The sequence below is a fragment of the Nicotiana sylvestris genome, chromosome 3, assembly GCF_000393655.2.
Source record: "Nicotiana sylvestris chromosome 3, ASM39365v2, whole genome shotgun sequence".
In the NCBI taxonomy this organism is placed as follows: domain Eukaryota; kingdom Viridiplantae; phylum Streptophyta; class Magnoliopsida; order Solanales; family Solanaceae; genus Nicotiana; species Nicotiana sylvestris.
The window spans coordinates 216,484,327-216,556,415 of record NC_091059.1 but is presented as its reverse complement, the minus strand read 5'-3'; the positions used below and the strand labels follow the sequence as shown (position 1 = coordinate 216,556,415).

Sequence of the window (72,089 nt, the reverse complement as noted above, 5' to 3'; positions counted from 1 at the left end):
CGCATCGCATCAGCTGAGGAAGTTGGAATTTTTGGAGAGAAATGGAGATAAAGAAGGGTAGAGTTTGATAAACCAACCATCTAAGAAATTCAAACCTACTACATCTACCTTCAGTTCTGTTACAACGATTCAAGTCTAACAAACATAAGTTGCGTATTATCTACATTAATTGGGTATTTAATTACATCCCTCTCTTACATCAGTCAAATTAAAGTGCATGAAATCCTAACACCAATTTGGGTTTTAACTCTTTTCCCTCTAATTACAGATAGCCAAGTCTCTACTCTCTACTAACACTTCTCAGGGTTATTAGATTCTCAAGTCAAATCCATATATTAGGTAGCATATTTGCAGAATTTTTTTTGAAGTACCATATCTGCTGATTTTGGACTTCTAATAAGACAGAGAGCAGTGATATAAATTTCAAGTTCCTTTTCAACTTTAAAATGAAGCCCAAGAATTTTGATTCCAGTCCAAAGCTGAGTAAAGGTGCTAACCAAATATCTTGGAATTGGCAACTGGTGCACTAAATTTGGCGTCAGGCCCAGTTACGCTTTTATACAAATTGTTGACACTTCACTAACAAATGAATTTATATAAAGCTAATTAAATGGTGATCCAGACTTGGACTAAACAATATATTGATCCCAATTTCATAAGTAACAAATTCATATTTTTCTTCTTGTGAAAAGATTATAAGTTATTTATCCACTGGTTATTTATGGGCTATGATGAGAAAGAATTAGTCAAACTTAGATGCAATAATTGAAAATTTGAAGATAAAAACAAAACTCAGCACCAAAATCTCCTACAACACAAATATTGCGCCAAGCTCATTTTCACTTAACAGATCTTTTGATGAGCAATTGATTTACTTAAGATCTTTTTTGAGGAGCAATGGACCAATACATATATCTGAGCACTGTGAGCCACATTCTCAAAAACTATACGTGGCAGAATGTAAGCCACTTGTACCATCATGCAAAATTGAAGCCCCATACTATGAAAGAAAAAAACGAAAAACACAAGCAACAAATCAAGAATCTATCCCCATTATCCAAATCCAATCGTAGCCCTCAATCCTTTTTCATCAACGGCACTCATTCCCTTAATATCCCCAACCATATCCATCAAAATCATACAAAAAATTTCATAAAAACTCCACACTTTCACCCCACTCACTCTCCACACACTAAACCATGGCTTCCATTGCTCTCAAAACTTTCACCGGCCTCCGTCAATCCTCGCCGGAAAACAATTCCATTACCCTCTCTAAATCCCTCCCCTTAACCCAAACCCACCGTAGGCTCCGAATCAATGCTTCCAAATCCAGCCCAAGAGTCAACGGCCGCAACCTTCGTGTTGCGGTGGTGGGCGGTGGTCCAGCTGGTGGCGCCGCCGCTGAAACACTCGCCAAGGGCGGAATTGAAACCTTCTTAATCGAACGCAAAATGGACAACTGCAAACCATGTGGTGGGGCCATCCCTCTTTGCATGGTGGGAGAATTTGACCTCCCTTTGGATATCATTGACCGGAAAGTCACAAAGATGAAGATGATTTCCCCGTCCAACGTTGCCGTCGATATCGGACAGACCTTAAAGCCTCACGAGTACATCGGTATGGTGCGCCGCGAAGTACTCGATGCTTATCTCCGTGACCGTGCTGCTGAAGCCGGAGCCTCTGTTCTCAACGGCTTGTTCCTCAAAATGGACATGCCCAAAGCCCCAAACGCACCTTACGTCCTTCACTACACAGCTTACGACTCCAAAACTAACGGCGCAGGAGAGAAGCGCACCCTGGAAGTTGACGCCGTTATCGGCGCTGACGGCGCAAATTCCCGTGTCGCAAAATCCATCAACGCCGGTGACTACGAGTATGCTATTGCTTTCCAAGAAAGGATTAGAATTTCAGATGATAAAATGAAGTATTACGAGAATTTAGCTGAAATGTACGTCGGAGATGACGTGTCCCCTGATTTTTACGGGTGGGTTTTCCCCAAGTGTGACCACGTTGCCGTTGGCACTGGCACAGTCACCCACAAAGCTGACATTAAGAAATTCCAGCTAGCTACAAGACTGAGAGCCGATTCCAAAATCACTGGAGGAAAAATTATCCGGGTGGAGGCCCACCCGATTCCAGAACACCCTAGACCGAGAAGATTACAAGACAGAGTTGCATTGGTTGGTGATGCAGCAGGGTACGTGACAAAATGTTCAGGCGAAGGGATTTACTTCGCGGCAAAGAGCGGACGTATGTGTGCTGAAGCAATTGTTGAGGGTTCAGAAATGGGAAAGAGAATGGTGGACGAGAGTGATTTGAGGAAGTATTTGGAGAAATGGGACAAGACTTATTGGCCAACGTACAAGGTGCTTGATATATTGCAGAAAGTATTTTACAGGTCGAATCCGGCGAGGGAGGCTTTTGTTGAAATGTGCGCAGATGAGTATGTGCAGAAGATGACATTTGACAGCTATTTGTACAAGAAAGTGGCACCAGGAAACCCCATTGAAGACTTGAAGCTTGCTGTGAATACCATTGGAAGTTTGGTGAGAGCTAATGCACTAAGAAGGGAAATGGACAAACTCAGAGTATAAGAGGATTAATAGCATTAATATTTTTCTTGTAACTGAAGAGTTTATTTCTCAAATTACTCTGTAAACACCTTTCATCCTTCCTTCAATAGGATTTATGTAACTTCATGATTTGAGCTACATTTCTTCTGACAGGCTTGAGTTGATCATTATTGAACTTGGTTTAATTTTTGAATTCACATTCATTATAATAACTAAGCTATGTAACGCTGGGATAACTTGATGTTGAATGCCAAATTAAGAATGACAAAATAGGAGTAGAGATCTAGACTAAATCGCAATTGCATGCAATGAAGAAGAAGATTCTGCAAAACTAACTTATTTAGTGCAGAGTATCTGATTTTATACAAATCCCCTCACACGAGTCACGGGTGTGATAAGGGTAAAAAGACTAAAATACCCCTGCCAGCTAACATAACTAAACTAACATAACTACCAAGTCTTCAATATTCCCCTCAAAACAAAGGGTGGAAGACATCCAACACTCCAAGCTTGGAAATTAAAGAGTGATGTTGAGCTGCAGATAAACCTTTGATGAGCAAATCAGCAAGTTGCAATGCAAAACTAACATGGTGTGGTGTGAGGAGCCCTGTCACGACCCAATCCCCGAACCCGGTCGTGATGGCGCCTCTCGCGGAGACAAGGCCAGCCAGACCGAAACGGAACACCTCTTTTAAACAGTTAATCATCATAAACAGTAGTAACATATAATATAATATTCATAAATTGCGGAATTTAACGATAATAACAGCAGGAACCATCCCGACACAGCCCAAACCGGGGTGTCACAAGTCATGAGCTACTACAGAATCTGCTATAGGTCTACAAAGTACGGAATCCGATACAACAGTCTGAAGAAAACATAAATGATAAAGGATAAGAGAGACAAGGGGTTGCGGACGTCAACAACTACCTCGTAACTCCAAATCACTGCCTAGCTTGGAAGGAATCAACGCTCAGGTGCGGACTCTGCTATACCTGAATCTGCACACATGGTGCAGGGAGTAATGTGAGTACTCCGACTCAGTGAGTAACAATTAAAAATAATGGCTGAAAGTATGAAAACACGTAAAGGCACAAAGCAATTCCATATCAAGTAGTAAAATCACTTAAAGCAGTAAATCAGTGAAGAAATCAAATGATATTCCTTTTTAAAACAAGTAAAACAGGTAACTTAACAGGTAATTAACAAGTAGAAATCCGCCTCTCGGGCACAGTATCAATCGCTCAGCGTAGTATCAGCCCTTCGGGCTCATTCTCAGTACAGTATCAGCCTCTCGGGCTATCTCACAATCACTCAGCATAATGGTCAGCCATTGTTACCTGACCAAATTGCATCATACAGTGTCATTGTTACCACTGTTTCAAATCACATGGGTACCCGCGCTCACTGTGGGTGTGCAGACTCCGGAGGGGCCCCTTACGGCCCAAGCGCTATATCAAGACACCTCGTGGCATCATCACTTAACATATCCTCACATCACTCAAGCCACTGCATGGCATAAATAGTATCTCAGGCCCTCGACCTCATATCACTTAGCATATCCTCACATATGGCCCTCGGCCTTACTCAGTCCAGAAATCATCATAAGCCCCTTGGGCATTAGTAAAACAGTAGTTCTTAGCCCAAAACATGATGTAGAAATATCATTTAAGTTTCAAATCTGAGAAAAAGTGGCTGAGTTTGCAAAAGAGTAGATATCAACAGGACTGAGTTCAAATAATAAGTCAAGCAGTAAGGAAAACAGTGATAAAAATCCCCGAATGGTTCAAATAGTTGGCACGAAGCCCAAATATGGCAATCATCCCGAATCATGATGATAACAAATGAATTTCAGTCAAATATTTAGTAAAATCATCAATCGGGATGGGCTAAGTCACACTCCCCAGTAGTGAAAGACCACACGTTCATCATCCAGCGCGTATCTTGCCTCAATATAGCACTACGATGGGTAATCCGGGGCTTCAAACCCTCAGGACATCATTTACAACCATTACTCACCTCGAACTAGCTAATTCTCTAGCTCTCGACGCCTTTACCCCTCGAATTGGCCTCCACGCGCGTCGAATATATCCAAAATCAGAACGAATACGTCACAATATGCTAAGGGAACAAAGCCCAAGCGAAAACATTCGAAAATATCAAAAATCTCGAAATTAGCAAAACCCGAGCCCCGGGACCACGTCTCGGAATCGGGTAAAATTTTACATTTTCAGAATCCTCATACCCTCACGAGTCTAACCATACCAAAATTATTCGATTCCGATACCATTTGGTCCTTCAAATCATCATTTTACATTTTTAAAAGGTTTCACAATTTTCTTCCCAAATTTCATCTCAAATCACGAATTAAAGGATGAATTCAGTGATAGATTCATGTATTCTAAACAAATCTGAGTTAAAATCACTTACCCCGATTAATTTCTTGAAAAACCTTCGAAAAATCGCCAAAATTCGAGCTCTCTAGGTCAAAATATTAAATAAAACCCAAAACCTCGTATTTATAGGTACCCCTCAGGTTTCAGCTACCGCTGGCCGCACCAAAACTCACGCGGTCCGCGCAAGCCAGTGCGGTCCGCGCAAAGGCAACGTGCAGCCGCACAGGCCTCCCTCTACAGTGACATACTTTAGTATTTTGGTCATAACTTTTGCTAACAATGTCCAAATTTCTATATATTTACCTTTATGGAAACTAGACACGAAGGGCTATAACTTTCGTTTTTGAATCACCTCAAAATTCCTTGTAGATTAAAAGATATGAGCTTCCGAAGTAGGACCAACGGATTGTTACCCACCGCGGCCGCACACCATTTTGTGCGGTCCGCATGATACCTACCGCGGCCGAGGATGCTTTTGTGTGGGCCGCACAGCACTCACCGCGAGCGCACTCATTTTTGTGCGGACAACATGGGTGAGTTCTGGGGCCTGCAACCCCTATAGACCTGCTACAGCTATGATTTTTGCATTAAAACATCCCGGAACCTACCCGGAACTCCCGGAACTTCAAACCAATTGTACCAACACATCTCATGACATCGTTCAAACTTGCTCAAAACTTCGGAACGCTCACAACAACATCAAATCACCAATTTAACATAGGATTCAGGCCTAAGAACTTCAAGAACTCTTAAATTATGCTTTCGATCAAAAGGTCTATCTCTCGCCCGAATGACCTGAAATTTTGCACACATCCCAAATGACACAATGAAGCTACTGCAACTCTCGGAATTCCATTCCGACCCCTATATCAAAATCTCGCCTATCAACCAGAATTTGCCAAAATATCAATTTCGTCAATTCAAGCCAAAATCTTCTCTACAACTCCAAAACCCATTCCGATCGCGCTCCTAAGTCACAAATCACCTCCCGAAGCTAACCAAATCATCGGAACTCACTTCCGAGCCTTCTAACACATAAGTCAACATCCGGTTGACTTTTCCAACTTAAGCCTTCTTAAAAGAGACTAAGTGTCTCATTTCTTACCAAATCCGCTCCGAACTCGAACTAATAAACTCGATCATATAAAACACGGATAACGAAGCATAAAGAAGCTAAAATGGGGGAAATGGAGCGGTAACTCATGAGACGACTGACCGGATCGTCACAAGCCCAAATTTGATTTTCTGTCTGACAAAGTGATAATCTATTTCTATATGCTTGGTCCGTTCATGGAAAATAAGATTCTCAGGAATTTGAATGCTGCCTTGTTGTCACAGAACAGTTGGACTGGTTTAGAAACTGGTATCTCTAATTCTTTTAGAAGTCCTAATAACCAAGCAATTTCTGTTGTCACAACTGCCATACTTCTATATTCTGCTTCTACTGAGCTTATACTAACTGTTTGTTGCTTTTTTGATTTCCATGAGATTAAGGAGCTTCCTAACTTGACAATATAACCTGTCACTGACCTCCTAATATTAGGACAGGCAGCCCAGTCTGCATCACAGTAGGCAGTTAATTTATCAACTGGCCTTGCATGTAGAAGAACTCCTAAACCTGGTGCTCCTTTGATGTACTTAACCACTCTCAAAGCTGCATCCATGTGAGATTATTTTGAATTTTGCATGAACTGGCTTAATGTTTGTACTGCAAAGCTAATGTCAAGTCGTGTGATTGTCAAATATAAGAGTTTACCAATTAACTTCAGGTATGCAGTAATGTCCTTCAAATCTGGATCTCTCAGCTTTCCCACATGAGCATCATATTCTATTGTGGTGAGCTTTTGATTCATCTCCAGAGGTATTGAAACAGGTTTGGACCCACTCAAACCATTGAAATTAATTCAAGTGCATATTTCCTTTGATTCAGTAGAATGCCTTTTTTGTGATCTAAGGACCTCTATGCCAAGGAAGTATCTTAGCGCACCCAAATCCTTCACTTTGAATTGAATTTGTAATGTCTTCTTAGCATCATCAACTAGTTTAGGACTGCTGATTGTGATCGGCAGGTCATCTACATAAACAAGCATGATGACCAAATCTGAACCCTACCTTTTGCTGAACAAGGAATGATCATAATTACTCTGCAAATAACCATGTGTAACCAATGCATCTGTCAACTTAATGTTCCATTGTCTTGATGCCTGTTTCAACCTATAGAGAGACTTTAGTAACGTGCAAAATTTCTTCTTCCCCTGTTTGTGGAAGCTTTGTGGCAATCACATGTACATTTCTTCATATAAGTCCCCTTGTAGAAATGCATTATTCACATCCACTTGGTGCAGATTCCACCCTTTTTGCTGCATCAATGCTAATAATAGTTCTAACAGTTACCAATTTTGCTACTGGGGAGAATGTCTCATGGTAGTCTAATCCCTCCTTCTGATTGTAACCTTTAGCCACTAATCTGGCCTTGTATCTTTCCACGTCTCTATTTGCTTTATGTTTTATCTTATAAACCCATTTTGATCCAATAACATGTTTTCCTGGTGGTAGTTATACCAGCTCTCATGTGTTAGTTTCTTCTAATGCATTTATCTCTTGCTGCATTGCCTCAATCCACTTGCTATCTTGGGCAGCTTCCTTAAAAGAACTAGAATCAATGTGTAATAAGAAAGCCTTCAAATATGATTGATAACCTGCAGTAAGGTTAACATATGAGAGTCCTTGAGAAATGTGATATAGACTATTTTCTGTGAATTTCCTTGGTATCATATAGTTTTTCAGCCATATAGGTGGTCTAGAGATCTCTCCTGATTTTCTGACATCCACTGCATCTTCTTCTGGTGATATGCTTTCAGCTTCCTCTACTGCATCTACAGCTAAAGGCTCTGAATTCCTGCTGATGTTTGTCTCTTCCTGATTCACTGGTGGTAGCTCATCAATACTGTCTGCAGCCAATTTTTCATATAAATGCTCTTGTGGTTGTGTGTGTGTGTGTGATATTTGGAGATATATCTTTAGTTTATGGGGGATATTAGGGGAATGAGATTGAGAAGTATTTGGATTGGAGGATACTTCAATAGGTGTTAGCTCTGAAGGATCTTGTGGGAATATGTCATCTAAGTCTGAAGCCATTACTTTGAAAGGAAATACTTGTTCTCTAAAAATAACATCTCCGCTCACTTGAAATGTTCTGTTCTACGAATCATATAATCTGTAACCTTTTTGAGTTTCTGAATAACCTATCAATACAGCTCTCCGAGCTCTTGGAGCAAATTTGTCTCCTCTGGGTAGAGTGCTTGCAAAACATAAACATCCAAAAACCTTCAGATGCTCAATGCTTGTTGGCTTCCTATAGAGAACCTTATAAGGTGATTTCCCAAATATAACAGATGTTGGCCATTTGTTTATGAAATAAACAGTTGTCTTAACACAGTCACCCTAGAATCTATTTGGCAAAGAGCTCTAAAATTTCAATGTTCTAGCTACTTCCAGTATATGCTTGTGTTTACTCTCCACCACCCCATTTTATTGGGGTGTGTATGGGCAGCTACTTTGATACATTATGCCTAATGAACTCAGTAACTCATTACTTTGAATTAAAGAATTCAGTACCATTGTCTGATCTTAATCTTTTTATATTCAAGCCAAATTAATTTTGCACCATAGTAAAGAAGTTCTCCAACACAACAAATACTTCACACTTTGACTATAATAAACATATCTAAGTATATCTGCTAAAGTCATCAACCAGTGTTATAAAGTAATATTGTTTTTCATATGTTGGTATCCTGTGAGGACCCCAAACATCTACATGCACTAGTTGAAAAATCTGTCCTGTTTTATTGCTATTAAGTTGGAAAGGAAGTTTATTCTGCTTAGCTAAAGGACATACTTCACAACTATGTTGTGTCTTGGCATCTATCTTATTCTCCAGTAGAGGAATATGTTGCATTGCAACAGTTGAAGGATGACCTAATCTGAGGTGCCATAGTGTTGAATCTTCCTGCACTTGCATAATGCTTCCTGCTATAGCTGGGAATTCCTTATTGATCTCTTTCTTCAACAGATACAATCCATTGTGTTCTTTACCAATCCCAGAACCTTCCCACTGTAAGACCCTGAAACACACAGAAATAAGGGAAAAATGCAGCACAACATGACAGGTCCTTAGTCAGTTTAGACACTGACATCAGATTGAATTTAAAGTCATGAATATGTAGTACATCTTTCAGTGTCAACTCTTCTAATATCTTCACATTTCCTGTATCTGCTACATGACATTTCCCTCATGTAGGAACTTGCACAACACTATTATTCTGGTTTTCAATCTTTCTTACATTGTCTAGTATTTCCTTCTAAGGTGTAACATGATGTGAAGCGCCAGTGTCTCTTAACCAATCATAGTTAAATGTCTTAGACAAAAAAGAAGTTATACTTGCCTGGCTTGTTTATGAGGCTCAACAGTTGTTTGTATTGATCTTCTGTAAAGAAAAGCCCTTGCATCTGAGATGTAGTGTCAGAACTTCCTCTTTCTCCTGCCGATGCATTAGCATATCCTTTCACTCCAATGTTCTAAGGCTTCTTCTTGCTTTTAAAATCTACTGGATAGCCTATGATCATATAACAATTCTCCTTCAAATGACCTTTGTAACCACATTAGTCACATATGAGACCTGGTTTCCTTGTAGCCATGAAACCTTGTCCCCTTCCAGTTAGCATAATTAAGGGTTCCTTGTTTGAATTACCTACACTAAGTGTACGTTGACTCTCCTCCTGAATTGCCAGTGCATACGCTTGATTCACAGTCAATACCAGTGTTTTCAAAAGAATCTGACTTCTCACATGACTGTAGCTCTCATTCAAGCCAACAAGGAATTGTAACAAGCGTAAATATTTGAACTGATCTAAAAAAGGTCTAGTCTCCTCACAATCACACTCTGCTCCTGGTATATTAGATCCATTTCATCCCAACATTAACGTACTTATGCTATTTATACAAGCGATAAATAAGTGTTATGAATGATAAAGGGGTACCCAGATTAAAGAAAACGAGTTTCGTTGAAAGTAGACAATTTGGAATAAAATACGAGTCGAGCAATAATACCCGATAATTATGAACTAGTACCATGCAAGGTATCATGTGACCACGGTAGGGTAATATTTAAAGTATATATGAAGTATTTTAAAAATAAATAGAATTTTAAGTAATTTGTGGTATTTTTAAATTATACGGGTAATTAATTAATTACCGGATAACGAGACATTACCCGGTTAACTAATAAGTGGATAAAAAAATTAATATTCCACCTTACCCCACGTAGCAAGAAGCCACAAAATTGGAATGACTAATGTAATCACCTTTGCCAGATGGCTAACGTAATAGCCAAGATCATGACTTAAGTCTTGAATAAGACTTATCCATGACATTTTGTAGAAGTGCCTTGAAAAGGCTTCAAATTCCATAATCTGTCCTTGGCATTTAAAGCCAAGGACGCGGAAAGCAGAAGCTTTCCATTTAAACAACAATTTGCAATTCTGCCTTTAAAACCAAAACGTGAGAAATCAGAACCCTTTTCGTTCAACAGTTCAACTTCTTAGCCAAACATTTCGATTAAAGCTTCCGAGAGCAGTCAGATTTCGTTTAAAAAATTTCAAGCAGAATTTCGTCCATATTTCGCAGAAGCAGATTCGTTCAAATAATTTCAAGAACATGTATGTTAAGACCCTCCCTTCTTTCTTTTGGCATGGTCCAAATTATACTGAAAAAACGAGCAAATACACAGCTTTTTATAAATTACTCTATTCATAAAAATAGTAGGGGTGTCTATATTCTTGATTCCCCATGAGAATTATTATTATCTTCTATTCATGGGTCTCAAAATAATACGCAGTTGGAAAAGTTTATCTGGAAGGAATATCGAGATTATTATGTATTTTTCATGTATTTCACTCATTTATACATGTGCATTGACCCATGACCAGATGACGTTATATACACGTATATATGTATATTATATTTATATGGGATACGGGAAAAAGGTTACAGTGTTATATACGCACCACCACCTGATTAGCTGGTATATTATGATAATGTTGCCCACAGTGGCTGAAATATGATTCAAATGACATTATATATGCGTATATATGTATGTATATGTATATGGGATATGGGAAGATGTTACGGTGTTATATACGCACCACCACCTGATCAGCTGGTATATGTTGATGATGTTGCCCACTGTGATCGAGATGATATGATGGGATGCCCTCAGTGGCTTGATGATATTATGTACACCCATACCTATGCATGGCATGACATTTATACGCATGTGCATGATATTATAAACGTTTCGAAATTTACAAAGTTATTCAGATTTAAAGGTATTTCTGTATTTCATGTTTCATATATGTCTTTTACGTACTTATTTTCATGCCTTACATACTCAGTACATTTTTCGTACTGACGCCCTATTTCACAGGGCCTGCGTTTCATGCCCGCAGGTGCAGGTAGGCAAGCTGATAGTCCCCCTTCTTAGGATTCTTGATCAGCGAGAGTTGGCGTGCTCCACTTGATCCGGAGCTGCTTTTTGTTTTGGTACGATACATTTATATATATATATATATATATATATATATATATATATATATATATATATATATATATGTTTATGGGTATAACGTGGCTCAGTCCCGTCTTTGTACAGTTATATTTTTATTAGAGGTCTGTAGACAGTATGTCTAGTTGGGTTGTATATGGCCTTGTCGGCTTTAGTTTTGGATGTATAATTTTCTATAGCAGCCTTGCCGGCTCGCCCACTGTATTCTGCACGTATACGTATATATGACTTGATGATAGATTTCCTTCACGTATGTTATTTTCGTAATGCAACAGATGTTATACAGGTTCATATCTTATACGCATGCTTAGGGGTGTTTGACAGATAGGACTCAGGCACCCGTCGCGGCCAATCGGTTTGGGTCGTGACAAAAGTGGTATCTTAGCAGTTTTGTCCTAGGGTTTTCTACAGACCGTGTCTAATAGAGTCTTATTTACAGTTGTGTTGTGCACCACACTTATAGACAGGAGGCTACAGGACATATAGGATGTTATCCTCTCTTCTTATCTTAGATCGTGCAAAATAAGCATTCGTGTTCCTAACGATGTGTTACATTTTTAGCGATGCCTCCGAAGACTACCACCGCTAGCATGGGTCAAAAAGCTACGAAGGTGTTAGAAAGAGAGATAAGTTATACTATGGGTTCAGACCCATCAAAGATCATGGGTTCTATTGAGGAGGATCCATCCGAGGATCCATATGAGTCATCCGTTCGAGTTGTTTCGACCACTCCGGCAGTAGATAGGGTGAGAGGAGTTCCAACCTCACCAAGACCCTTAGTTTCACATCCCGTTGATCGGGGTATGAGGGGAGTAGTGCATGGATTAGCACAATCAGGATTCCCTCAGGCTCAAAACTATGTCAAGGTATTTGAGGACACCAACTCTTCTGATATTCCGGATAGTCCACAGTCTTGGGAGCCCGTCAATCAAGGTTTGTCGGTATATGTTATGGGATACGCAGAGGAAGAAGATAGTAGTCAGGCCAAGAAGAGGAAGGTAACTGATAAGGACATGAAGATTCCGCTTTGAAGTGTGTCCGATCGAGATTCTTATATAGGACGAGACAAGGACCCTCTACTATAGACTGCCTCCAAGTGTCAGTTTTTGGTTGGTGAGTTCCACCTCTTCTTGGAACATTACCAAGATAGGGTTTTAAATATGTTTGGTTGTTGTATGAAGATGTAGGGAGCCCTATCCTGACTTGTATATATTATGGTTATGCCTACTTAGAGGTTTTGCAGAAAGTATCTTGTATATAGTTTTGGGTATGATATGCCTACGACTTAGTCGACCCCTATATATATTAACCTTTTTCTAAATTAGTTATGCAAGTTAAGTCTTAATATTGTTACTTATATATATGGATGTGACCCGAAATGTCCCGTGATAGATTTGATAATAAACAAGGAGAAGCTACATGGTGTTCGGTTGGGTAGGACTTGATATTATAATAGGTGTGGATCGATTGGCCTTTTGTTATGTTAACAACAAGTGTAGATCAAAAATGGTTTGATTTCAGCTTCCAGGAGAGCCTGTTTTAGAATGAAAAGGTAATACCACATTGCCAAGAGGTAAATTTATCTTTTATCTCAAGGCAAGGAAGATGATAATAAAGGGCCATATTTATCACTTAGTTCAGGTTTGGGATGTGGAAGTAGAGTTACCAACCATTCAGTCCTTCCCTGGGGTTAATGAGTTTTCCGATGCTTTTCCTGATGAGCTTCCGGGTCTTCCGCCAGAGCGAGAAGTTGAGTTTACCATCGACCTACTACCAAATACTCATCCAATATCTATTCTCCCCTATAGAGTGGTCCCCACAGAGCTAAAAAAAAGTTAAAGGAACAACTAAGGGACTTGTTTGAAAAAAAGGTTTTATCAAACCTAGTACGTCACCACGGGGAGCACGTGTGTTGTTTGTGATAAAGAAAGATGATTCCTTACGAATGTGTATTGATTATAGGCAATTGAATAAGGTAACGATAAAGAATGAGTACTCGCTCCCGAGGATTTATGATTTATTTGATTAGTTGCAAGGTGCCAAGTATTTTTCAAAGATAGACTTGAGGTCCGGGTACAATTAGGTAAGGTTTAAGGAGGAAGATATTCCGAAGACAACATTCAGGACCAGATACGGGCACTTTGAGTTTCATGTTAGGTTGTTTGGTTTGACCAATGCCCCAACAGTATTCATGGATTTGATGAACCGTGTGTTCAGTTTTTTTTTGGTATGTTCGTAATTGTATTTATTGACGATATATTGGTATATTCTCGTTCAGAGGACTGAGCATGCAAATCATCTGCGTACTATGCTCAGAGTTCTACAAGAAGGGAAGTTGTATGTAAAATTTTCTAAATATGAATTCTGTTTGAAATCTGTTGATTTTCTTGGGCATATTATTTCGGGTAAAGACATCCGAGTGGATACACAAGAGACTGAGGTAGTGAAGACTTTACCTAGACCCATAACACCGATGAAGGTTCATGGCTTATTTTGGCAGGTTATTACAAGAAACTTGTAACGAAATTTTCTTCTCTTCTAAGCACTTTTGACCAAAGTGGTATGTGGTGCCTTGCTTGATGTTCCGGGATAACATAAGGAAATCCATGGTGCAAGCAGGTTGAATAAAGGTTGCGAATAAGTATAAATAGATATGTGTAGGTCGCAAGCTAAAGTATGGTAGAGCGACAAGGTTCTAGAAAGACAGGAGGAAGGATAAGAAAGATGAGTAAAAAGGTGACAAGAATGGATATGTCCTTGGGAATAAGTTCATAAAAGAGCTGATGGTTTCTCTAAGTTATAGAAGGCTCAGTATAGCCGAATGAACTCAAAGGAGTCTAAGACTAGTAACATTTAGAATAGATGAAATGTTGCCCTAATAGTGGGATAAAGACGCAATTGTAAGGGATAAAAAATGAAGTTTGGGCCTCCGAAGAGGGAAATTTCCTGAATTGTACAAGATTAGGATAACCATGTAAGTTAACTCAGAAGGGAGCTAAGTTTTAATGGACCGATGCTTGCGAACGGAGTTTCCAGGCATTGAAGGACAGATTAACTTCAACACCGGTTCTAACACTCCCAGAAGGGACCAATAGTTAGGTTATCTACTGTGATGCTTCAAGCGTTGGATTGGGTTGTGTGTTGATGCAGCATGGTAAGGTTGTAGCTATAGACAACTAAGAAAGCATGAGAAGAATTACCCGACCCACGATCTAGAGTTAGCCGCAGTGATTCATGCACTAAAGATGTGGATGCACTACTTGTACGACATTCATGTTAATATCTATGCAAATCATAAGAGCCTCCAGTATATCTTCAAGAAAAAGGAATTGAAATTACGTCAAAGAAAATGGTTGGAGCCACTTAAAGATTATGACATTGATATTTCATGCCATCCGGGGAAAGCGAACGTAGTAGCCGGTGCCCTCAGTTGTAGATCTATGGGTAGCCTGTCATATTTATAGCCAGAAAAGAGGGAAATATCTCATGAGGTTCATCAGCTAGCTAGTCTTGGAGTTCAAATACTGGACTCAGGTGACATTGGAATTACTCTTCAGGATACGACAACATCCTCATTAGTAACTGAAGTTAAGGAACGCCAGTACGAGGATCATGTGTTAGTTCATTATAGGGATACTACCCTTCAGAAGGAGAAGACACCGTTTAAAATTACAGAAGATGGAGTCCTCATATATCAAGGTCGGTTATGTGTGCCTAATATTGCAGGGCTGCGTCGGCAGGTTATGGGAGAAACTCATTATTCTCGTGTTCTATCCATCCAAGAGTAACAAAGATGTATCATGATGTTAGGGAAGTATATTGGTGGGACGAAATAAAAAAGAATATAGCATAATTTGTTCCCTAATGTCCTAAATATCAGCAGATTAAGATTGAGCATCAAAAACCAGGTGGGTTATTGCAAGCTATGGAGATTCCGACTTGGAAATGGGAAGTAATCAATATAAACTTCATCGTGGGTTTACCTCGTACCCAGCATAAGTTTGATTCGATATGGGCGATTGTTGATAGGCTTACAAAGTCAACCTATTTTCTGCCCGTTAGGACTACATATTCCTCAGAGGATTATGCAAGACTTTATATTAAGGAAATAATACGACTGCATGGTGTCCCTGTATCTATTATCTCAGATAGAGGAGTTCAATTTACAGCTAACTTCTGGAGGTCCTTCCAAAAAGGATTGGGCACTCAACTAAGTCTTAGTACAACATTTCATTCCTAAACAGACGGACAGACTAAGCGTACTATTCAAACACTAAAAGATATGTTATGAGCTTGTGTAATAGACTTCAAAGGTAGCTGGGACGATCATATGCCGCTTATTGAGTTCGTATATAATAATAGTTACCATTCCAGTATTCAGATGGACGGAAGTATAGGTCGCCTATAGGGTGATTTGATGTTGGGAAAACTAAGTTAGTAGGACCAGAATTGGTACAGCATGCAATCGAGAGAATTAAGCTTATACAAGAAAGGCTATTGGCAGCTCAAAGCTGTCATAAGGCTTATACGGATAATCGACGATGTCACTCGGAATTTCAGGTGGACGACTGGGTATTCCAAAAAAGTATCACCGATGAAAGTTGTCTTGAGGTTCAGAAAGAAAAGAAAACTTAGCCCTCGGTACATGGGACTGTAGAGGATCATACGCAAAGTAAGCCAGGTAGCATATAAGTTAGACTTGTCTTCGGACTTAGAGTCTGTACGTCTAGTCTTTCATGCGTCTATGCTCCGTAAACGTATCGATTCCTTCTAGAATTGTGTTAGTTGATGACATTCGGGTCACAGAACATCCATCGTATGAAGAAACTCCCATTACTATATTAGACGGACAGATACGAAAATCGAAAACTAAAGACGTAACTTCGGTGAAAGTACTTTGAAGAAACAATAATGTGGAATATGTGACTTAGGAGGCCGAGGAAGACATGGAGTCTAGATATTCCTACTTATTTTCTCCTCAAGAGAAGGATCCGCCTGAGACGTCATAATCATAAGATACGTGTATAAATTCTTGTGTTGGGTTATTAAGCTTCTACGGGGAGAGTTGGTAATGGTGTTGTTACAGAGACGACCGTGCCGAAGTTATATAGATCACGGGGAGTTGCACATTCAAGAACGAATGTTTCTAAGGGGGGAAGGATGTTACATCTCGCGTTTTCGTACGTTAAAATTTTTGTTTTCAGTTAACCGACGCAGACTCGGAGATGAGATCATCTTGAGATTAACGTACTTACGCTATTTATACAAGCGATAAATAAGTATTATGAAGGATAAAAGGGTATCCAGATTAAAGAAAATGAGTTTCGTTGAAAGTGGACAATTTGGAATAAAATACGGGTCGAGTGATAATACCCGATAATTATGAACTAGTGACATGCAAGGTACCATGTGAGCACGGTAGTATAATACATAAAGTATATATGAAGTATTTTAAAAATAAATAAAATTTTAAGTAATTTGTGGTAATTTTTAAATTATGCGGGTAATTGATTAATTACTGGATAGTGGGACATTACCCGGTTAACTAATAAGTGGATAAAATAATTAATAATCCACCTCACTCCACGTGACAAGAAGCCACAAAATTGGAATGACTAATGTAATCACCTTTTCCAGATGGCTAATGTAATAGCCAATATCATGACTTAAGTCTTGAATAAGACTTATCCATGACATTTTGTAGAAGTGCCTTGAAAAGGCTTCAAATTCCATAATCTATCCTTGGCATTTAAAGCCAAGGACGTTGAAAGCAGAAGATTTCCATTTAAAACAACAATTTGCAATGCTGCCTTTAAAACCAAAACGTGAGAAACCATAACCCTTTTCATTCAACAGTTCAACTTCTTAGCCAAACATTTCGATTAAAACTTCCGAGAGCAATCAGATTTTGTTTCAAAAAAATCAAGCAGAATTTTGTCTATATTTCGCAGAAGCAGATTTGTTCAAATAATTTCAGGAACAAGTATGTTAAGGCCCTCCATTCTTTCTTTTGGCATGATCCAAATTATACTGAAATAATGAGCAAATACATAGTTTCCTATAAATTACTCTATTCATAAAAATAGTAGGGGTGTCTATATTCTTGATTCCCTATGAGAATTATTATTATCTTCTGTTCATGGGTCTCAGAATAATACGCAGTTAGAAAAGTTTATCCGGAAGGAATATCGAGATTATTATGTATTTTTCATGCATTTCACTCATTTATACATGTGCATTGACCCATGACTAGATGTCGTTATACACGCGTATATATGTATATTATATTTATATGGGATACAGAAAAAAGGTTACGGCGTTATATACGCACCACCACCTGATCAGCTGGTATATGATGATGATGTTGCCCATAGTGGCTGAAATATGATTCAAACGACGTTATATACGCGTATATATGTATGTATATGTATATGGGATATGGGAAGAGGTTATGGTGTTATATACGCACCACCACCTGATCAGCTGGTATATGTTGATGATGTTGCCCACAGTGGCCGAGACGATATGATGGGATGCCCTCAGTGTCTTGATGATATTATGTACACCCATACCTATGCATGGCATGACATTTATACGCATGTGCATGATATTATAAACGTTTCAAAATTTACAAAGTTATTCAGATTTAAAGGTATTTTTGTATTCCATGTTTCATCTATGTCTTTTACGTACTTATTTTCATGCCTTACATACTTAGTATATTTTTCATACTGACGCCCTACGGGGCCTGCGTTTCATCTCCATAGGTGCAGGCAGGCAAGCTGACGGTCCCCCTTCTTAGGATTCTTGATCAACGAGAGTTGGCGTGCCCCACTTGATCCGGAGCTGCTTTTTGTTTTGGTACGATACGTTTTTATATATATATATATGTATATGGGTATGACGTGACTCAGTCCTGTATTTGTATAGTTATTTTTCTATTAGAGGTCTATATACAGTATGTCTAGTTGGGTTGCATGTGGCCTTGTCGGCTTTCAGTATTGGATGTATAATTGTCTATAGCAGCCTTGCCGACTCGCCCACTGTATTCTGCATGTATACGTATATATGCCTTGATGGCAGGTTTCCTTCACTTATGTTATTTTTGTAATGCAGCAGATGTTATATAGGTTCATATCTTAGACGCATGCTTAGGGGTGTTTGACAGATAGGACTCAGACACCCGTCGCGGCCCATCAGTTTGGATCGTGACACACAAATCCTTCATTTTAGTGTAATAGGTTGTTATAGAGTCTGTGCCTTGCCTTAGAGTTCCTATTGTTGTCCATAGATGATAAAATCTAGTAAGGTTTGATTTATTGAAACGTTCCTTAAACTCATTCCATACCTTTCTCGCATCAGATGCATAGATGATGCTAAACTGTAATTCAGTAGATACAGTGCGACCAACCATGAGAGCACCACATCATTATATCTTTCCCATTGATGCCCTAATTCACCTTTGTAGGAGATTTTCAAATAGGTTATGTCAATGAACCCTAACTTGCTTTTCACCAATAATGCCATTCTCATCGATCTGCTCCATAACGCATAATTTTCAGGTCCTGTAAGCTTGATATCAATCAATGCTATCCCAGGAGTGTCTGTTTATTGTAAAAACAGTGGGTGATTGTGATCAATTTGTAGATTTCCAGTTTCCGCCATGACAGACCAGCTTAAACTTCAACAATGGTTGTAAATTAGAATTTTGAAATCTTTGATCTAATCTCGAATCGCCCGCTCTGATACCATGACAAAATCTGAGCAGAGATCTAGATTAAATCGCAATTGCATGCAATGAAGAAGAAGAAGAAAATAGCTGAAGAAGAAGAGAAATGAAGAAGAAGGTTTATTCTGTTATTCTGCAAAACTAACTCAGTTAGTACAGAGTATCTGATTTTATACAAATCCCCTCACACGAGTCACATGTGTGATAAGAGTAAAAATACTAAAATACCCCTGCCAGCTAACATAACTAAACTAACATAACTACCAAGTCTTCAATAAAGGCTAAAAACATTCTGTCAAAAAAAACGCAAAATGTTACCACCATTCAGTTCTTAGAATAGAAGAATTATCGTTGCTAAAAAATGACCTTAAATGATTGTGGTAACGGTTTTTGTCAAACTTACTGATATGAAGTCCTCATAAAATTCAATTAAATACTTAGTCAATTTACTTAAAAGATGGAAAATTTAACCATAAAATTTAATTAAATACTTTGTCATTTTACTTGAAGAACGAAAAACTGATCTTACAATTAAATAACTAATATTCATAGAGTGTTGGCTCAAAAAGGAAAATTATATGTATTACTTTATGTAATGAATGGTAATGCAGGTATTATTACAATATAATCGAAATACATAAGTAGCCCCTCTAAGTTGTCCACAACGGTCAAACAGTCACTTCAACAGACCCGTTTATCATTTAGACACTTCAAGTGATTATTAAGTGTATCAAATAAACCCCCGAGTGCAGACAATATGCGTGAGTTACACTTGTCAGTGATGTGTCAAATGAGCCAATTAAAAAATGACACGTGTAATTTGTAATAAAAAATTAACATATATAATTAACAAAAATGAAAATACATAAAAAGAAATCCTTTTTCTTTACTTTTATCAAAATCAACGCCACCCTCCTCCCCCTCCCCCTTCCCTTTCATCTTCTTCTTTGCTCTGATTTAATCCCCATTTCCTTTTCACAAATCCACTCAACAAATTAAAAGTCATATTAATATAAAACAATCTGTGAATAGCCAATAGAGAACCTAGTAAGTAATTATTAACGGACCTCGCCGGAAAAGCTCCTCTTCTGCGACCTGTATCGTCGGAAAATATGTTCTTCAAGCAAAGTTCAAACCCGATTCTACTGGAATCTTCAGTTTTCACTCTTCACTCTTCTCTCTCCATTATTTTCTTGATTATGAATGAGCTTATATCACTTTTTTCTCTAATTTGTTATTTTTGATGTTAAATTGTCCTTAAAATTATTTGCCGATGAAGATGAAAAAGGGACAAAATTGTGTTCTTATGGTGGAGATGAGGGTGACAGGACTACTGAAAAAATTGGTGATTTGCTCTTGTTGCTGCATTTTTACTGCTTCTTTCAGCTATGTCTGGGACTGATTTTGAGTCAACGGAACTAGGCGAGGCTCTAAAGGTTACAAGCAGTAGAGTTTTACGGTGAAAGGTGGCAATTTTTGATGGTTTACGGTGGTTTTGTTCGAGCTTTAATGGCTGATTTCCTTGACTCTACGGTGGTTTCATGGTGGGCTTAGTTCAGTTATCTGCTACGAGGTTTTTGTTTTTTTTAAGAAAACAAAATTAGGCAGAAAAAGTGACTTCACGCACTTAAAATTTTGTTAGCAAACACGTATATGCCACATCAACAATATGTGTTTATTTGATGCACTTAATTATTACTTGAAGTGTCTAAATGATAAACGAGCCTGTTGAAGTTGTCATTTGATCGTTGTAGACAACTTAGAGGGACTGTTTATGTATTTATCCTACAATATATGTGGTGAAGTTATGATCATCCTCAAAACTTGTGGCCAAGTGCAAGCCGTCACGGATCGTTATCATAACTTGCCACAAAGCAAGATTTGCTCCATCCTTCGTAACTTTGTAAGATCCGCCAGAACTTTGCGGCTAAAATCTAACCCGCAAATTATTTTTGGTAAAATTTGTTTAAATGGGATCGTAACTTAGACAATAACGGGCGAATTGCAGCAATAACCGTTGTTTAAAATGTATTCACAATTTATAATATATTTAAAGATTAATTAATTCATCCAAACATCAGGATTAAGTATCCTGAATTTGAAAATTCAAGATCTAGTGTCCTGAATTTTTGAGCTGCTAATTTGAAATTCAGAACATAAAATTCGAATTTTTAGACACAATTTTTGAACTTTAGGACATGGTGTGTAACAGCCCAGCCCGCTAGTGATATTGTCCACTCTGGACCTGGGCTCTCACGAGTTTAAAATGCGTCACTAGGGTCTAAGACTTGTTAACTTATATACACAACATCCATCTTATGTTTTACCGATGTGAGACTCTGTCTAAAGTCTGGTGTATTACATACACCCCCTTTTATAGACTCAGCGTCTTCGCTGAGGTTTGCCCCAACGCATGAGATTCGCCTAGACTCAGTACTGAGGTTTGCCCCGCCTAACCGGAATTTGCCTAAACTTATTTGAACTCTGACCCACCATCAGCAAGGCTGACACAAGAGTGGGTCTGATACCATTTGTAACAACTCAGCCCCGCTAATAATATTGTTCGCTCTGGGCCTAGGCCCTCACGGGTTTAAAACGCGCCATTAGGGTCTAAGGCTTGTCAACTTATATACCTAGCATACCTCTTATGTTTTACCGATGTGGGACTCTCTCTAAAGTTTTGGGTGTTACACGGTGTCCTGAAGTTTGAACTTTGAGGTTTAAAACTAGGATGTCATGTCGTGAAGTTTGAGTAATATTGACTAATCTTTAAATACATTTATAAATTGGATATATTTTAAACAACATGCTTAAAAGTGAGTACATGGTGTCATTTCCGCGATGATAACAACAAAAAAATGGGAGAAATTCAAAAATAGCCAAATTTATAACTGGTTGTTCAAAAAAAGCCCAGTTTTTAAAATAATCGAAATTTAGCCACTTTTCATGTAAAGATAAATCTGAGCGAAAACACTGTTAAACTCCGAAAAATATGCCAGTATATTATACTAGAGTTCCAGCATAAGTATGCTGGAACTCCGGCATATTATATCGGAGTTCCAGGATAAGTATGCTGGAACTCCAGCATAATATGATGGAGTTCCAGCATAAGTACACTAGAAATCTAGCATAATATACTGGAGTTCTAGCAAGTATAATTGTCCAGTATAATATACTGGAGTTTGGAGCACCGGTCTGGAGTCAGCAAAGTATACCGGTCCAGCATAATATACTAGAGTTCATACACAGGTGCATCAAACTCCAGTATATTATGCTGGACCGCTCTCTGTTGCAGCAAAATAATGGCTATTTTTTATTGACTTCGTAAACGCTGGCTATTTTTAAATGACCAATCCGAAAACTGACTATATCGTACTATTTTTACCAAAAAAATTATATTTGTGCAAGTCACCGGTCCAGTCCGATCCAAGCTTTAATTTCATTGTTAGGTTTATGGAACCAATGAGTGAGACTCATAACATCACAAGCCTAACATTATTAATTAGGCACTTACGTTTGACTTGTTTTATTCCAAGAACATACAATATTAAATGCACATTCAATTAGTAAAAATAAAGTTGAATTATGAAAATTCAGCATTGCAACAATAGTATAATTAGAAGAATAGTATGTAAAAATAGCACGGTATAGCCAGTTTTCGGACTGGTCATTCAAAAATAGCTAACGTTTACCAAGTCAATGAAAAATAGCCATTATTTTGCTGCAACAGAGACCGATCCAGCATAATATACTGGAGTTCGGTGCACCTGTGTATGAACTCCAGCATATTATGCTGGACCGGTATACTTTGTTGGCTCCAGTATAATATACTGGAGACTGGAGCACCGGTGCTCCAAACTCCAGTATATTATGCTGGACATATATACTTGCTGGAACTCCAGTATATTATGCTGGAGTTCTGGTGTACTTATGCTGGAACTCCATCATATTACGTTGGAGTTCCAACATACTTATCCTGGAACTCCAGTATAATATGCTGGAGTTCAAGTATACTTATGCTAAAACTCCAGCATAATATACTGACGTATTTTCCGGGTTTTGAACAGTGTTTTCACTTAGATTTATCTTTACATAAAACGTGAGCTAAATTTCGATTACTTTTAAAATTGGGCTATTTTTGAACGACCAGTTATAAATCTGGCTATTTTTGAATTTCTCCCGAATAGTATGGGAACCTTTAGAGGAAATAAACTCCTGTTATAATTTGAGTAAAATAAAAACTTTATGGGGTTGTTTGGTCGGAAGACAACTTCCGTAGGTATTAGTTATGTAAAAATAATAATATTGGAGTTAGTTACACAAGATTTAGTAATTTAGTTATGTACGAATTAATTATGTAAGGATAGCAATGCATTAATTATAATGTATGAATTATTTCTTAGTGAACGTTTGATTTGTTGTATTAAAAAGATTTGTTTTGAAGATCATGAAGTCGAAAAATCTTCGATGTCATAATAATTTCATAATTAGTCATTTTCATTCTGAGTGCTTCTTTACTGTATTTATATAATAAATCTTAAAAGATTATCTTTTGATTTGATTTTCTGTTATAATAATGGATCATGTTATATGTATATGAAAATGGAATGGGTCTGGAGTTTGGCTCTTTGGCAACTGAAAGAGCCATGCCTTAGGGGTGAATGCAGCACCTTTATAAGCAAAGTAGTTTTAACGTCTCTTCTAATATTGAAAAGAACTGTAAGTTATACTATTTAGAACCAAGGTTTTCTGTCGGAAAAAAATTAAATTAAAAAGTGTTGATCATTCTAAAACAAAAGTATTCACAGATATGAATGACGTTGCTTCATCTATACATTGCACTTGCATTATTTTATTCTACCTTCTATTCCGAATAAAATAATATATAGATTGTCACATAATTTATGCAAATATTATTTTTTATGAGGAAATTCAAAATAGCAACCAAATAACGTAAAGAATTATGCTTAATTTTATACAATGATTAATTTTTCCAACTAGCAACCAAACAATGTATAAAACTACTAATTGTTCCTACGAGCCAACCTCTACTTTTTATTTACAGATTTTATGAATTTGTTTTAATTACTCTTATGTAAAGTTATAGGAGTAAAAATTGCACGAGACGTCTTATTTGGTCGCCCTCATTTAACCTATACCCATTTTTTTAAAAAAGTTTTAACTTGTACCCACTTTTTAAACAACTTCAACCCCCTTTCTCCTCTTTCTTCTCCTCCTTCGTTTTCTTTTTCTTTTTCTTCTTCTTCTTCTTCTTCTTCTTCTTCTTCTTCTTCTTCTTCTCTTTATTCTTAACATCGAGTTATCTTCTTTCGATGTTGCAGGTTCTATTGACCGAATATAAGAGCCTGCCTCCCCTATTTCAGGACACACCTAATACTATCCAAGAGTTAACGATTGCACGTAATATGCTCCATCCTTTTTTATCTGATCTTATTTTACTTCTTTGCTTAATTGCTTTATGACTGACTTTTGAAACATTGATAGGAAGTACATAAAGTAATATGAAAGTTTGTAAGATGGAACTGTGAAACAAATAATTAGAGATGAATATAGATGCTTACACATTTTCATGTGTGGGACAAGAGCAAATCAGAAAAACTTCAGCTCTAGAGCTCAAGTTCGCGTTTTGTAACTGGCGAACTTCACAAAAACAAAAACTTCGTCAGTTACAAAAACAAAAACTTCGCCAGTTACAAAAACAAAAACTTCAACTCTAGAGCTGAAGTTCGCCAGTTACAAAGCAAAAACTTCCGCTCTAGAGCTGAAGTTCGCCAGTTACAAAAACAAAAACTTCAGCAAATAGAGAACAAAACTTCAGCTACTATGCTTAAATTCAGCAATTACAAACAAAAACTTCAACACACTTGGTTCAACACAAGTTACACGAAAAAATGGGTACGCTTGCAATTTTTTTTGCAAAGCAGGCACAAGTTAAAACGTGATCCAAAAAGCGGGTATAGATGCAAATGTCCCGTTATAGGAGTATATAATTAAAAATATATTTGTAATGAGAAAAAAAAATTGATGTCAAATTTTTGAACGTTGTAAAATAGAAAAGAAAATAGGGATATAAATTGGACGGACGAAAAGGAAGCGGAATCAAGAATAACGACAAAGGCAGATTCCGTTTCAGTTTAGCGTACACCGTTGAATTTAGATGCAGCGTCATCAGTCGATTTGATCGAGGGGGACCATTTGACGGAGAGCCATATGAAAAGTACATTTGCAAGTTGTACACACCTACTTAGCGTGTCTCTACATGACATTAAAATTAATAAAACCTACCCCTTTTAATCATTTCTTTTAAAAATCTCTTTCAGGCGAAAGTTCAAATATCTCTCTCCTCTCCTTTTCCTAATTTCTTCCGACCCCTCCATTTCCCTTTCCAGCTCCGCCGTATTTTTCTATAAGGTAATTCGGTCTCTGCCTTTAACATTTGCGTCTTCAATTTCGTCAATTTTGTATTACTTTTAGCGGAATTTCAGTTTTTGTCTCTCATTTTTGTGGATCTGGAGTTTATCTGGAATCCCTTCGTTGATTTATTATCCTAGTTCAGGTTTGGATCAGTTGGTGGATTTTGGAATTCAATACAATGCAGTAGCTTTGATGTTAAACAACGCTATTAATATTTTTTTGTTTTGTTTTTGTATGTTGCAACTGTAGATCTGTTAAACCTTGCTATTTTTATATTTTTTTCTATGGTTATGATTCTGACTTTGAAATGAAACTAGGAGTTTTGGCTCAATTTGTTAAGAAATAGTAGAAGCTAAGGGACTATTCCATCTCTTCCGGTTTAATTCTCTCTTATTTTGCCAATCTCTATGATGAAAGGATAATTATGTGAACGTGCATGTTTGCACTTGATGCTTGACATAAACGTGTGAGGTGATAGCTAAGGGAGTTATAGTGTTTTTTTTTCCTTCTGTTTTCTAGTGCGTTTCTTAGACAATTTGGTACTTAATCAGCTCCATTTAATGAATTTTACATGTCTGTGCGGATAGTTATCCATTTTGATTAGCTCATTGACTGTTACCATCATTTGCCATCACTCAAAGAAGGATCTGATGTAGTAGTTATAGGTGCCTGATGCATGTATTATATTCTAGAAATATACTCTTAGATTTTGAGTCTAAAATTTTTATTCTTTTATCTTCAATTTTGTCTATTTTTGCACTATTCAACAGTCAGTTTCACTAATTTTCTCACATCTGAGATTCAGATGTGTATAAAATCCTTCATTGAAAATAATATCTTTACTTTGGGAAGGAAATTATTTTGGTTTTAAATCCTGTTTATGTGCCTTATTGTGCTGGAATACCTCTGCATAATTATACTATTTCGGCCTTCCCCATCCTTTGCTATCAGGGTCCAATATTTATTTCTATATTGCCTCTTCAGACTCCAGGTTTGCTGAGGAGTAGAGCAGAGCCTGTGTGTATGGCATATATGCCTTTGTCATATTGTATGAGCTACCAAGTCCTCTATTTTAGTGGCGACAGGGTGGCGGCAAAGATATGTCTGCGACCTGCCTTTTCTGCTCTCTATTGACATTTCTTTTCTAATCCAATTACGGATATGAGTCTGACTTTTACTGTCTTAAGATCTTTTAGTGGTGTGAACCACATCCTGGAGTCTATATTTCATTTGGAATGAAGCAGTTGCTATTTGGCTCTGTTTTGCTATTTATTTTTTGTGGAAGAGTTTGTTGTGGCAACTTCTGCGGCAGAATAATTGGCTTGATGTGTCTGATTAGTTGAGCTGACAAGCAAAGTCAGATGTGTTTTCCTATAGCTGCTGATGCAGTCTTTTTTTATTGCTAGCACTGTGCTATACTTTTACTATTAAGCTTTTTTTTTTTTGGTGTGTGTGTGTGTGGGGGGGGGGGGGTTGAGAACCAACTTTACCTTTTGTCAGCACCATAGCAGTGTGGATCAGGATTTATCTATTTAATCTCCATTGCAAAACCAGCCCTCTTGTTTTTGACACAGTTTGGTCTACCTTCTAGTTTCTTCAGCTCGTAGCTCTGTTTCAGACCAGTGTTTTCAAAGGCGCTTAAGCCCTGAATTGACGCCAAAGCACGTTGACCACTTCACCTTGCTTAATGGGCCTTAGAGCTATTTTGCGCTTGTCTATACAATGTCAACTTTTTTATGACAATACTCAACCCGTAAAATCAGCCCTCTTATTTTTTTAACAATTTGGCCTACTTTCTAGTTTATTCACTTGATTCCTCTGTTTCATATTCGGTGTTGGAGGTTTTCAGATTTGGCTGTATCTATGCAATGTCATTCTTTTCAAAACAGATACTCTCCCCATTCATCTTTGAACACGGTTTCACATTTTGCAATCTGATCATTTAGCATATAGCATGGCAACACTTTTTCATCCAATATTCGAACCACGTTAACTGTGCTGTTATTTACACGCATCAACCCTTATCTTAAACAAGCTGAATGGTGATCTACGGTCCATTAATCTGAAAAAATGCATCTCCAAACTCATTCATTTACCTATATATGCTCAAACTTGCCTTATAGTACTAAATCTAGAACAGGAAAGTCAATTTTATCTGTCGAATTCTTGTATTCTCTTGGAAATGATATTAGTATGACGTGTTAGGAGAACAATGGTAAAATGATTCTCAAGGTTATCACAGCTAACAAACAGTAATTGTTGTCGTCAATATATTGGAAACTAGAAAGAAGATCGCTCAAGTGATAAGCTAGAGGGAGACAGTTATAACCTGGACTGCTGGAAGGAAGAAAAGCCTATTTCATTTAACTTGCTCTGCACCTTTTAGATGCTAAGTTTGTCTATTATGGAAAACTGAATGAAGCACACAGTGGCATGTATATAGTACTGATTCATTTGTCTTCCAATTCATGCAATGTCTCATGTTTTTATATATCAGACTGCGAATATTCCGCTGGTGCATCAGGTGTGGTATGTAATGTACTAAAATTCTTGATAGAAAATTAATATCATGTTTCTCCTTTGCAGGGTGCGGAATGGCAGCAACATCAGCAACTACTTTCTCAGTTGGCTCAGCCACATCTCTTGGCTGCAAAGGAAGCTCAGTATCTCAATCAAAAGCCTTTAGTGTGAAATTCTACTCCAAAAACAGCCTTAAAAGTTTCAGCGGTTTGAAGGCTGCCACAGATGTAAGCTGTGAATCAGAATCGTCCTTTTTAGGAAAAGAAAGTGTTGCTGTCCTTAAACAATCTTTTACTCCAAAGGCTCAAAAAGAAAACAAGGGATATGGGAACTGTGTTCAGCCTCAAGCATCTTACAAAGTGGCTGTTCTTGGAGCCAGCGGCGGTATAGGCCAGCCACTGTCTCTTCTGGTCAAGATGTCACCATTAGTTTCAGAGCTGAACCTTTATGATATAGCTAATGTTAAAGGAGTTGCGGCTGATCTAAGTCACTGCAACACTCCCTCCAAGGTTTCAGATTTCACTGGAGCTTCTGAATTGGCCAACTGTTTGAAAGGTGTAAATGTGGTGGTCATACCTGCTGGTGTTCCGAGAAAGCCAGGTATGACACGTGATGATCTGTTCAACATTAATGCAAACATTGTGAAGACATTGGTCGAGGCTGTTGCTGATAATTGCCCTGATGCGTTTATCCACATCATTAGCAATCCAGTCAACTCCACAGTGCCAATTGCAGCAGAGGTGTTGAAGCGAAAGGGTGTTTATGATCCTAAAAAACTTTTTGGTGTTACCACCCTAGATGTAGTCAGGGCAAACACATTTGTCGCGCAGAAGAAAAGTTTGAGGCTTATTGACGTAGATGTCCCAGTTGTGGGTGGCCATGCTGGTATCACCATTTTGCCTTTGCTATCAAAGACAAAACCATCCACTACTTTCACTGACGAAGAAGTACAGGAGCTAACTGTGAGGATTCAAAATGCTGGCACAGAAGTTGTGGAGGCAAAGGCTGGTGCAGGGTCTGCTACACTTTCCATGGCGTACGCAGCAGCAAGATTTGTTGAGTCCTCACTCCGCGCACTTGATGGAGATAGTGATGTGTATGAGTGTGCTTTTGTCCAGTCTGACCTAACAGAGCTTCCATTCTTTGCTTCAAGGGTTAAACTAGGAAAGAACGGGGTTGAGGCTTTGATTCCATCTGACCTTCAAGGTTTGACTGAGTATGAACAGAAAGCTCTGGATGCTTTAAAGCCAGAACTGAAATCTAGCATCGAGAAGGGTATAGGTTTCGTTCAGAAGGAACCTGTAGCTGCTTAGAATATATTACAGTCTGAAGAAATGATGACAGGAATAAAGTAATTTAGCGGAATTCATGTATGAGCAATTCCAGTTTTGCAGGTGAGCTGAAAAGTGCTTCTGTGACCGAGAAAAAAAACAGCAGTATTGTAAAATTGTTTCCTCCTCTGCGGTATGTAACTCTAATTGACGTTGTTGAGGCACTCTTGTCGTGTTCTTTCTTTCTTGTTAAACCAAGTCTTTAATCTCTCTATAATCTGAGCGTGTCGTTGAGCTGGCTGTGTGATGAAATGCGGGAATTCTAAATTTACTTATGCTAAAAATTTAGGAAAACCGTTATTCACTTGCTTCCACAAATTTTAGCTGCTTATGGTAAATCTTATCACCGAGCACCTTCTCAATGTTTGTACTTGTAGTGGTTGTTTAGTACAAGGGACAAGGACAATAATTTCGGGATAGAATTTGAGATTGCATTTATCCTATGTTTGGTTATAGGTATTAGTTAATTTTGAGATAAATTTTACACTAAAATGGTGGAATTAGCTATTCCATATAGAAGGTGGGATAGGTAATTCCACCATTGAGGTCAATATTTTTTTTCTTTTGTGGAAAATGTAATTGTTTGGCAGTGAGGAGTATTTGATTGAATGAGTTGTTTACTTCTTCAAGATAATCATGTTGTAAGACATATTTAACAAAATAAATTTCGCTAAATAGAAAGCCAATTCTCTCAAAACCTCAAAAACAAATCCCCCCCCCCCCCCCACATAAGCAATAATTAGATAAAGAGAAAGGGGATGAGGATGATCCTAAATTTCAAGTGAATGGCAGGTTCACATGGATGCACATTCTCCACTCTTGAGCTCGGATGCATAACATTCTTACAACAACAACAAACCCAGTGTAATTTTATAAGTGAGGTCAACAAACCCAGTGAAATTATAAGTGAGGTTAACAAACCCAGTGAAATCCCATAAGTGAGGTCAGGATGCATAACATTCTTGAGTTCTGTTAAATCATATTAGAATTTTCAGTTCACTCATTATTCTGCGACGCTTTCCAAACTTCTTGGTGAAGTATCCGGACAGACATTCACGTTTCGTTTCTTAGGTTTCACCTTCATCAAGAACCATTTGATCGATAGTTTTGACTTTGATAAGAATGCCTTTGAGATTCAATCATAAATTACTTTGCCTCGGTTCTATGTGACACTCCTTCACTCCCCACCCCTTAAAGTATGTTTTAACTCAAATATTTGACAGGGAGTCTGGGATCAAAGTTTACTTACACTCTTCCAGCTTCTTCTATTATGATTTTCACAACTTTTGAAATTATGTCAGAAAAACTATTGTGGGATTTCGACTCTCTTCACTCTTCTGCTCTGATTTTCTTGACTTGTGAAATTATAAATAAATAAATTGCGGGGCAAAAATAATGCTCTCGGCCAGTAAAGGTGGGTATGCTGCTGCTTCTTTTAGGAAAAAAAGAAATTGTCATCGGTTTAAAGGAGTAATGGATTTCAGCTTTTCAACATAAGCTACTACTAGAAATACAAGGGAACTCCAGTGTCAATAAGAATAAAGACATAAGATTTGGCGCGGTGTCGTTGCTTTTGTGGGATTTTGGTTACGTAATTTCTTCTCAAGTGAAAATCATTCATTTGATTGCAGTCACTTTCTTCCTTTGGGCAAATTCAACAATTTCAACCCCCCCCCCCCCCCCCCAGCTTGAATCTCATTCAGTTCAGTTTCCACCCTCTAACTGAGACTACTACACCGATCTCGACTTAGTATAGCAAAATCCAACTCCATCCTGTTAATTGACATAAATTCTTAGATTCTTCTCTGTGCCAATGAGTCTATTTGAATCTAGCTTCAAGCTGTATTCAGCAACAATGGGATTCTCTCTTTCCTGCACGACCAGAATTTTCCTGATGCATGATCAATGCGAGTCTGATATTATCGGGTGTTCTATCCAATAACACATTCAACACCATTCTCATCATCCTTCAATAGATAATCTTTATAAGCCCTACTTTCATTCTGCTCCATAATTTACTGGAGGAACATTTTGCAATTACCAATAGTCATTGCAAGAACATAGTCCTTCTCTGAAATGATGGAAGCGGTTACGATCTCTAATAACAACTTCCCTATTATAGACTGCTGACAACATCTTGGCAAAATTATGGCAGTCAACACAAATTCGGAGGTCTTTTGCAACTCTTATTGACGTGCCGGGTGGAGTTGATAGAACCCCAAAAGCAATAGCCAATTTCTCACTGTGATAAGATGATGCAATCTGCTTCTCTTCCACACCCACATTGTGCAACTCTGACATTGGCTCAGCAACGTATCCTGCTATCCTCAGTTGCTGATTGATCTCGTCCAACATCTCATAAATCTTAGTCTTTCTTGGATGGGAAAAGTCATTTGCAACGAATTCATGTATTCCCCCCTTGAACTCTATGGTACTACAAGCAGGGGTGGTTTGGATTCCCCTCTCTTTCATTATTTTTCTCACGTTTATTACCTTATCCCAATCACCAAGCGATGAATAAATATTCAACAGCAGTACATAATCTCCGGCTTCTTGTGCTTTAAGTTCAATCAAATGCTCAATGACTTGTTCTCCAAGATCAGCTTGGCGGTGAATTCTACAAGCTCCTAGTAGAGTCCTCCATATTGTTGCATCAGGTTTGACCTTCATTGAACTTATAAGGTTGTAAGCTTCTTCAACTAAGCCAGCACGACCCATTAGATCAACCACACACCCATAGTGATGAATGTTTGGTGGAATCCCAAACTCTTCGCTCATTCGATTAAAAAACATCCTACCCTCATCAAGTAGTCCGGAGTGACTGCAAGCATTAAGAACCCCAGTGAAAGTCTGATCATCAGGGGAAACACCCGATCTTTGCATCTCCGAAAATGCCTCAATTGCATCTCTGCCATAACCATTGCTTGCCAACCCCGAAATCATTGCACTCCAAGACACCACATCTTTCTTGGCCACTCCCTTAAACACCTCAAAAGCCTTTTCAATGCAACCACACCGGGAATACATAGTTATAAGTGCATTACAAATATTGATTGCCTTGTCAAATCCATGCTCTTCACAATATCTATGAACTCCCTCACCATAGGCCAATGCATTCAAATTTGCACAAGCCTGAAGTAACAACAAACAAGTAACCTCATCTGGTTGACACTCAGACAAGCTCCGTATCATATCAAATAAGCGCAAAGCATCCCGAGTGCGTCGGTTACGCAAATAGCAAGAAATCAACACGTTCCAAGCTACTGTGTCTCTATGAGACATTTCATCAAACACTTTGCAAGCTTCGCTGTACTTCTCATTGGATGAATAAAAATCCATTAATGTGGTCAGCAGGCGTCCATCAGAATGATGCCCATCTCTCAATATTCGAGCCTGAATCTGTATCCCACCAAAGAAAGACCCAATCTTTATACAACAATTCGTAACGAATGAAGACGTCAGCGAATTCGGTGACACACCTGACCTTAACATTCCTTGATATAACTGAAAACCCTTTATGGGTGAATCACTCATTGCATAAGCTCTAATCATGATGTTGTACATGAAAACATTGGGTTTTTCAGATTTTGAAAATACCCGAAAAGCATAAGTTAAATCATGGAATGGCGGGAGAGCAACACGAAATAAGAAAGCTGAGAAAAAAAATGGATCTTGAAAGAGAGTTTTGCGAATGAGGTGGGCGTGGATTTGTAGCAAATGGGACTTTTCAGAAGATGAATTGATTAACGAAATCAAACCTTCGGGTTTCTCTGTATGCAAGTGAATAGGAGAATTTGTGGGTGCTGGATGAATGCATTGCGGGTGGTGGTAGTGGTCTACACGCACCGCCGCAAGAGAAGAGAGAAAGCGGAAGGTGGTTATAGAAAGACGGCGAGAAGAGATTTCTCTCATTCTCTAATTTGTCTTATGTTTTCACGTCGGAAATTGGAAAATACAGCAAAGGTTGTTCTGGGGATCCATGGACATAGCTCAAACCTTAGAAGAGTCTGCTTTTGTTACTATGGCGGAATTTTTTTGAATTGCTGTAATTTTAACTTTTTCTTTAACACATTAACCAAATATATTGTAGTGCTTAATAACATAACTTTTTTCACTAAATAAATCGTCAATTTTGTATACAAGGGAAATAAGTAACAAATAAATATGTCATGACCCAATTTCATTTTAGGTCGTGATGGCGCCCAGCACCGTTGCTAAGCAAGCCAACAGTGAACAATCTAGTAATTTTCCATTTTAATAAGTTTACTAAATAAATAACTTGCCTCATTTGAAAGATTTAGGAAATGACAGATGTAAAATACGTAAATGGAAGCAACTGAGTACAAATCGAAATGATACAATAAATTCAAAATCATAAGGCACATCAAGACCTGGTGTCACAAGTGTATGGGCTACTAGTAGGATATACAAAAGAATTCCACTCTACAGAAAATAAATCAAAAGAGAGACTCTGACTGCTGCTGAATGGCTCGGAAGAGCAGCTCACCGTGTAGTCTCGAACCAGAGGTCAAACGTGCGCGCCAAATTGATAACCAGATACACCTGCCTCAGATCCTGCACATCAAGTGCAGAAGTGTAGCGTGAGTACATAAACAACATGTACCCAGTAAGTATCTAGTCTAATCTCGAAGAAGTAGTGACGAGGGGTCGACTTCGACACTTACTATGGACCAACAATATAATAATATGAAGTTCTAATCAAACATGATATATAAAATGATGATAGAACTCAGAGCAGGAAAATAAGTAAACAATCATTTCATTTCAAGTAAGAACCAATTCATTTCTCTCGTCTATTCCTTTCACCTTTCAAGTCCATGAAACAATATTAAATATAAAATGGGTTCCAATATCTTTATGCATGATTTATGCCGAGGACGTACGACCCGATCCAAATATACATATAAATATATTGTGCATTGCCGAGGGTCGAACAACCCGAACCAATTGATATATCAATTTAACATGTCGAGGTGAATGACCCGCTCCCATGAGAGTAATGAAAATTTATCCCGCTCGCGAAATATACTTGTAAAGTGGTTGGACATAGATATTTTTCAGTTATTATAATATCTTTCAATTCTTTTTCAAAGTAAGAAATTCAACTAGGAACCTTTTAAATATTGAAATCCTCAACCTCCACTTTAATCCAAACAATTAATAAGCATAAACAAGCATCGATATCAACAAAACATGGTGTAAACCTAAATCTACCCGGACATAAGTATGAATAGTAGCTACGCACGGACTCTCATCACTTCGTGCGTACGTAGCCCCCACAAATAGAAGTACATATTGATTAAGTTCACCTCTGGGGTTAATTTTCCTCTTAAAAGGTTAGAAAAGAGACTTACCTCATCTCAATGCCTACTTTCCGGTCCAAGGTTGTGCTCAAACCCCCAAATTTGGTGCCAAACGACTCAAAATTAGTCAAATATTATATAAAATAATCAATTTATGCTCAAAAGTTCATATGCCAATTATTAAAGTGATTACCCAACTCTGAATGTAATATTCCTAAAATTCACCCCCGGACTCACGTGCCCGAATTCCGAAAATTTCAAAGAAAGTTGTTACATATAACCCCATGAACTCAAATATATAATTTTGGCGATATACATAAAGCGCCCCTTTAAGTTGTCCACAACAATCAACCAAATACCTCAACCGACCCCTTTATCATTTAGACACTTCAAGTGTTTATTAAGTAGATCAAATAATTACCCGAATGCAGCACATCATATGCGTGAGTTACACTTGCCAATGACGTGGCAAACGAGCCAATTAATAAATGACATATGTAATTTGATACATATAATTAACAAAAGAAAAAAGAAAATACATTTAAAAAAGAAAACACCCCATTCCTTACTTTTCACCAAACCAACGCCCCCCCCCGCCCCCAATCTTCTTCCTTCTGTCATCCACTTTTCCCGAACTATTCACCTCTTTCCAAGTTTTTCCCGTCAGACCCCTTTCCCTTCCTCTTCCATATTCAAAACTTAAATCTAAAATCCTTCCACAAAATACAAATAAGAAATAGCCAAATAGAGAACCCACTAAGGGGTCATCGATAGGCCTTGCCGGAAAAAGCACTTCTCATGCAACCCTCGCCAGAAAATTGATCTCCGATCAAAGCTAAAACAAATGATTCTACCGGAATCTTCAGCCTTCTCTCTCCATTATTTTCTTGACTATAAATTTGTGCTTATATCACTTTTGTTTCTCTAATTAGTTATTTTTGGTGTAAAATTATTCTTTGAATTATCGTCCATGTCACGCAACGAACCTGGGTCTGGAAGTAACACGACACTCGGTGCCTAACTACATGTGACCGAGCTAACCAACTGGCTAGCTGAATCAACATGTGATATCATAACATACTGAATGCGGAAGATAAACTAACACATGCTGATATACTGAAAGTCTAGATGATATAAATCAAAGTGCGGAAATACTAAAACAAATCTGAAACATATATGTAGCCAACATTGCTTAAGATGAAAGGTCTGAAACTCTGTCTAACTGTTACTCTAGTCTATGAAGCCTCTAATGAAGTACTGAAAACATTGACTGTCTGAAAATACTGAAGACTATAAGATGATTATAATTCCCCAAAAGAACTAGGGATCACCAAACAACTGATACGAGAGTCCTAGCGCTCTGAATCGTCAACCTGTAAATCATTACCTGCATTGTGAGATGCAGGCCCCATTTCAGACTCCTAGGTATTTTACCCTTAGGCTCCTTTCTGTCCAAAACTATAATGACCAATGTTAGGGTCTGACATTTGAACGATTATCATCCAACTTGTGGCTCCATTTTCAAGAATTAAATGAAGTTGTTCTAGGAGGTAAAACACATACGAATACACTACCATGCACAAACTTGTCCTTCAGAGTATATCATTATCTGATAAATCACTTCCTGCACCATCCGATGAGTCTTGGTCTTAATCTAGACCTAAAATATGCAAAGGTTTCGCTATAATCACTGTTACCTACATTTTCTTTGAGAACCCATATGCATAACTGTATACTCACTAGTGTCCAGAATTTTCATACACTGAAAATTGGAGATTTGGTAAATGAATAACTAATAACTGGCATACTGAATAACCATAAACTTGCTAACTGAAAGATTGTATACCTGGTAACTGAGGTAAACTGATAATCATAAGACATGGTAACTGCTTTTGTACTTTCCGATAAGGTTATGCTCTTATTTGTACTACTATCCATTGCATCCCACTTCCAACATCCTCTCAAGTCTAATATGTTACTAACTTGTACTCCATAATTATATCCCAGTAGGAAATCATCCTCTCTAGAACCTTGGGTTTTTCTTGCCCATCACTTGGGCATTAAATGCGTTAGGAATTCGATAGAAAGAGAAGGTTACCTATTGCTCTAAGCTTCATGACACGATCTAGATTAGAAAGAAATGAGACAATCCTGGATGTCTTGGTAGTTAACCGTTTATATGAGTGGCCGGTACACACATAAAAAGGAAACTCAACTAGACACGGCTTCATAGACTCCCTAGGACTCTTGAACCTAGTGCTTTGATACCAAGCTTTGTCACGCCCCGTACCTGGGCCTGGACGTAACACGACACTCGGTGCTTAACTACATGTGACCGAGCAAACCAATTGGCTGGCTGAATCAACATATGATATCATAACATACTGAATGCGGAATATAAACTAACGCATGTTGATATACTGAAAGTTTGGATGATATAAATCAAAGTGCGGAAATACTTAAACAAGTCTGAAACATATATGTATCCAACATTGCTTAACATGAAATGCATGAGACTCTGTCTAACTGTTACTCTAGTCTATGAAGCCTCTAATGAAGTACTGAAAACATTGACTGTCTAAAAATACTGAACACTATAAGATGATTATAATTCCCCAAAAAAACTAGGGATCACCAAATAGCTGATACGAGAGTCCTAGTGCTTAGAAGCGTCAACCTATAAATCATTACCTGCATTGTGAGATGCAGGCCCCGAGAAAAAGGGACGTCAGTACATTTGAATTGCACTGGTAAGTAAAGCAACTGAAAGAAAGAATTAAAAATGCTGAAACTAAAACTAAGCTGATAACTGAGAATTGATAATTGATAACTGAAATGATAATTATTGAAACTGAAACTGAAATGATAACTGATAACAAATAACTGAACTAATAACTGATAACGAATAACTGAACTAATAACTGAAAACGAATAACTGAACTAATAGCTGATAACTGGTAACTGAACTGATAAAGGAAGTAAGGATACGAATACTCCCTCTTCTGAATGATGAACAACCTGTTTATCTGAATAAGCTACGGCCTCGGGCCCAATATATATATGCACAAGCTACGGCCTCAGGCCCAAGTATACGTATATATATATATTGTGTGTGTGTGTGTGCGCGCGCACAAGCTACGACCTCAAGCCCAAGTATATGTATACATAACTACAGCCTCAGGACCAAACATGCATAAAGCATAAACTACGGCCTCAGGCCCAAATACAGGTGTTCGACATTCAGAGATTTAAAATCAGGAACTGAGAATCATACTGCAATACATAATAGTGAAATACTGAATCACATTGAGTTACATGATACTGAAATACTGAATAGGACTAAGCTGAGACATATATTCTTGAACTGATTATGAATACTGAAACTTCAACTGTTTATGGCATACTGAGTAATCTATACTAAGACTCGGGAGTATTAAACCCAAGTCTATATTGAATACGCACTGAGCTCACGACATTCAGAATGAAAGTATGAACGAGTTACGAAGCTAGAGAATAGAAGTTCTGCAACTATTCAAGGAAACTAGGCTTAACTATATTTCTGAGGCAATTGGTAACGTGGTAAAAAAACATAGTGTAGGGAGAATCATTAACATTTCCAAACAAAAAGAGTTAGCCTCACATACCTTAACTTATTTCTTTTGAGTGTAATACAACATTCGCCAATCCTTTCAACTTTAATCTATATCAATACAAGTCAAAGGGATTCCATATTATCATAAATTCTCCTGGTTTAGTCACTTAAATATTTTCTCAAACACTTGGTGACATAAAGCTTCATAGTCCTTATTAATGGTGTTTCTACACCCAACAAGCCATTCTCTTGATCCTAGATAAATTCTAAAGTCTCAAATTGTTATAATCAACATTATTCTTCGTCACCCATAAGGTACACAACATCCTTAACCAATAATCAACAATCAACACCCCTACCCTATAATCGTTCATGCTTTTCTATCAAATCCATCAACTCATATCTTATGAACTAGGGTTTATAATAATTAAACCAATGCTAGAATCAATTAGAGGGTGAAGACATTACCTTTTTGAAGTTCAAACCCTTTGAATTCGAGTTCTAGGCTTCATTCTCTCAGCAATGATGTCTCACTCGAATATCTAATGATATGGAGGGTTTACCCATGTTAATAAGATGTTGGGAAATTGAAATTAACTTAGAATCACCGTTAGAACTTACCTTGGGTGGTGGAAGGACCCTTAAGGAGTTAGGTTTTTGAGAGTTCCCCTTTCTAGAGCAAGTTTTTATGTTTTGGGGCTGTGGGAGACGAAATATGGCTTTAAAACGACCCCCCACGAGCGCGCCCGCACACCTAAAGACTTGACCATGCTACTGACCACGCCCGCACACTTGAAGACCTGCCTGTGCTACTAACCACGCAAAACGGCAATAAACTGCCTCAAAACAAGCACAGTCGAGCTAAGGGCGCGATATAGGGCGCACATATCACATACTATTCTGTAAAACATGCATAACTGTTTGCACAGAGATCCGTTCGAGCTCTATAATATATCGTTGGAAAGATATTTCAAAGGACTAAAACTTTCATGTTTTTAGTTTTCCTAAATGCCTTACAAATATTCACTAAAACCTGCTGGAATACAGACCTTCTGCAAACTTAGTCGATTTTGTCAAATCTTATGCACCTTACTTTCCATCTTTATTTTGAAACAACTATTTTCACCCATAATTATCCCGATGGGACTTCACATGTTCAAAATATAACCTTACTACTCCTTTAACTCATTCATACCTAAGCCGAATTTATGGGATGTTACATTATCTTTCCCTTGGGATCATTCGTCCTCGAATGATTGTCCTAACTGTTACTTCTGCTAACTCCGGACCTTAAACGGTTCTGGTGGAAACATGAACTTTTATTAACACTTGTATACTAAACTGAATGAATACATGATTACTGAACTATTGCGTTACTGAGCTGAATGACTACTACATTGACTGAATATTGGTCTGCCATGGATACGTGAATACTGAACTAACATGGATATATGAATGTTGAACTGGCACGAATATTTGAGTAGTCTGAGTACTAAGCTGGCATGAATGTCTAATTATTGGACTAACATGAGTAGCTGAGTATTGAGCTGACATGAGTATCTGAGTACTGAACTGACATAAGTATCTGAGTGTTGAACTGATATGAGTATCTGAGTACTGAACTGACATGAGTATCTGAGTACTGGAAACTTTAATGTTATAACATGACACGTGAAATACTGGTTGTACCACCACTAATTATGGTGGCAACTCCAACTCATAAGCTAATTGACCGATCCTTCGCAAGAATCTATATGGCCCAATATAGTAGGGATTATGCTTCCCTTTCTTCCCAAATCTCATAACGCTTTTCATAAGCGAAACTTTCAGAAACACCCAATCACCAACTTAAAACTCTAGGTCTCTATGCCGCACACTCGAATAGGAATTTTGGCGACTCTGAGTCGTCTTCAAACGCTCTTGAATCAACTTAACTTTCTCTATAGCTTGATAGACCAAATTTGGTCCCAACAACTCTTCTTCACCAACTTTGAACCAACCAATTGGCGATCTACACCTTCGCCTATACACAGTCTCTCACAGTGCTATCTTGATACTAGAATGGTAGGTTATCATTAGCAAGGTCAATGAGAGGTATGAGATCATCCCAATTACTTTAAACATCAAGGACATATCCTCAACTATTTGAACAATGCGCTCTGCCTGGCCATCTTTCTGAGGATGAAAAATGTGTGCCTAATCATTTCTGAAAGAACTTCTAAAAGTTCATTTTAAACTGAGCACCACAATCCGAAATGATGGAAAATGGAGTCCCATACATCAGACGATTTCTTGAATGTACAACTTGGTATAATCTTCTATTGAATCTGTAGTTTTTTACTGGCAAGAAGCGTGCTGACTTGGTAAGTCGATTTACGATCATCCAATCAAATCATGCTTTTAAAATGAGCAATATAATCCCGTTATAAATTTCCATATTTTCCATCTCCACTCAAAAGTATGTGTATTCCGTGATAAAAACACTAGACTTTCTACTGCTCGACTTTCACTTGCTAGCAATTTAGACAATTGGCCACAAAGTCTGCGACGTTCTTTTTCATGTCGTTCAACCAATAAATCTCCTTGGTCATGATGCATATTTGGGGAACCTGGATGGAAAGAATACCTGGAATTATGGGCTTCTAACTTGATGTTCCCTCTTTAAGTCTATCTATGTCTGGAACACACAATCTGTCTTGGTACCTCAAAGTACCATCATCTCCCCCTTATTCAAAAGCCATTGTCTTATTCTTGTGAATCTTCTCTTTCAACTGCAACACGTATGGATCATCAAATTGTTTCTACTTCTCTCCGGCTACTAAGGGGGAACAAGTCCTATTCTAGACAACAACTACGTCATTTTCGGAGTCCGAAGTCGAACTCCCATTTTGGTTAGTGAACTTCTTTCACCAGAGTTCTCTTATCTACCTCAATCATGAGTTATACTTCCCACACTTAATTATCTTCTTAAGCACTTCCTGAAAACACTTATAGCATTGTTGCGATCTAAGTCTTTGACTTATACTCCAAAATTAGAGTCTCGTGTAATGGCACTACCCTCATAACACATAAATAGGCATGATATTATAGCTTTTCTGTGATCACTTTATCATCAGTAACTAAGCCCGGTGATCATTCTACTCATTTTATGTTTCTTACACATGCTAGACATATTCCCTGTGGTAATTATACAATTTCCCTCATTACCGAACTGATTTTCTTTTTCATATCCCACGCTAACTATTCGAGTTTCAAATCTCCATCTGGACTTACTGATGTTTTTCACATCACCCCTTAGACCAAAGGTCTTATACTTGCGGATCCTTCCTCCTTTTTTTATTGGGATCCAAATAACTTTCTTTATTTTCTACAATTCTTTGCACTCTATGACAATGAAGACTCAACTTCCAACTTACTCCTGAGAATTTTTTTTAACTATGTACATGGATCACACTTAGAGAAAGTTCATCTGTCTTAAACGAAATTGGAATATCTAATCCCAAATTTTCTATATACTTCAAAATCACTTCAGACTATAAACCTCTTACCTAAACACATAGTCACATCATTTGAAAGGGAACTGTCATATTTTTATCTCACAGTAATATCCACTACTTATACAAATTCATTAGCATTGTACTTTCTAATCCTGATTTGAATAAATCTAAACAACTTAAATTTTTTTCCTAAAATTCAATATCGGCTGCTCTTGGCTCTCATTGCATACATCATATCGTCTAGTCATTTGCATGAGTTTTACAAAATCACATCTTTGGTAGTAAAAATGTTTCTGACTCCTAGGTGTTTTACTCTTAGGCTCCTTTCTGTCCAAAACTGTAATGACCAATGTTAGGGTCTGACATCTGAACTATCATCATCCAACTTGTGGCTCCATTTTCAAGAATTAAATGAAGTTGTTCTAGGAGGTAAAACACATACAGATACACTACTATGCACAAACTTGTCCTTCAGAATGTATCATTATCTGATAAATCACTTCTTGTGCCATCCGATGAGTCTTGGTCTTAATCCAGACCTAAAATATGCAAAGGTTTCGTTATAATCACTGTTACTTGCATTTTCTTTGAGAACCCATATGCATAACTGTATACTCACCAGTCACCAGAATTTTCATACATTGAAAATTGGAGATCTTGTAAATGAATAACTAATAACTGACATAATGAATAACCATAAACTTGCTAACTGAAAGATTGTATAACTGGTAACTGAGGTAAACTGATAACCATAAGACATGGTAACTGCTTTTGTACTTTCTGATAAGGTTATGCTCTAATCTGTACTACTATCCATTGCATCCCACTTCCAACATCCTCTAAAGTCTAATTTGTTACTAACTTGTACTCCATAATTATATCCCAATGGGAAATCATCCTCTCTAGAACCTTGGGTTTTTCTTGCCCATCGCTTGGGCATTCAATGCGTTAGGAATTCGATAGGAAGAGAATGTTACCTATTGCTCTAAGCTTCATATCATGATCTAAAGTAGAAAGAAATGAGACAATCCTGGATATCTTGGTAGTTAACCGTTTATATGAGTGGCCGACACACACATATAAAGGAAACTCCACTAGACACGGCTTCATAGACTCCCTAGGACTATTGAGCCTAGTGCTCTGATACCAAGCTTTGTCACGCCCAGAACCTAGGCCTGGACGTAACACGGCACTCAGTGCCTAACTACATGTGACCGAGCGAACCAACTGCCTAGCTGAATCAATATGTGATATCATAATATACTGAATGCGGAAGATAAACTAACACATGCTGATATATTGAAAGTCTGGATGATATAAATCAAAGTGCGGAAATACTAAAACAAGTCTAAAAAATATATGTAGCCAACATTGCTTAACACGAAAGGCCTGAGAATCTGTCTAACTGTTACTCTAGTGTATGAAGCCTCTAATGAAGTATTGAAAACATTGACTATATGAAAATACTGAAGACTATAAGATGATTATAATTCCCCAAAAGAACTAGGGATCACCAAATAGCTGATACGAGAGTCCTAGCGCTCTAAATCGTCAAGCCATAAATCATTACCTGTATTGTGAGATGCAGGCCCCGGGCAAAAGGGACGTCAGTACATTTGAATTGCACTGGTATGTAAAGTAACTAAAAAAAGAATTAAAAATATTGAAACTGAAACTAAGATAATAACTGAGAATTGATAATTGATAATTGATAACTATTGAAATTGAAACTGAAATGATAACTGATAACGAATAACTGAACTAATAATTGATAACTGGTAACTAAACTGATAAAGGAAGTAAGGATACGAATACTCCCTCTTCTGAATGATGAACAACATGTTTATCTGAATAAGCTACAGCCTCGAGCCCAATATATATATGTGCACAAACTACGGCCTCAGGCCCAAGTATACGTATACATAACTACGGCCCTAGGCCCAAAATGCATAAAGCATAAACTACGGCTTCAGACCCTAACATACATAAAGCATAAACTACAGCCTCATACCCAAATACAGGTGTTCGACATTCAGGGATTTAAAATCAGGAACTAAGAATCATACTGCAATACATGATAGTGAAACACTGAATCACACTGAGTTACATGATACTGAAATACTGAATAGGACTAGGCTGAGACATGTATTCTTGAACTGATTATGAATATTGAAACTTTAACTATTTATGGCATACTGAGTATCTATACTAAGACTCGGGGGCATCAAACCCAAGTCTATATTGAATACGCACTGAGCTCCCGACATTCCGAATGAAATTCATGAATGAGTTACGAAGCTAGAGAATAGAAGTTCTGCAGCTATTCAAGGAAACTAGGCTTAACTATATTTCTAAGGCAATTGGTAACGTGGTAAAAGAAACATAGTGTAGGGAGAATCATTAACATTCCCAAACATAGAGAGTTAGCCTCACATACCTTAATTTCTTGCTCTTGAGTGTACTACATCATTCACCAACTCTTTCAAATTTAATATATATCAATACAAGTCAAAGTGATTCCATATTAGCATAAATTCTCCCGTTTTAGTCACTTAAACATTTTCTCAAACACTTGGTGACATAAAGCTTCATAATCCTTATTAATGGTGTTTCTACACCCAACAAGCCATTCTCTTGATCATAGATAAATTCTAAAGTCTCAAATTATTATAATCAACATTATTCTTCATCACCCATAAGGTACACAACACCCTTAACCAATAATTAACAATCAACACCCCAACCCTATAATCGTTCATGCTTTTCTATCAAACCCATCAACTCATATCTCATGAACTAGGGTTTATAATCATCAAACCAATGCTAGAATCAATTAAAGGGTGAAGACATTACCTTTTTAAAGTTCAAACCCTTTGAATTCGAGTTCTAGGCTTCCTTCTCTCAACAATGATGTCTCAATCGAATATCTAATGATATGAAGGGTTTACCCATGTTAATAAGATGTTGGAAAATTGAAATTAACTTAGAATCACCATTAGAACTTACCTTGGGTGGTGGAAGGACCCTTAAAGAGTTAGGTTTTTGAGAGTTCCCCTTTTAGAGCAAGTTTTTATGTTTTGGGGCTGTGGGGGACGAAATATGGCTTTAAAATGACCCCCCACAAGTGCGTCCGCACACCTAAAGACCTGACCGGGCTACTGACTGTGCAAAATAGCAGTAACACTGCCTCAAAACAAGCGCGGCCGCACTAGGGGCACGCTATACGGAGTGCATATCACATACTGTTATGTAAAAAAAGCATAACTTTTTTCAAAAAGATCCGTTCGAGCTTTATAATATATTATTGGTAAGATATTTCAAAGGCCTACAACTTTCGTGTTTTGAGTTTTCCTAAATTCCTTAGAAATTTTTACTAAAACCTGCTGGAAGACAGACCTTCAGCAAACTTAGTTGATTTTGTCAAATCTTATGCACCTTTTCATCTTGATTTTGAAACAACTATTTTTACCCATAATCATCCCGATGGGACTTCACTTGTTCAAAATATAACCTTACTACTCCTTTAACTCATTCATACCTAAGTCGAATTTATGGGGTGTTACAGTCCAATTCAAATAATAGGTTGTTGTTTGTGTGTTCTTTTGGAAGGAAGGTGTTGTTGGATGAAAGAGGGCATTTTTCGCAGCTATTGTTGCTGCATTTTTTTGCTTCTTTCAGTTGGGCTTGGGACTGGTTTTACGTCGACAAAACTAGGCGAAGCTTCGAAGGTTTCAGGCAGTGGAGTTTTGTGGTGAAAGACGGCACTATTTTCACTCATAATTATCCCGATGGGACTTCACATGTTCAAAATATAACCTTACTACTCCTTTAACTCATTCATACCTAAGTCGAATTTATGGGGTGTTATAGTCCAATTCAAATAATAGGTTGTTATTTGTGTGTTCTATTGGAAGGAAGGTGTTGTTGGATGAAAGAGGGCATTTTTCGCAGCTATTGTTGCTACATTTTTTTGCTTCTTTCAGTTGGGCTTGGGACTAGTTTTGCGTCGATGAAACTAGGTGGAGCTTCGAAGGTTTCAGGCAGTGGAGTTTTGTGGTGAAAGACGACACTATTTTCACCCATAATTATCCTGATGGGACTTCACATGTTCAAAATATAACCTTACTACTCCTTTAACTCATTCATACCTAAGTCGAATTTATGGGGTGTTACAATCCAATTCAAATAATAGGTTGTTGTTTGTGTGTTCTATTGGAAGGAAGGTGTTGTTGGATGAAAGAGTGTATTTTTTGCAGCTATTGTTGCTGCATTTTTCTTCTTCTTTCAGTTGGGCTTGGGACTGGTTTTGGGTCGACGAAACTAGGCGGAGCTTTGAAGGTTTCAGGCAGTGGAGTTTTGTGGTGAAAGACGGCAGTTTAAGGTGATTTACAGTGGCTTAATTGGAGCTTTAGTGGTTGATTTTCATGACCTATATCGTGGTTTCATGATGAATTGTGGGTGGTGAGGTGGTTTAGCCAAGAAGAAGAAAGGCTAAGCTGCAGCTGTTTCTCGGGTTTTTTTTTAAGGAAAAAAAATTGAGGTGAGAAAATTTATTCACGCGCTCAAAATTTTGTTTGCAAACACAAATATGTCACATCAGCAATATGTGTTTACTTAATCTACTTAATAGACACTTGAAGTGTCTAAATGATAAAGGGGTCAATTGAGGTGTTTGGTTGATCGTTGTGGGCAACTTAATGGGGCGCTTTATGTATTTTGCCTATAATTTTTACTAAATTTCATAACCAATTTCGTGGTCAAATCTCATTTTTATCAAAAAACTAGGTTTTCATCTAAACCCTTAATTATCATTAATTTTTACATGTTAATCTACCCATAATCTATGTTTTAACTCATGTTGTGTAGAAATTACTTATCTCAAGGTGATAGGCGAAAACCCCCTTCCAAAAGCTCCAAAAACCGCCCAAGAGTTGAAAAAATTGAGCTAAATGGTCTAAGTCTCGTAATTAATAAGTTGTGCACATGCCTCAGATGTCGCATTTGTGACACCTGGTTCGCAAATGCGACCAACCCATCGCAAATGCGAACCTGGGCTTAGGCTGCCAAGATCGCAAATGTGACCATGGAGTCGCAAATGCGGACTTCATTGAGATCCCAAATGAGATCAATGTGTCGCAAATGTGAACACTACCTAGTTCGGGCTTCTTCGCAATTGCGAAGCCCTTCTCGCATTTGCGAGACCTACAACTGCTACCAAGAAATACCAGAAAACCGATGTGTTTTCATCCTTCTGAACGTCCAAAACTCACCCGAGCCCTCAGGGCTCCACACCGAATACCCACATAAGTCTAACAACATCATACAAACTTGCTTGCGGGATCGAAACACGGAAATAACATCAAAATCCACGAATCGGACGCCAAAATGCATGGTTTAGCTCATGAACTCAAAAACTTCTAAAAACACTTTCGCGCATCTGATTCCTATTAAATCAACTCGGAATGACGCCAAATTTTGAGTGCAAGTATTAAATGATATTACGGAACTATTCCCAGTCTTGAATTCCGTTTGGTCCTTGATATCACCAAAGCTCGCTCCAAACCAAATTTAAAGAACTTCTAAAACCTTCTAAGAACTAATTTTCGCTATTAGGCGCCAAAACACACCCGGGTCATCCAAAACCCGATCCAAACATATGCCCAAGTCCGAAATCATCATACGAACCTATTGGAACCTTCAAATCCCGATTCCAAGGTCGTTTACTCAAAATGTTGACCAAAGTCAAACTTAGCCTTTTAAGGTCAACTTAAGGAACCAATTGTTCTGATTTCAATCTGAACCCTTCTAAATCCCGAACTAACCATTCCCGCAAGTTATAAAATAGTAAAAACACGTAAGGAAAGTCTTATATAGGGGAACAGGGTTCTAGAAAGCAAAATAATTGTTCGGGTCATTACATTCTCCATCTCTTAAACAAACGTTCGTCCTCGAACGGGCTTAGAATCTTTCCTGGAGTGTTGAATAAGTGAGGATATCTTCTCCACATGTCCTCCTTGGACTCGCAAGTCACCTTCTCGACTGGTTGGCCCCTCTGGAGCATAGACGCATGAAAAGTCGGATGAACTCCCGATAGGCTGGGGGGTAAAGCAAGCTCATAAGCAACCTTCCCAACTCGTCCCAACACCTCAAATGGGCCTATAAACCTTGGGATCAACTTGCCCTTCTTCCCAAATCTCATGATTCCCTCATCGGCAAGACTTTCAGTAGAATCTTCTCACCCACCATAAATAATAAATCACGCGCCTTCTAATCCGCGTAACTCTTCTGTCTGGACTGTGCCGTGCGAAGTCGCTCCTGAATCAAATTTACCCTTTCCAAGGCATCCTTCACCAGATCGGTACCATATAACTTAGCCTCGCCGGGCTCAAACCACCGGATGGGAGAACGACATCACCGACCATATAAAGCCTCAAATGGATCCATCTCGATGTTGGATTGATAACTGTTATTGTAAGCAAACTCGGCCAAAGGCAAGAACCGATCCCGCTATCCCCCAAAGTCAATCACACATGCTTTGAGCATGTCATCCAAGATTTGGACTATCCACTCTAACTGCCCGTCGGTCTAAGGATGAAATGCGGTGTTGAGCTCTACACGGGTCCCCAACTCACTCTGTACGATCCTCCAGAAATGTGAAGTAAACTGAGGGCCTCTATCTGATATGATGGAAACAGGCACACCATGCACCGGATTATCTCCTGGATATAAATCTTGGCCAATCTATCTAAACAATATGTAGTCATCACAGGAATGAATATGTTGACTTGGTCAATCTGTCTACAATGACCCAAACTGCATCAAACTTCCCCAAGGTTCGCGGCAACCCAACTATGAAGTCCATAGTAATACGTTTCCACTTCCACTCAAGTATAGTCATCTGTTAGAGTAGGCCACCTGGACTCTGGTGCTCATACTTAACCTGCTGGCAATTTAGGCACCTAGATACATACTCAACTATGTCTTTCTTCATCCGTCACCACCAATAATGCTGCCTCAGGTCACGATACATCTTTGTAGCACCTGGATGAATGGAATATCGAGAACTGTGCACCTCTTCTAGAATCCTCTCCCTTAAGCCATCGATATTAGGAATACATAGACGACCCTGGAGTCGCAGAAAACCATCCTCGCCAATAGAAACCTCCTTGGCACCACCTTGTAGTACTGTCTCTCTGAGAACCGCCAAGTGCGGATCATCAAACTGTCGAGCCTTGATCTGCTCCAATTGTGAAGACTGGGAAATTAGACGCATGCAAGAACTCAGCTGGGTTCTAAAATATCTAATCTCACAAGGCTATTAGCCAAAGGCTGAATGTCCAAGGCTAGTGGTCTCTCCTTTGCTGAAATGAATGCCAAGCTACCCATACTCTCTACCTTTATGATCAAGGCATCCGCGACTACATTCGCCTTGCCCAGATGGTAAAGAATAGTGATTTCATAATCCTTCACTAACTCAAGTCATCTGTTTTACCTCAAATTGAGATCCCTTTGCTTGAACAAATGCTACAAGCTGCGATGATCAGTGTAAAATTCATAAGACACCTCATAAAGATAATGCCTCCAAATCTTAAGAGCATGAACAATCGCGGCCAACTCCAAATCGTGCACAGGATAATTCTTCTCATGGGGCTTCAGTTGGCGTGAAGCATATGCAGTAACTCACCCCTCCTACATCAATACACAACCTAAGCCAACACATGAGGCGATGCAATACATAGTTGTCACGCCCCAAACCTAGGGAGGCATGGCTGGCACCCGGTGTCGTACTGGCTCGAGCGAACCACTCTGTAACTCTTTTTTTTCTTCTAACTATCATGGGCCAACATGGCCACAACTCATAATGTATAACTATAAGTGGGAAAACACTGTATCAATGAACCATCTTTCTTAAAACATGAACACATATGGGTCGTCAAGGCCTCTGACATACTATACAAAACCTCTGTCTATAAAGCCTCTAAGATTATTTGACATCAAATGGGACAAGGTACCGGCCTACCCATAAGTCTGTAGAAAAACTCTGACACGATGATTTATAGACTCGGCTGCACTCAAAATGAGGTGGAGTCTTACCGATCCTTCGTTGAATGCTAACCTCTTCTACTATGAGGTCTCGTCAAACTGATTCTCTATACCCGCAGACATGAATGCAGCGTCCCCAATAAAAGGACGTCAGTACGAATAATATACCGAGTATGTACTTACTATACTTATATATATATATATATATATATATATATATATATATATATATATATAAGTATAATGCTTCTCTTTGAGACTATTATCCATATGTATGATGCATGGCTGCCCAAATTATCAGTGGTAACTGCCCGACCGACCATAGCGCGGTGGTAAATGCATGACTGTCTGACCGGTCATAGCTCGACGTTAAATATGTAACTGCCCAACCGGCTGTAGCTCGGTGGTAAATGCATGACTGCCCAACTGATCAGTGGTAACTACCCGACCGGCCGTAGCGCGGTGGTAAATGCATGATTGTCCGATCGGCCATAGCTCGATGGTAAATATGTAGCTACCCAACCGGCTGTAGCTCGATGGTAAATGCATGACTGCCCGACCGGCCGTATCTTGGTGGTAAATGCATATGCATGAAGATGCATGTATTGCTGCCATATTATGAACATTAACATTTTTATCAAATACCTCAATAGGGAACTAGATACATACTTAGACATGCTTGAATATCACTTTACAGGAATGAATAACATAGACATCCTTAACTGTTAAGAGTAGAAACACTTATGAAATAGGATTACATTTACGTATCGTTACTTGGATCATGCCAAAAGAAAGAAGGGATAGCCTTAACATACCTAAGCAGGTTCTCTTACCAATCCCTCTAATACAAGTCTTTGCGAAAAACACATAACCCTCAATCGAAGTAGGGAAAAATCCTTAATATATTCTTGATATCATAGCACGTTATTTCCTATCCGACTAATATTCACTCTATACTCTACATCATCAAACAATTCCTTTCGGCCTTCTTCTGTAATGTATCCCCAAAATTCCTCCAATTTCATTACCAATAAAGAAACCAAGACAAAGGGTTCACTACCAATAAAGGAAACCAAGACAAAGGAAATTATTCAAAGGTAACTTTATGTATTATTCATGGTCCTCAAACGTGTAAACAGATTATTCAAAGATAGCCTATGTATTAGGTGTTATGACTCATCATACACCTTAGTGACACCAAGTTACATGGCTTTAAGAGTCATTACTTTGAAAGGGAGGGGCTTCCACACTAGGCCTCCTTAAACTTATCCAAATTATAATAAATTAACTAGTTAATTTCCCACTAAAAATCAATAATTACCCAATTAACCATATAATTAAGAATTATCTCAAATTACTTAAAATACTACTAACTTGTAATACACTTTATACACCTTACTATTATGGTCATGTGGTACTATATAAATCAATGCATATACTATTATTTCGTTAAAACATCCGTGTAAAAAAATGCATATATTTTCTCAACTTCTAATTTTCCTAATCTCATATAAAGAGTACAAATTTTCGTACGCTTAATTCTTAAAATGATAAAAAGATAACCTTCTTTTCTTGTGAAAAAATAATTCATATCTTTACAATAAAGAAAATCTCATAAACTTTCTCATATTATGTGTATAATTTAAAACATATTCGATAGTAATAATATTAACAACTATATAAAATCATATTTTTCAAACTTTTTTTACAAAAATGTTCCACTCAAAATACCATATCAAATGTATATAACAGTATCAAGGTTATTAAACTTACGGGGTCTTACAATAACATAGTGACAAATCCTCTATAATCTCATGAATGGTCTTAATCCCTTCAAGCTCATATGGATTACTACGACTTATCCTAATATTAAAGTACGGGATGTAACATCCTTCCCCCTCTTTAGAACATTCGTCCTCAAATATTAACTCTTAGAGATATACAAAAATTTTACTAGGATCTACTCTGTAAATTAAACTAAAACCCAAACTATATCTGAAGTCTCGGCCATTCACAACTTTTTGTACTTGAGTATGTCGTATCTTATTCACCTTTACCTTACTTATCTTTCAATCTCGCATCATATCTTCTGTCTCTTTCATAACCACTCTTTCACATAGGTGGAAATTACGCCTTAAAGCTCTACTGTGATACCTGCACCTCTGGTGCATACAAAATCTGACGAAATCTTCATACTGACTTCTTATGACTCAGTTCTATGGCACAATTTGGAAACAAAATAAGGGTAACATTTCCTAAATGCACTATAGCGTTTCAATTATAAATGTGGCGTGCAACACACCCATAAGTGAGACTCTACTAAGAACGGTTTTGTAGATTTCCTAGGATACGACATGCTCTGATACCACTTTGTCACGCACCAAACCTGGGGATGCGCGGCTGGCACCCGATGCTGTACTAGCATGAGCGAACCACTCTGTAACTCTTTTTTTTCTTCTAACTATCATGGGCCAACATGGCCACAACTCATAATGTATAACTATAAGTGGGGAAACACTGTATCAATGAACCATATTTCTTCAAACATGAAAATATATGGGCCGTCAAGGCCTCTGACATACTGTACAAAATGAACCTCTGTCTATAAAGTCTCTAAGATTATTTGACATCAAATGGTACAAGGTACTGGCCTACCCATAAGTCTGTAGAAAAACTCTGACACGATGACTTATAGACTCGGCTGCACTCAGAATGAGGTGGAGTCTTACTGATCCTTCGTTGAATGCTAACCTCTTCTACTATGAGGTCTCGTCAAACTGATTCTCTATACCCGCAGGCATGAATGCAACGTCCCCAACAAAAGGACGTCAGTACGAATAATGTACCGAGTATGTAAGGAAGAACTGAAACATAACAATAAGTCAACATTAATTAAAGACATATAAGAATCAACCTGAATCTCTGAAGTGCCACCGTATATGCATACTTATTATACTTACACACACACACGCACACATGCACACACATACACATACATATACATACATACATACACACACACACACACACACACATATATATATATATATATATATATAATGCTTCTCTTTGAGACTATTTTTCATATGTATGATGCGTGACTGCCCAACTGATCACTGGTAACTGCCCCGACCGGCCATAGCGCGGTGGTAAATGCATGACTGCCTGCCCAGCCGTAGCTCGGCGGTAAATATGTAACTGTCCAACCGGACATAGCTCGTGGTAAATGCATGACTGCCCAACTGATCAGTGGTAACTGCCCAACTGATCAGTGGTAACTGCCCGACCGGTCGTAGCGCAATGGTAAATGCATGACTGCCCGACCGACCGTAGCTCGCTGGTAAATATATAACTGCCCAACCGGTCATAGCTCGGTGGTAAATGCATGACTGCCCGACCGATCGTAGCTCGGTGGTAAATGCATATGCATGTATTTCTATATTATGAACATTAACATCTTTATCAAATACCTCAATAGGGAACTAGATACATACTTAGACATGCTTGAATATCATTTTATGGGAATGAATAATGTAGACATCCTTAACTGCTAAGAGTAGAAACACTTATGGAATAGCATTACATTTATGTATCATTACTTGGATCATGCCAAAAGAAAGAAGGGATAGCCTTTACATGCCTGAGCCGGTTCTCTTAACAATCCCTCTAATACACGTCTTTGCGAAAAACACATAACCCTCGATCGAAGTAGAGAAAAATTCTTAAGATATTCTTGATACCATAGTTAAGAGTCATTACTTTGAAAGGGAGGGGTTGCCACATTAGGCCTCCTTAAACTTATCCAAATTATGATTAATTAACTAGTTAATCTCTCACTAAAATTAATAATTATCCAATTAACCATATAATTAAGAATTATCTCAAATTACTTAAAATACTACTCACTTGTAATACACTTTATACACCTTACCATTATAGTCATGTAGTACCATATAAAATCAATACATACACTATTATTTCGTTAAAACATCCGTCTAAAAAAATGCATATATTTTCTCAACTTCTACTTTTCCTAATCTCATATAAAGAGTACAAATTTTCGTAATAATAATACTTAAAATGGTAAAAAAGATAACCTTCTTTTCTTGTGAAAAAAATAATTCATATCTTTACAATAAAGAAAATCTCATAAACTTTCTCATATTATGTGTATAATTTGAAACATATTCGACAGTAATAATATTAATAACTATATAAAATTATATTTTTCAAACTTTTTTTACAAAAATGTTCCACTCAAAATACCATATCAAATGTATATAACAGTATCAAGGTTGTTAAACTTACGGGGTCTTACAATAACATAGTCACAAATCCTCTATAATCTCATGAATAGTCTTAATCCCTTCAAGTCATATGGATTACTACGACTTATCCTAATATTAAAGTACGGAATGTAACAGCAGTATACATCCCCGAATCGGAAGCAACACTACAACCGGTGCTATAGTCAAGACTGTCTTGAGCTTTTGAAAGATCGCCTCACAATCATCGGTCTAACAGAACGGAGCACCCTTCTGGGTCAATCTAGTCAAAGGTGTTGTGATGGATGAGAAGTACTCCACGAACCGACGATAATAACCTGCTAATCCCAAGAAACTCCTGATCTCAGTCGCCGAAGTAGGACGAGGCCAACACTAAACTGCCTCAATCTTCTTGGGATCCACCTTAATACCCCTGTCTGATACAACATGCCCCAAAAAGCCACAGAATCTAAACAAAACTCACACTTGAAGAACTTAGCATATAGCTTCTATTCCCGCAAGGTCTGAAGCACCACTCTCAAATGATGCTCATGCTCCTCCATGCTACGTGAGTAAATCAAAATGTCATCAATGAAGACAATGACAAATGAATCAATATATGGCCTAAACAATCTGTTCATCAAGTCCATAAATGTCGCTGGGACATTAGTCAAGCTGAAAGACATCATTAGAAACTCATAAAGGCCATATCTAGTACGGAAAGTGGTCTTCGGAACATCCGAGTCCTGAATCTTCAACTGGTGGTACCCAAATCTCAGGTCGATCTTAGAGAACACCCTAGCACCCTACAACTGGTCAAACAAGTCATCAATACACAGCTACGTGTACTTGTTTTTAATGGTGACTTTGTTTAATTGGCGGTAATCAATGCACATCCGCATAGTCCCATATTTCTTCTTTACAAATAGCACTGGTGCACCCCAAGGTGATACACTCGGCTTGACGAACCCCTTTGTTAACAACTCCTCAAGTTGTTCTTTCAACTCCTTCAATTCTTTCAGAGCCAAACAGTGCAGTAGGATAGATATAGGCTGGGTACCTGGAGCCAAGTCAATACAGAAATCAATGTCACAATCTGGTGGCATGCTTGGAAAGTCGGAAGGAAACACATCGGAGGACTCCCGGACTATTAGTACTGAATCAATCATCGAAGACTCTGTGGTAGTATCCCGAACATAAGCTAAATAAGCCAAACAACCATTCTCGATCATGTGTTGAGCCTTTATAAAAGAGATAACCTAACTAGATGTACTAACAGTTGAACCCTTCCACTCCAATCTAGGCAGCTCTGGCAGCGCTAAGGTAACAGTCTTTGGCATGGCAATCAAGGATGGTGTGATATGGGGATAACCAGTCCATGCCCAGGATGACCTCAAAGTCGGCCATATCAAGCAACAGAAGATCCGCTCTAGTCTCGTAACCTCATAATGTGACCACACAAGACCGAAAGATCTGATCCACAACAAAAGAATCGCCTACAGGAGTTGACACATAAAAAGGAGTACCCAAGGACTCACGGGGAATATCCAGGAAATGAGCAAACAGAGATGACACATATGAATAGGCAGACCCTGGATTAAATAATACTGAAGCATCCCTACGCAAACAGAAATAATAGCTGTGATCACGGCATCTAAGGCCACTATATCTGGTCTGGCCGGAAAAGCATAGAACCTAGCTGGAGCACCGACCGGCTGGCCTCTGCCTGACTGGATAGTAGCTAGCTGACCTTTCCCTACCTTGCCTCCACCTCTAGGATGGCCCCTACCCCCTACCTTCCGCCTCTGGGCGGTCGGCTAATGCTGTAATCATGGGCTGATGACCCTGTTGTACTGCCTTACCCTAATGTCTGGGGCAATGACTCTTCATGTGACTAGGATTCCGACATTCATAACAACCCCTCGAAGCGGTGAACTACTGCCCTTAAGTCTGACCCTGATGGCCTGAATACCCACTGGAAGAACCCTGAAAAGCGGATTGGCAGTATGAATTCTATGGCATGGCACTGAAATAGGCACTGGAAGAACCCTGATGACCGGAGTACCCACTGGAAGAACCCTGAATAACTGGTGGGTGTTAAGAACTCTCTGGCATAGCACTGAAGTAGGGTCATGTTGGGATACCTCAAGGGGCTGGTGGTGCTGAATATGGGGGTTTCTAGGCTGATCCCTCCCAAAGTGACCTCTTCCCCAGCTGGGGCACGTCTGAACTCTCCAAAAAGACGGGAACTCTTGTCCCGCTATATCTGCTATCTACCCCTCTGACGATAACCCTCGTTCCTCCGAGCAATCTCCACTACTAATTGATAAGAAGTCCCCATCTCAACCTCCCGAGCCATACTAGCTTGAATACTAGAGTGCAAACCCGCAATAAATCTCTACACCCTCTCTACGTCAGTAAGAAGTATCATAAGTGCATGGCGAGACAGCTCAGATAATCTCGCCTCATAATCAATCACTGACATATGGCCCTGCTCGAGCTGCTTAAACTAACACCGCAACTCTTCCCTCTAGGAGGGTGGAATGTACTTGTCCAAGAAAAGCAGTGTAAACTGGTCCCAAGTCATGGGAGGATAACTTATTGGTCTGCCAAGAAGATAAGACTGCCACCATCTACGGGCTCTGCCTCTAACTGAAAGGTAGTGAAATCTACCCCGTGAGACTCCAATATACTCTTGTTATGCAGTCTGTCCCTTCACCTATCAATGAAGTCCTGGGGATCCTCATGTCGCTGACCTCCGAAGACATGAGGGTGAAGCCTGGTCCATCTATCTAGCAGCTTCTACAGCTCGCCAGTCGCAGCCGGTCTAGGCTCAGGTGCAGCTATTACGACTGGCTAGGCTCGGCCCCGTGTAGTGTGCCTAGGGTATGATATACGGCAACTGCATGTCCAGGAGCTTGAGTAGTAGGGGTTTGTGCTCCCCTTCCTGCCTAAGATGTTGTTGGGTCCGCTAGAAATAGACCAGCCTGAGTCATAGTATCCATAAATCGCAGAATACGGCCCATGACCTCCTGAAAGCCCGGTGCTAACATGTGGCTCTGCTGCGGGCACCTCGCCCTGCTCCTCAATGACGGGATCCTCCACTAGATCCGCTGATGGTGCAACTAGGGTAACTCTAGGACGCCCTCGTCCCCTACCTCGGGCCGGTGCCCTCCCCTGCCCTCTTGCAATGGGGGGAGCAGCTCATCCTGGGTCTGGAACGTCTCCCGTGCACTTTCTCACCATCTGTGAGAGAGTAAGAGAAAGGAACTTAGTATACCATCAACTGCACAATAGTAGATGAATAAAGAGTAGTTTCCTAACACCCTATAGCCTCTCGAAGATAAGTACGGACGTCTCTGTACCGATCCGCAAGACTCTATTAGGTCTGCCCATAACTTGTGAGACTAACGTGAACCTAGTGTTCTGATACCATGTTGTAACAACCCAATTTCATTTTAGGCCATGATGGCGCCCAACATTGTTGCTAGGCAAGCCAACAGTGAACAATCTAGTGATTTCCCATTTTAATAAGTTTACTAAATAAATAACTTGCCTCATTTTAAAAGATTTAGGAAATGACATATGTAAAATACATAAACGGAAGGACCTGAGTACAAATCGAAATCATACAATGAATCTAAAATCATAAGTCTATTAGTGTGTTCCAAGACCTGGTATCACGAGTGTATGGGCTACTAGTAGGATATACAAAATATTTTCACTCTACTATCTGAAATAGAATAGACAGAAAATAAATCAAAAGAGAGACTCTGGCTGCTAATGAACGGCTCGGAAGTGCAGCCCACCGTGTAGTCTCGAACCAGAGTTCAAGCGTGCGCACCGGACTAATAACCAGATACACCTGCCTCAGATCCTGCACATCAAGTGGAGAAGTGTAGCGTGAGTACATAAACAACATGTACCCAGTAAGTATCTAGTCTAACCTCGAAGAAGTAGTAACGAGGGGTCGACTTTGACACTTACTATGGGCCAATAATATAATAATATGAAGTTCTAATCAAACATGATATATAAAGTGATGATAGAACTCAGAGCAGGAAAATAAGTAAACAGTCCTTTCATTTCAAGTAAGAACCAAGTCATTTCTCTCATCTATTCCTTTCACCTTTCAAGTCCATGAAACAATATTAAATATAAAAGGGGTTCCAATATCTTTATGCATGATCTATGTCGGGGACGTACGACCTGATCCAAATATACGTATAAATATATTGTGCATTGCCGAGGGTCGAACGGTCCGAACCAATAGATATATCAATTTTACCTACCGAGGCGAACGGCTCGCTCCTATGAGAGTATTGAAAATTTACCCCGCTTGTGGAATATACTTGCGAAGCGGTTGGACATAGATTTTCTTCAGTTATTATAATATCTCTCAATTCTTTTTCAAAATAAGAAATTCAACTAAATTTAACTAGGAACCTTTTAAATATTGAAATCCTTAACCTCTGCTTTAATCCAAACAATTAGTAAGCATAAACAAGCAACAGAATCAACAAAACATTGTGTAAACATAAATCTACATGCACATAAGCATGAATAATAGCTACGAATAGACTCTCGTCACTTCGTGCATACGTAGCCCCCACAAATAGAAGTACATGTTGATTAAATTCACATATGGGGTTAATTTCCCTCTTACAAGGTTAAAAAAGAGACTTGCCTCATCTCAAGGCCTACTTTCCGGTCCAAGATTGTGCTCAAACCCTCAAATTTGGTGCCAAACGACTCAAAACAAGTCAAATATTATACAAAACAATCAATTCATGCTCAAAAGTTCATATTCCAACTATGAAAGTGATTATCCAACTCTAAATGTAAGATTCCTAAAATTCACCCCAAGGCCCACATGCCCAAATTCCGGAAATTTTCGAAGAAAGTTGTTGCCCATAACCCCATGAACTCAAATATATGATTTTCACTAAATTCCATAACCAATTTCGTGGTCAAATCTCATTTTTATCAAAAATCTAGGTTTTCATCTAAACCCTTGATTTTCACCAATTTTTACATATTAATCTACCCATAATCTATGTATTTAACTCATGTTGTGTAGAAATTACTTACCTTGAGGTGCTAGGTGAAAACCCCTTCCAAGAGCTCCAAAAATAGCCCAAAAGTTGAAAGAAAATGAGCTAAATTGTCTAAGTCTCGTAATTAATAAGTTGTGCATAGGCCTCAGATGTCGCATTTGCGACACCTAGTTCGCAAATGTGAACCTAGGCTTAGGCTGCTAAGGTCGCAAATGCGACCATGGAGTCGCAAATGCGGACTCTGTTGAGATCGCAAATGCGACCAATGTGTCTAACATTGCCTAGGTAGGGCTTCTTCGCAATTGTGAAGCCCTACTCGCAAATGCGAGGTTCGCATTTGCAAACAATTTCTCGAGCCAAAAAATACTAGAAAACTGATGTGTTTTTCATCCTTCCGAACGTCTGAAACTCACCCGAGCCCTCGGGGCTCCACACCGAACACCCATACAAGTCTAACAACATCATACAAACTTGTTCACGCGATCGAAACACTGAAATAACATCAAAACCCACGAATCGGACGTCGAAACGCATGGTTTAGCTCACGAACTCAAAAACTTCTAAAAATACTTCCGCGCATCCGATTCCTATCAAATCAACTCAGAATGACGTCAAATTTTGCGTGCAAGTCTTAAATGACATTAAGGAAATATTTCCGATCTCGAAATTCCGTTTGGTCCTCGATATCACCAAAGACCACTCCAAACCAAATTTAAAGAACTTCTAAAACCTTCAAAGAACCAACTTTCACTATTAGGCGCCAAAATGCTCCCGGGTCATACAAAACCCGATCGAACATATGCCCAAGTCCAAAATTATCATACAAACCTATTGGAACCGTCAAATCTCGTTTCCGAGGTCATTTAGTCAAAATGTTGACCGAAGTCAAACGTAGCCTTTTAAGGCCAATTTAAGGAACCAATTGTTCCGATTTCAATCCGAACCCTTCTAAATCCTGAACTAACCATCTCCGCTAGTCATAAAACAGTAAAAGCACGTACGTAAAGTCTTATTTAGGGAAATGGGGTTCTAGAAAACAAAACGATCTGTCGAATTGTTACAAAATATCTATACAAATCCAATAAATAATATTTTACACATGGATATCCTTTCATGTATACGAAAAATACTGTACTGACTTTTGAAATTGGAACGATATGCTACAAAATTCTATGTACCAGCTAATTGGAGATTGTTAATGAGTTCGGCGAATACCAATGATTAGCGATCTTGACTCAAAAAATTGGTCATTAATTTTTTCATGCATCTATTATAATATATATAATTTTAATTTTCTTATATAATATTAACCTATGTACGTCAATATATGTATCATTTTTTGGGTCTTTGTGATAATTCAGGTAATTCTGAAAGCAGTTGATGATTCCCTGCTGGACTATTTGGTTGTGTTATTTGCATTTTAAGAGACTAAGGTATTCCTTTGTACGTTAATTTCCGTAATTTATTACACTATAAGTCTCGCTTGTGCACTTATTAGCTTAATCCATGGATGAGTATTGGCTACACCTATCAAAATCAGAACATACCAATTAGCAGATTCACCTATTATCGCCGGCATAACTATATCTTAGAAAATGTGAGCCAATATTAAAATATTATAAAGCTGATGATTCTCACCGAGAATTGATTAAGGGATCTTGCTATTTCCATACGAATCAGCACTGACAAGCATCTGCCCGTCACTCCAACAACGGCACCTAAGAAACTCAAGTTGTGGTGGAATCAACCAAGGTGAATGTCGTCCAACCCTACCTCTTTCTTCCCGGCCTATTGTACTCTATAACCACCGTCAGAGATGGAGCTATGATTTTAAATTTTTGGGGTCATGTTAGTAATTTATATTATATTACATAAATTTTTTAAGACAAATACAGAATTTGGATCAAAATTACTGGTTCAATTGTACCCGTAAATTGGTCTTTGACTCCGCTCCTGGCCACAGTTATTAATTAAGTGGGGTATTTGGAGATCGAATTCCTCCCAAAAACATACAAACTAAGACACGAACTAGATAAATAGAAATTGAAAAAGACTACTCCTTACATAGCTGAAATTACGAACATGAGACCGGCCAGCGTCCCGACTACAATATAGTAAAATCTAACTTCGCATGCATGAAATTCTAAACTAGCTAATAAAAAGATCCGAAAAAAACACACATTCAAAGAAAAACTTCACTCATGCAGCGTTGGGCTACTTGAAGAGAAACAGTCAGCGAGTAGAGACTTAATCTCTTCATCATCATAATCATCATCTTCCTCCTCCCTATGGCCATAACCAATACCAACAGCTGGATTACTATTGCAGTAACTGCCGAAGGAAGCCTGTAATTCTGTCATACTCATCAGCTTTCTCCTCTTGTAGTTAGCCTTGAAACAAGCTTGCCTCAATCTCTTTGTTTTCTCCTCAAGTTCCATGTCTGGTACTTCTTCCAACATCTTCTTCTCTTCCTCCAAAAGCTTTATCACATCCTTCAACTTTTGCTCCATACCACTTCCTCCCCCCTTTTCCAGTTCCTGCAACATGCATCACCATATCAAAAGGAGTGTTAACTTTTGCACAACTGTATAAAAAACTATTATACTATCAAGTCAATTAAAACCTATTACAGGTAGAGTTTAACTTATATACACCGACAGGCCACTATAAATTTTCATAAAAAGTGAGATATGTAATATTGAACCTGTCATAACGCGTAAAAATCGATGGATATATTAGTTAAACTCTTGGAATAATCTATAAAAATCATTGCTAGATAACCTTGCATTGTAGTAATTATTAACCAGATATAGCAGGTAAACTTATGAGTAGAATTTTTTATATTATTCGTATATATCGGAAAATAAATTTTTCATTAGTATAAATTAAGTATAATTACATAATCAAAACAACAGTAACATATGTATATAGAGAGTGAACCTTAACATTCTTGATTAGTGTTTGAAGACTCATCAACTTCCGATGAGGCCACCTTCGAATTCCCAACTCCCTACATCTTTTCTTCAATAATGTCAACCCAATATTGAGTTCCTTGGCTGCTTGTGTTATAGGCATATAAAAGTACTTAGAAATGGTTTCTCGAGACAACATTCTTGTACTATTAATCTCCTCTATTTGCCTTGAATCCTTCTCTCTTTTCTTTATTTCCTCAACATGATCATTTGTTATGATTATCTCTTGATTTTTATCACATAACAATAGTTGATTGTTCCCACTTCCAAGCTCGTCACTTAATCCAAAACCATTTCCTAGATCGCCATAATATAACTCTCCTGCGGCTGTAACATTTCGAAATAGTCAATAAATAAAAATTCTTAAAAGTATCAGTTGCAGAAAAAAAATTATTGCAATATATAGTTACTATATATGACCACTACCTGGTGTTAGGCACTGGAGTGGTGTACTATAGAAAGATGAATACAAGGGATCGTCGAGAGTAAATTCCATGAAGGGATTAGCATCAAATTCTTGAATAGACAAATCATACTGATAATCGATAGCGTGGTGTCCTGAATATCCACTGTTTTTCACGTATATTAATCATCCACATACAAAAAAGGGAAAACAAAAAACATGAAAACAAAAATTAAAGAGAGAATCAACTAATAATATAAAATGCAAACTCAACTAGTACGTAGTACATATAATTAAATATAATCACCTGAATTCAAGGGAAGGAAGTTGGATAGGAAGAGAGAATACGTCTTGATGATTTTCTTGGTTAGTACTCATTACTTCAAAGTTTGACTGACTTCTCATATTTGATCAAATAATGACTTCAAGTGTTGGATTATAAGCTTAAGTACTTAGTCGTCCAAATTTGCACCCATGAAAATGAAACTGAAAAAAAAAAACAATATAAGGACTAAAGGGATCTCTGGCTTTGGATTATTATGAAGTAGGGAAAATGGGATGAGGAGAAGAAAAGGCGGATTGAAACTGAGAAGTGATTAATGTGAAAGTAATTATGAGAATTAAGTGCACTGGAAATCGTGCGCCGTCGTTATGCATGCATGTTTAACATTAATTATTTTCGTTTTTGATTTATGTGTTTTGTACCCCACGTACGTCTGTGAAGAGATACAATCATGAATTCTTTTGGAAAATTGATCCTAAATTAAATAAAATCACCATCTTATTTCCATAGACCAGTTTCACGATCTTTATGCAGAAAATAAACAATAAAATAAAATAAACCTGAAAACAGATAGAATTAAGGAGTTGTGAAATATAACATAAATAATATGAGTATTAGATCCATATATATATGGGAAATTTCCATTTCCTAGGGACTATCAAACCCGAGGATTAATTTAATTGCATTGCTATATCCCAAAGTTATATAACAAAACAAGCACAGTAACTAGAGAAACGATTTTGTTATGGTAAACTCATTCCTTTACTAGTGAGGGGCAGGTTTAAGCAATCTTATAAAATTAAAAGGCAGTTGCGGTTTAGACTTTTGTATAATACCTGCATCGTACATTTGTTGCTTTTCGCTAATGAAGATTCAAATGCTTTCCATTGGTTTTATTCAAGTAAAGTTCTAATTTGCTTTCTCAATTGGTATTTGTATTATAAACTTTCCCTTGCTCATCTTTATATTTTTATTTTTATTTTTATTCTGAATTTCGTTAGTTCATTAATTTACTCCTCTTTTCTTGTTCCTTTAAGCTTAAACTTGTGGGTCATATTTTAACTATAAATCTGAACATATTCAGATATTATCAATAATTCAAGATTTTTTCCTCCTTTTTTGTTTTCCTTAAGTTTCTTTAACTGTTCGATAAGAACAAATATCTTGACCAGCACTCTTTGACAACTTTATCTTTGTCATAGTTCTCAAAAAGAAAAAATATATATGAGATTTAGTGTCGTGTTATTAATCATTAGAATTAATATCGATGCTTTTGTCTAATAGGAATGTAGTATAGTAGTTTTAAGAAGATATATTTAAAATTGATTAATATAATTAACTCAGTAATCAAATTACTACCCCTATGAAGTAATACGCTAAAAGATATTTTTTCTAACAATATTAGTAGTGGACAACATACATTAATAGCATAGCTGGAACGACCAAAAAAAAAAAGAATGCCATAGGCCATTGGTATTTTTTTTAAAAAAAAATTCAAAGAGAAACTACTCATTAAAAATGAAAAAAGGAATTTTTATTTTGCCGGAGCAGGTTTATGCGAGACGGGTTGAAAACAAAGAAGTTTTGCTATGCGATCCGGGTTGAAGTCTTTGGAGGTTATGGCTAAACCCGCATCGCAACTGCCCTACCCCGCGCCGCCCCATGGCCATCTCTAGGGTGTATTCATGCTGTTTTTTTTTTTCTCCACTCAGGTTTAAGTTCAGAACCTGCTTTATTAACTATAAAATGATACAACGCGGATTTATTTTCTTTCATGAAAATAATAATCTTTATAACCAAATCTGTAAGCACCTCGTTGTCACAATTGTCATTCCAAATTTTGTTTTTCTTATTTTTCTCTTTACCTTTGGTGGACGACAGAATTCTTGGTTTTGACTCATATTCTTAGCAATAGAGTTGAACTCGTGTGTTCGAAATATACTGAAAGTAAACTCACATAACGTAAGCAAATTAGCAATCATTCACTCATAAAAGAACAGAGTTAATGTTACATCACTCATCATTCGTTTCATTTAGGAGTGTATATAACGCTTAGGGAAGTTACGATTATATTTATTTATCCTTCAATATAGAGTGTAATATCGAATTTATTCTACTTATCCCAAATGATAAGTAGTGTTGGGCTACTGATACTTATGGTAGCATTTATTAGTTATAATTAATAAAAACCAGTACTATTTAATACTGGAGGTTACTGACTTTTCCCTGGATATTTGGAACAGAGATTATTACCTTGTTACCGTGAAGAAAGCTTTGTTAATTTTGATGGTTCTTAAGCCCACGCCCAACAAAAAAGTATCACGATGTGATCAGTGGTGGATCCAGAATTTTTTTCAAGCGGGTTCAGTAATTAAGGATATTACCCGAAACAACAAGAGAGATTTTTGCAACACTTTTTTTTTCTTTTTGTTTATAATGCTACCATGCACAAATGAAAATTTTATGAAAGTTGAGGTCGATACCTTTTTTTAAAAAAATTATCGGGCAAAAAAATTAAAAATATTAATTTACTTTAACTAAAAAAAAATTAATTTTATATATTTAATCTAATAATTGTACCTCAGAGAATGTAAATTTTAAAAAGTATCAAAGAGAATTTATCTAAAATCTTATTTTGATAAAGTTGTATTTTTTTTAAAAAAAAAGACAACAAGAAAAAGAGATACATATAAACTAATAGAAACTAAGTATAGTTAAGATAAGAGAACTTATAAAATAAGCTAACAATTATAGTGTAACACAGTAAATAATATAGCATAAACTAATTTAAGATTAACTAACAAAAAAATAATATCAATTGTTTCACTTACATGTTTTATCAAAATTTATGTAAGAACTTTCTAGATAATTTCTTGAAGTAAATAGACGATATAATTTAATTCTTATTATTTGATTTGAGTAAAAATATCAAATTTAAACTAAAACAGAAAACAAAGATTGGAAAAAGAAATACATGAAGTAGGAGGGAAATAAATTTGCTGTACGTCCACAGGTGGAAAATATATGACAAAAAGTACAGTGTCAAGAATGAACAATGGCTGTTGTTGGGAATCGAACACCCGACCTCCAGCAAACAGAACCATTTTTACAAGGCTTAAACTTTGGTCAAGTGGGTTCATTAATAATAATATATCCAAGTTTGCAGAATATAACCTATATGTGCACGTGAGTCCGCCCCTGGTTGTGATGAGGTTCTTCTTTTTCTTTTTTCAATAAATCCCTGGTTTTAATTAAAGTTTACTTATATTTAGGGTTGTTCATTCGGATTGGATATCCAAAATACGAACCGATCCATTCAATTTTGAATTTCGGATTTCGAATTATGTTTATTAAAATTTTGGATTCCGGATCGAATTTCGGATTGGTATATTTTAATCCAATCCAATCCGAAATCCGAAATTATTAGGACATGTATAAATACTACACTTTAATTTACATCAAACTCTAAGTTATTAACTTTACAATTGCTAGATTTAACTATATTGGCACCATAGTACTCTCATAATTGCATAAACATGAATTTTTCCTAATGTATTGCATCTTTTACAAAGAAAATATACATATTAGCTTAACTTTGAGGCATAATAATATGATCCGATATAATTCGGATCGGATTCGGATTGCATTTTCTAGAATCCGAAATATGCTAAATCCGATCCGATCCGTGCACAGCCCTACTTATATTGCAGTGTAAAAAGTTTTACCCTATGAATACATTTAGCTTTTCTTTTTTCTACCAAACATACATATGATAGTGATTACATGCAGTTATTACAATATCAGTGAATAAAAGCTAAAAACCTTATTCCTTCTTTACCTCCAAACTTGCTCTGCCTTAAATGTTTGTACATTCTTTAAGGGGGAAGGGGGGGAGGGGAGTTTCATGGGTCAAAATATCAGACAACAATCAGAAGGCTTCTCATATTTAACAATTTAACCAGCTTTTGGTAAGATAATAGGTGATGCCGCCAATAAAATGCTATTTCATGTAGTTCTTACAGCCATGAGACTTAAGCCAGCAAAAAACATTATGACAAAACTGCGGGAACATAGATGCAGACCAAAATTTGGATTTTAAACAGCACGTAACAAGACTAATCAGAAGAATCTGGCAGTCTACTGTTAGCTTGTTTAGTATCTTGACCTCCCTCCCCTTCCTCGACCACGCCCATATCCACCTCCTCTTCCTCCACCACCGCCACCACCTTTTCCACCGTTAGCATAATGTTTTACTTGCATATTCGCTGGAAGGGGTTGTATCTGATCTACACACTTCCTAAAGCTAAAATCATCCACGGAATCATCTTCCCTAACAACAAAGAAGCAGCGACTTTTGAACTGTGGATGAAATCGGATTTGGAAAGAGCGAACTCCTGTACCAATCTTCTTCTCTGGTTCTGAATGGCCCTTCTTAAGTAAGTCAAGTAGCAGCATGTGCTCATACTGCGACACCAAACCAACAAAACATAAGTGATCATGATCATCATATCAAGCACTCAGATGTAAGTAATAAATGTAACATTCCAAGTATCTCTAATGCCAAGATTTAGTTCCAAAATGAGATCCATGAAAGCTGAATCATAGTTCCAACAGAATATCCTTATGAAATGGACTTTCTTGTGCAGGAATAATTATTAACTCCTCTCTAACGTTATGACTAATACAAATGATATACATTTCTGTGCAAGTATTTGGCCATTTTTTGCTCTCAATAATTATATCGAGTTGAAAGCATCAATCCCACAAAGATATTAATTTGACCCCAACAAAAGGCCAAGTATAGTTCAACAGGCAAGAAAGCAAGTGAATTCCAAATGGAGCCTAAAGGCAATCTCTGAGCAACGTGAATTGAGGATGGAGTGGTAATTCAGAGCAAAATCGAATCAAATAGATAATCATTCCGATTGCAACCAATAAAGTCCGAATTGACTAACACCTCTAATTTAGCCATAGAAAGATTACTACTATAACCAGAGGCAGCTACAAGATTATCCAAGTAACAAAAAAAAGATGTCTGTTGTCAAAACACACACACATATCCAAAATGGATGTACAGTCAAATATGTCGAGGTCTTAAATCCTTTATATTTAAAGGTAATTTTTAGAAAACAAAATATAATAACTAAGCAATCCGTATTAGTCATTTTGACATCGATGAGAGTATGATATAATGCAGTTTGATGTTCTAATGAAATGGAAAATCAGGATGTTCCCAAGTAAAAGATCCTAAATAGCCAACCCAAAAAGTCCCAAATTTTCAGAGTCCACTGCCCATACATAACCAACTAAACCAGAGAACCGCAGGACAGGGTAAAAACCAAACCTTGCTTTACACAATATTAAAAACACTAATCACCTGCTCATTTTGTGAAATATGCTGAATAGGTGAATCTTTGCACACAAGGTATTAACAAACAGTGTGATATTTTTACCTTGTTGAGATCGAGATTAAGAGTCCAGGAATGGAGGAGTTTGTAAAAGTAATCAAACATCTCCACAGACGACCCGAAACTCTTCGAACCCACGCTAACCGGATCCGACCCATCTTTCTTTTCTTCTTGAACGGAGTTCTCGACTTTCGGCTTCTTCGTGGCGTCTCCATTCTCTCCATTCACCTCTAGCTCGTCTCCCTCCTCCCTTAGACGCTTCGAGCTGCCGTTCTCCGCCGCATCATCGGCGGCTTGAGCCTCCACGTGACGCTTCGAGCCGCCGCTCTCCGCCGCATCATCGGCGGCTTGAGCCTCCACGTCCATTTTCTGTGCGGAGGCTTCTTCTTTCTCGGTCTGTGCTACGGTTTCGGAGGCTTGAGGTTCAGTTTCCGCCATGGCAGAGCTGCTCGACTTAAAATTTTCGGGTAAAGAAACCCTAACTCTTGCTTTACTTTAAAATAGCGGGTTCTTTTTACCCGACTTAACTGATCAAACCCTAATGTACGTTGTAAATTCGCTAACCCAAGAGAAGATCCCAGCTAATTTTTTCTTTGTTTTTTACCTTAACTACTTCTTCCCCTTTTTTTCTGCACGAAAATATTTTTAAGAATTAATATAATAATAGTACAGTACAATTTACCAATACTTTCGACCTTTTTCAAACTCTTTCAAATGTATTTTGTTATTTTTGCTTTTAGACCAATGACAATTTTATTTGGAACTCTTTAACTTACATAGCCATTAGGAGCTAGTTATGTAAAGTTACAGTTTGCTGAAACTACCAAAAGAATTTTATAAAAATTGCACGAGGCGCCGCATTTGGTCATTCTCATTTAATCTTTTAACTTGTATCCATTTTTTAAATAACTTTAGCCCACTTTCTCTTCCTCCTTCTCCTTCTTCTTCTTCTTCTTCTTCTTCTTCTTCTTCTTCTTCTTCTTTCTTCTGCTGTTGTTGGTGCTGCTATGAAACTTCAGTTCATGGGGATGATTTTCATAAGTATGTCTTGTATAGGTCCTAAATTGGACGACCACGACCACTGACGAGGGCGGCGAGGGCGAGGCCCTTACGACGCAGCATCCCTTGATCGTTGTAGAGGGCGACGACTGTCAACGGTTAGTAAACGCACAACATTTGTAGTAGTGTAGGCGCAACAGGGGACAACAGGAATATGCTCTTCGAATATTCTTTATGTTGTACTTTTTAGGGTTCAAGAAGGGATTGTCCCTTATAAATAGAAGGGGAGAGAGATATCTTATGGACTTTGGACTAAGAGCATCCATTACAATATCTTTCTACATTCAAAGTTATCATATATATGCTTAATCGTTCGGTTTCAAGATATTAAGAAACATTATTCATCTTGTTCATCCCTTGCATCTTTCAATCTAGAGTTTATTATACTTGGCTGAGATTTACCTCTTCATCTTCCTTAATTGATTTAATAAAAAAGATTTCAATATATTTTGGGTCAAATAATTTGGCACCGTCTGTGGGGATTTCTTTAGCTAAGATTTTAGTTTCATCTAGACTCTTGAAAGGGATAATCACCTCTTCCTAGCTTGGTACAAACCAACAATGGGAGGGAACGGAGATGCAAGGCAAAAAGCAATAGTAGGCGTCACAACCAACCTTCTAAACACTATCAATGTAGATAGCAGAGAGGATAACAAAAATGAAACACCACACACCACACCCGGGGGAGACGCTTCACCTCCCCTGCACGAAAGTGTGACTGTTTCGCGCGAGAGGGAAGCCTCCACATCTGCAACAGGAGAGGCACCATCGGCAATAAGAAGACTGCTGGAAGAATTGCTAACAAGTACTCTGAACACCATACTTGATAAACCCGCCCAAAGGGATAACAGGAATGTTGTACATGCAGATGTCACGATAAATGCTGATGAGCAAGACGCCCTTCGTACAGGTAACACTTATGTTGCTAATGACGCAGGCAATGATACGCTTGCGGCCGTTTTAAAGAAAATAGAGGAGATGGAAAATGAGAATAAGACACTCTGTGACCAAATGAAGGAACACAAAGAAAGGGTTGACAAAGTACCAGGCACTCCAAAGTTGTTGCCAAAACGCGACATTGGTCGATTCATCGAGCAACCATACAGTGAGGAAGCGGCCCCCTACTCCATTCCAAAGACCTTTAAAATGCCGCCCTACTTAAAGATATACGATGGTACGACCGATCCAGAAAACCATATCATCCACTACGTTACAGCCTTAAAAGGTAACAATCTTTCGAAAGAGTAGGTATTATCGGTGTTATTAAAAAAGTTCAGCGAAACCCTAACAGGGGGAGCCTTGACATGGTTCTCTCTATCGGCACGCTCGATAGCATCGTTCAAGGAAATGGTAGATAAATTTGTCATCGCCCATGCAGGAACCAAAAAGGCAGAAGCTAGGGTAAATGATATATTTGCCATAAGATAGATGCACGGCGAGGGACTCAAGGACTTCTTAGCTCAGTTCAACAGGGTGAGAATGATCTTGCCGAATGTGTCAGAAGGAATGGCAGTAGCAGCCTTCCAGAACGGATTAAGCACAAACGGGTCGAGAGCGACCAGAAAATTGCTAAGCAGGCTCATGAAATACCCTCCAACTACTTGGGAAGAAATCCATAATGCCTACTGCGCCGAGGTACGAGCCGACAAGGATGACCTCAGCAGTCCGACCCAACGGTTGACGTCACTTCAAACTGAAGCAAGGAAAGATCATCGCAACGATGGTCGAAGAGATCAGTTGGGGCCCTGCCTCGGTCAGGAAAGGCATCAGCCCTACGTCAGGCCGCCTGCCCCGCCTCCATCGCGGCATATGGATGTTCCTCCTCGATATACATCACCATATCGACATGAGAAAGGTATGCCTTCACTCCTATCCGCTCACAATTTTTGTGTTTCTCCTTCAAAAAAAGTGTACGCCCTAGAGAAACTCGATCAAAGGTGCAATGGCCGCAAAAGATGAGGTCGGACCCCGGCACTCGGAAGTCGAGCGCTTTCTGCGAATTTTACCAAGAAAAAGGTCACAAAACCAAAGATTGCATAGGACTGCGACAAGAAGTAGTATGAATGCTAAGCCAGAGACACCTGAAAGAGATGCTGAACAATTGAGGGTGGGCTATCTTCGCCCGCGGATGTGAATAGCCCTAGGGACCTCCAAAACTGCCTTCTATCGCTTGCACTATATAGATGATCATTAGCGAGGGCGATGGCGAAACAATCAATCATGTCAAGTTCACCACCACACATAAACTCAAACGATCAATCACCCATGAATGGTATGATGACCTCGAAGACAGTACCATCTTCGATAATTCAGATGCTGACGGTTTGTCTTTTTCTCACTATAATGCTCTTGTTATCACTTTACGTATTGCAGATACTGATGTAAAAAAAATAATGGTAGATGACGGGAGCGGCGCATGTATTATCCATCCTCGAGTCCTCATACAGATGAGCTTCGAAGACAAAACAATACCACGCTGCATAACGCTAATAGGTTTTAATAATGCAGTTGAACGGACTTCTGGAAAGATAGTGCTACCCATCCTAGCCAGAGGAGTCACCCTGGAAACGTCATTTCT

At 38.1% G+C, this 72,089-nt stretch overlaps 6 protein-coding genes across 8 annotated transcripts; 2 read left to right on the top strand and 4 right to left on the bottom strand.

Annotated features, from left to right (window-relative positions):
- The first annotated feature begins 1,070 nt into the window (after positions 1-1,070).
- Positions 1,071-2,723, top strand: LOC104227957 (geranylgeranyl diphosphate reductase, chloroplastic). The gene has a single exon (XM_009780340.2). The coding sequence runs from the start codon at positions 1,200-1,202 to the stop codon at positions 2,592-2,594; it is 1,395 nt and encodes a 464-aa protein (XP_009778642.1). The 5' UTR covers positions 1,071-1,199; the 3' UTR covers positions 2,595-2,723.
- Positions 2,724-6,241: 3,518 nt separating this feature from the next.
- LOC138888677 (uncharacterized mitochondrial protein AtMg00810-like) lies at positions 6,242-6,823 on the bottom strand. The gene is made up of 2 exons (XM_070170583.1): positions 6,727-6,823; positions 6,242-6,624 (listed from the first exon to the last, which is right to left on the bottom strand). Exons 1-2 carry the CDS (start codon positions 6,821-6,823, stop codon positions 6,242-6,244), a joined length of 480 nt encoding a protein of 159 aa, XP_070026684.1.
- An 18,795-nt stretch (positions 6,824-25,618) lies between these two features.
- Positions 25,619-29,860, top strand: LOC104227965 (malate dehydrogenase, chloroplastic). 3 transcript variants are annotated; one of them, XM_009780347.2, is made up of 3 exons: positions 25,669-25,754; positions 26,742-26,859; positions 28,344-29,860. In XM_009780347.2, the coding sequence occupies exons 2-3, from the start codon at positions 26,781-26,783 to the stop codon at positions 29,588-29,590; spliced, it is 1,326 nt and encodes a 441-aa protein (XP_009778649.1). In that variant the 5' UTR covers positions 25,669-25,754; positions 26,742-26,780; the 3' UTR covers positions 29,591-29,860. The 3 variants fall into 3 exon arrangements, with proteins under 3 accessions (XP_009778654.1, XP_009778649.1, XP_009778658.1); XM_009780352.2 differs by lacking the exon at positions 26,742-26,859 and having other exon boundaries at positions 25,619-25,754; XM_009780356.2 differs by lacking the exons at positions 25,669-25,754; positions 26,742-26,859 and adding an exon at positions 25,779-25,899.
- A 1,437-nt stretch (positions 29,861-31,297) lies between these two features.
- LOC104227982 (pentatricopeptide repeat-containing protein At3g47530) lies at positions 31,298-33,643 on the bottom strand. The gene has a single exon (XM_009780365.2). It carries the CDS (start codon positions 33,518-33,520, stop codon positions 31,646-31,648), a length of 1,875 nt encoding a protein of 624 aa, XP_009778667.1. The 5' UTR covers positions 33,521-33,643; the 3' UTR covers positions 31,298-31,645.
- A 27,938-nt stretch (positions 33,644-61,581) lies between these two features.
- Positions 61,582-63,139, bottom strand: LOC104228019 (protein RKD1). Its single transcript, XM_009780406.1, has 4 exons — positions 63,069-63,139; positions 62,785-62,927; positions 62,327-62,685; positions 61,582-61,923 (listed from the first exon to the last, which is right to left on the bottom strand). The coding sequence occupies exons 1-4, from the start codon at positions 63,137-63,139 to the stop codon at positions 61,582-61,584; spliced, it is 915 nt and encodes a 304-aa protein (XP_009778708.1).
- A 3,850-nt stretch (positions 63,140-66,989) lies between these two features.
- On the bottom strand, positions 66,990-68,967 carry LOC104227991 (protein EMBRYO DEFECTIVE 514). The gene is made up of 2 exons (XM_009780376.2): positions 68,498-68,967; positions 66,990-67,508 (listed from the first exon to the last, which is right to left on the bottom strand). Exons 1-2 carry the CDS (start codon positions 68,888-68,890, stop codon positions 67,197-67,199), a joined length of 705 nt encoding a protein of 234 aa, XP_009778678.1. The 5' UTR covers positions 68,891-68,967; the 3' UTR covers positions 66,990-67,196.
- Positions 68,968-72,089: the final 3,122 nt, after the last annotated feature.

Excerpts from the sequence above, each read along its gene's own strand:
- LOC104227957 (XM_009780340.2), top strand. The coding sequence starts at position 1,200 with ATGGCTTCCATTGCTCTCAAAACTTTCACCGGCCTCCGTCAATCCTCG.
- LOC138888677 (XM_070170583.1), bottom strand. The coding sequence starts at position 6,823 with ATGAATCAAAAGCTCACCACAATAGAATATGATGCTCATGTGGGAAAG. Across the intron at positions 6,625-6,726 it reads TGCATACCTGAAGTTAATTG|CTTTGAGAGTGGTTAAGTAC; the intron begins GTAAACTCTTAT and ends ACATGGATGCAG.
- LOC104227965 (XM_009780347.2), top strand. The coding sequence starts at position 26,781 with ATGGCATATATGCCTTTGTCATATTGTATGAGCTACCAAGTCCTCTAT. Across the intron at positions 26,860-28,343 it reads CAGGGTGGCGGCAAAGATAT|GGTGCGGAATGGCAGCAACA; the intron begins GTCTGCGACCTG and ends TCTCCTTTGCAG.
- LOC104227982 (XM_009780365.2), bottom strand. The coding sequence starts at position 33,520 with ATGAGAGAAATCTCTTCTCGCCGTCTTTCTATAACCACCTTCCGCTTT.
- LOC104228019 (XM_009780406.1), bottom strand. The coding sequence starts at position 63,139 with ATGAGTACTAACCAAGAAAATCATCAAGACGTATTCTCTCTTCCTATC. Across the intron at positions 62,686-62,784 it reads ACTCCAGTGCCTAACACCAG|CCGCAGGAGAGTTATATTAT; the intron begins GTAGTGGTCATA and ends GAAATGTTACAG. Across the intron at positions 61,924-62,326 it reads CACTAATCAAGAATGTTAAG|GAACTGGAAAAGGGGGGAGG; the intron begins GTTCACTCTCTA and ends TGCATGTTGCAG.
- LOC104227991 (XM_009780376.2), bottom strand. The coding sequence starts at position 68,890 with ATGGCGGAAACTGAACCTCAAGCCTCCGAAACCGTAGCACAGACCGAG. Across the intron at positions 67,509-68,497 it reads TTAATCTCGATCTCAACAAG|TATGAGCACATGCTGCTACT; the intron begins GTAAAAATATCA and ends TTGGTGTCGCAG.